The sequence below is a fragment of the Furipterus horrens genome, unplaced genomic scaffold, assembly GCF_987537825.1.
Source record: "Furipterus horrens unplaced genomic scaffold, mFurHor1.1.pri manual_scaffold_8, whole genome shotgun sequence".
NCBI lineage: Eukaryota > Metazoa > Chordata > Mammalia > Chiroptera > Furipteridae > Furipterus > Furipterus horrens.
The window spans coordinates 53,776,434-53,848,522 of record NW_028327178.1 but is presented as its reverse complement, the minus strand read 5'-3'; the positions used below and the strand labels follow the sequence as shown (position 1 = coordinate 53,848,522).

Below are 72,089 nucleotides of genomic sequence, written 5' to 3'. Positions count from 1 at the left end.
ACATGTATTTTTTTTAATATGCTTTATTATTTATGCTATTACAGGTGTTCCAATTTCTTTTCCCTTTGTTCCCCTCCATGCAGTTACCCCCCTCCCTCCAGTTGTCCCCCTCTTTAGTGCATGCCCATTGCTTGTGCATATAGTTCTTCTCAACATCTTCCTATCTACTCCACTCCTTCCTACTGTGCTTCTTAATTCCTGTACCATCTCCTTCCCTTTCCCCCCTCCCCCCTCTCCATGGACCTCCCCCCAAAATGTTTTCCATACTTATAATTCTTTTCCCATTCTCGTTGCCTACCTAGCGTGTCCGTCTAAGCCTCCATCTTGGCCGGAAGTCCCGATTCAATGTTTTAAAGATTCTCAAAAAGTGAAAAGGAAAATGTATTTCCCAACTGTTTCCAAAATGTATCATTATACCTAGGCAATGACTGGATGCATCTTAGTTCTGTAGATTTCTCTGGAAATTAGCAAAGCAACTGCTTTCTGAGATGGTGCAGCTGCTTATAGAGTCAAAAAGAGTTTATATTCTGAAAACCATTTCTGTACACAAGTTGTATTCATATTTAAGACCTGAGGTAAAGATCTTTATGCGTTTTCTGTGTTTTGGCCTTTTTATGCTAGGTGGTTGTAGAATTAACAACTTTAAACAGAAACGAACAAAAAAACCCCACCAGACTTTCCTGTTATTTTCTATTTATCTCCTCTTTTAATTCTTCTGATTTCTGTTGTGCTTGCTGACTTGTACCTAGTTCAGTTTGTTCAGTGGGAAGCTATTAGTTTAAGATATGATATTCATTTTGGGGAAGCAGTTGTCTTTTTCTCATTGACTTCCTCAATATCATCACAATTAAAAAGCACTCATGGTCTACATTTAAAATATACTTTGTGTTGAATAGTTTTAGATAAACCACTTTGCCTTAAAAGGACTACTTAAAATTAAAATACAGAATCAAAGACTCTTAGAAATTACCACACCTTTCTAAGTTTTTGCAATACATAAATCCCTTCTTCAAAGTTGGGACATGTGGATATCACACCCCTGTAGGAACACTTCAAAGAAATTAAAATGTTTCTCCATGAGGCAGCTCATTTCCCTTTGGGTCAACTCTACTTAATAAAAGAGCTCTTCTGAATATCAACAAAGTTTTTCTATTTGTAACATCTATGTAGGGGTTTTAACTATGCCATCCTGGGTTACAGAGGATAATGACAATTGCTCTTCCCCTGGACAGGTCTTCAAGTATTTGAAGGCAGCAACTGTGTACATTCAAGTGTTTTTCCCCCCAGGTAAGATATCTGTAGTTATTTAATCTTACCTCATATGGTATGATTCTATTATAACTCTCTCACTACTCTTGCTGCTTCCTCCAGAAACACATACACTTCATATCCTTATGTGTAGAATTCAGGGAACAAACACTGTATTGATGCAGGTATTAGTCATGGAAATAGCTTCAAGGTAATGCCAAATAACCACTATAGCCCATATACCACATCAGATGCAGGGTATCCTATTTCTCATTGATGTGGGATGATCTCAGAAAACCTTATTTTCACAGTTTGATCAGAAAAGAGAGTTGTCAGATAAATGTAGATTGATAAGTAACCCCCACATAAAACTCCTTTTGGTAAAAGAATTATTTCCCCTTATTTGGCTGAATTTCACCCAAAGGGTAGGGAGGACGTCTTCCTGGCTACACATTGAGGAGGTTGTGTGTGTCATTTTCCCTTTCTCCTAATTCAGTCCCTTGTCTTTCTGATAGAGTTTGAGACTGCAGCTGGGGAGAGGGTGCTATGGTATTCAGTAAAGCAGCCACACAGAGAGACCCTGGCCCAAGTGGGTTCTGGAGTATGTGTTTTCCAGGAATGCTCCTCTTGTTCCCTTTCAAGTCATTCAGGGAGCACAAGATTGTTATTGGTTATCTGTGGCACATGAGTCAGGGAGAGAGATGTCTTTGATGGCCCTCCTCTTCCATTCCTCAGAGCTCCCCCAGCTGCGCTACTCTTCATGAGTCAGAGCCCATCACAGCCCTGCACTGACCAGGAGTATCCTGAGGGCCTGTTTTCCCCCACAACCCTTTGTAGTAATTCTTTGGATTTGTCTCTTCCAGGATCTGATCTCTGATAGGAGTCAGAAGGTGAAATAGACTAACCCGATAAATTGGTCGTTGACAATATGTTAGCTGGTTAATTTGGTATTTCTCCTATAATGTGAAGACTTGATTAGAGGCCAGAAGACACTAGCTTGGATCTGAAGTATGAATTCCATCCTCTAGAGATTTATGTGGACCCTGAGAAATAAGATTCATTTTATATGAACCTTGAGAAGGAATTTATTCACTTAGATACACTCCCCATGGTAACCAAAGGCCCAAGTTTATGAAAATAGTTAAATATGTGGATATGTTAGCAGCCACTTGCTGACAAAGCTGCTCACTGTATACTGGGAAGAACCTTAGACTTAGCTCTTTGCTCCCCACACTATGCCTTGCTCCTTTATGCCATCTGACTCAACTATCATAAAGGAGTTCCTGGTTTTATCTTTCCATGGATGGAAAAAGACTCGCCCTGTCCACTCAGAACTGCTCCATAATGACCAACCAGGATGCATAATGCTAATCAGTTGGTACTGCAAGATTGGGGACAATCAGAACTGTACTAATTTGGATACTTCATTTACATAAAATGAACCTAATTGGGAACCTGGGCAGGAACTTTCTCTGTAAAATATGGCTTCCACTTTGTCTTGGGAGAGCACAGTTTAGTTTGCTACCTGAAGCTGTATCTCCTGGGCTGAAGCTCCTTTTGCTCAAATAATTGCTTTTTTATTTTTTATTACAGTCTAAAATTAAATCTTGGTTAACAGCTAGATGATGTGGGCATGTGGGCCTTCTGGAACTCCTTAAATTATACCATGTGGGTGGTTGCCTAGTTTATATTTGTGCACATTAATCAAGCCCTGTCCATTTAAAAACTGCCTTTTTTTCCTTTGAACTAGGAATTGTGAATTAAGGCTTTTGTTACTGTTCTGTACCTTGGTTTTGGAACTTTCTTTCTGGTACTTCTCCTCACAAATATTAGCCCTCATCAAGGGCAAAGGGTAGGAGTGAGTCACTGGGTTTCTCTGAGCACTTTGGCAATTGAGTGATTCTCTAAGTGTTTTTTTTTTTTTTCAGTATACTATTTTAAAAGTCTAGGTATTCATTTATTAACTTCCTAACACTAAATTCCTTAGCAAAGCATTAAAGCCATGGTTCTTGGAGTCCATGAAATGAATCGGGTCCTATATACAGGTATGCCTCAGCCCCTCACCTGCCTCATCATAGGCTCTCTGGTGATTCTGAGTTGATAATTCACACTTTTGGGTGGTCTTAGCAAATTGAAATTTTGGTTAGAATACTTAGCTTTACCACATGAATTTTATTTGTTTCTTTTTACTAATTAGTCTCTTTAATGTATCCACATAATTTAACTTTTTCTGTCTATAACCTCTGCCTAAGGTTTTTTTGCTGTGCTTTATTATTATTATTTTTATTTTTATCCTTACCTGAGGACATTTTTTTCATTGCTTTTTAGCGAGAGAGAGGAAGGGAGAGGGAGAGAAAAACATCAATCTGTTGCCTCTACTACACACCCTGACCAGGATCAAACCCTCAACCTATGTATGTGCCCTGAACTGGAATAAAACCTGCAATATTTTGGTGTATGGGATGACTCTCCAACCAATTGAGCCACACCAGCCAGGGATTTCTGCTATACTTTAAACTGATGTCAAGTTCCCTGAGTGACAAGAACAGTCCATCTATATGTTTTACCATACTTGAGTCTGGAGGCCAACATAGTCACATATATACCTGTATCAATAGCATATGTGACTGCACCTCAGGGCATAGTTGATGGGAGAGCCACTGTTGGATAAGGAAAGTTGGGGAGATGTTAGAAGTTGGGTGGCCTCCTGTTGGGGTCATAGAGAAGAGTGAGAACTGACTGCATCTGGTCATGACCAGGAAAGGGCCACTAACAGGTATCAGCATATGGCTCTATATTACACTCCATGGACCAAGAACACAGCCTTTGAGGCCATATAGACCTAAATCCAGCCCTGCTGTTGAGTATCCACCTATCTGATTTCATAACCTCTTTAAGCTGGGCTCAGAAATTCAAATGCTTAAAGGCCAGGCAGGTAAGTTAAATGGGGCAGAGTTAAAATGAAGTCATTAAGGCAGGTGGGCAGAGCAAACAAGGGTGCACACAAAACATATTCTGGACTACAGCAACTCTTGCTATATGATGATGCAGAATCTGTGTTGCCATACCATAAACATTTTAAAGAAAAATCAGAAATCTGGACTTTGGGAGAATTCTCTTGTTTTTGAAAACTTAAGCCTCATAGAGTTTTGTGTGGATTATATGCAATAATGCTTGGCAGTAACAGCAGGATTTCCTGGCATGTGGTAAACAGTCACTAGATGGAGTTGTTAATATTATTGTCATTGCTATTATTTGAGTTAATTTAGGTCAGAAGAAACCAACAAAGGTTAATGATTCATTCAGAACAAATCACATTCTTCCCTGGTTTTGAATTCACTTACAATTCAGGAGGATGAGAGAGCCTGGATTTGACTCTAAACACGCTCATGCATTTAACCCACTATATTCAGAACCCACTATGTGCTAGTACTAAGAATGCAGTAGTAGACAAGGTGAGGTGGTTTTCAAGGGTCTGAATCTAATGCATACTAGTCACTATGTTAATCATGGAGGGTACCAGTTCTGTGGGGGCCATATTTTTAACATGGTCTCTCAGTATTACTCCTTTTGACCAACTTAATAATACAACTTGGTGTCTACCTGTATTGTTCAGGCAACCAACATACGAATGACCTATTTATAATTACAAAAATGCCTCCCACCCCAAGATTATAAAACAGAAACTTAATAGTTCCTAAGAGCTGTATCAAATCTCTGAATGTCCTTTCACCATCCTGCTGGGCAATTACTCTGTTTCTCCCAGCACAGTTGTGTGATTATCGCTAATATAGGGCAGTAACATTGTAGCCTGACTATAATAGAATCAGCTAAGCTTTTCCTTGAGAACTCTGGGAGAGCTCTGTGTATTTATTAACAAGGCAGCTGGCTACCTGCTACTAACTACTTTCTAAATTGAGTGTTTTCCTGAAAAAACATTAATATGAATATTTGAGTAAAAACTACGATAATTGTTAGTTCTAGTAAGTTCTGAAATGAGACAAAAATGTAATTGCTGATTTACTCTAGACTCGTTAGAAGGGCAGAACACATCCAATGGCTAACATGTTAAATGTTACCATGTTCTGATCCAAAGGCAAGTTTAGGTACAATTAACATTAGCAATGCAAATTTTAACATTTATCCTTAGAATGTGCCTGGATAAAAAGGGGAAGCTGAATGCTCCTTTTGACAGAGAGTAAGATCTATATGGTGTTATTAGACTCCACATTCTAGGCTAAGTGTATATGCCAGGTACTATGATAAGCATTTAAGATGCACTATTGGATGCCAAACCATCAAGAAATTGATGTAAGAAGATCCAAGATGGCGGAGGAGTAAGTGGAAGCTACACTAACCTCCTCCCAGGATGAATATGGAATGACAACTTAATTGTGGAGAAATCATCTGAAATAACCAACTGAACATTAGCTGGAGAGAAGCCTTATAATCACAGACAGTCAGAAAAGGCTGCTTCATCACAACATCAATGGTAGGAAGTGCAGAGATGCAAAAGGGCTCGCTGGGCTCCCAAGGGTGGCAGCTGAAAGGACTGAGAAACAGCTAAGCAGTCAGGGGTTCTCCCTGAGAAGGGTAGGGTCTAACGCCCCAGCGGGGCTTTTTAGCCTACAGCAACAGAGCAGAAAATAAGATAGCATCCAGCTTTAAAAAGTGAAAAGCCACAGGGTCTTTTTTTTTTTTTTTTTGCTGACCGGAAAGAAACAGCTGGAGACAAAGAGTTCTTAAAGGGATCACCTATGAAAATATTTTGGCACCAACTTACCATGGGCTCAAGCAGAGGGAGGGGAGAGAGGACTAGAGATGCTTGAGGAGAGTCTGGGGCAGTGGCTTAGAGGAGAGAACTGAAGGAGCAGCTGACCAGGTCCCAGGGCTGACTAATTCCCCATACTGCAGGCAGACCATTCCCCTTCAAGTGTTATCAGCCTGAGGGGAAGAAATAGCCCCACCTGCAGGAATTAATATGCCCCACTCTTGGTGCTTAAACCTGATGGCTAATCACAAATTGAATAGACTAATAACTAAAGAGGAAAGACAAAGGCAGTAGATATCTGGTAGTTTCCAACAGGCTGCCTAGGGCCAGAGTGGGACATGATCTGACTCCACCAGGGGGAGATCCAGGAACTGCAGATAAATCTAAGAAGCAGAAAAAAAGAAGAGTCACAAAAATGGGGATACAGAGAAACTACCCTGCATCAAAAGGAAAGGAGAAATCCCCAGAAGGAGTGCTAAATGAAATAGAGGAAAGCAAACTATCAAGCCTGAAATTAAAAATATGTATTATAGGAAAGCTCAGTGAGCTCAGTGAGCTCAAATACAACTACAAAGGACTCCAGGGAAACTACAAGAAACTTACTGAGAATTATACTAGCATGAATATGAACACAGAAGCTATCAATAAGAGCCAGGAGGAAACAAAGAATACAACTTCTGAATTGAGGAACACAATAGAAGGAATTAAAAGCAGTCTAGAGGAAGCAGAAGATCAAATCAAAGAGCCAGAGGAAAATGTAGAAAAAAATTCCCAGATAGTGCAACAAAATGAAAAAAGATTGAAAAAGAATGAAGAGGCTTTAAGACAGCTACAGGACAACATTAAACATAATAATATACATATCATAGGAATACCAGAAGAAGAAGAGGAACAAGGGATAGAAAACCTGTTTGAGAAAGTAATGACAGAAAAGTTTCCTAACTTGATGAGAGAAAAAGTCACGTAAGTCCAGGAAGAACAGAGGGTCCCAATGAAGATGATCCCAAACAGGCCCACTCCAAGATACACGTAATTAAAACAGCAATATTGAAAGACAAAAAATGAATCCTAAAAGCAGCAAGAGAAAAATAGCAAAGAACATACAAGGGAGCACTGATAAGGCTACCATCAGATTTCTCAACAGAAAGAGTACAAGCTAGAAGGGAATGGCAAAAAATATTCCAAGCAATGAAAAGCAAAGGCCTACAACTAAGACTACTCTACCCAGCAAACTCTCATTTAAAATGGAAGGTGAAATAAGGAGTTTCCAAGACAAATAAAGGCTAAAAGAATAAATCTGCACCAAACCAGCATTGCAAGAGATGCTAGAGGGTCTGCTTTAAGAAGAGAGAGAAACACAGGTACAAAGGGGGAAAATGACAATGAATAAGTACCTACCAATAATAATCTTAAATAAAAATGGATTAAATGAACCAATCAAAAGACATAGGGTAGCTGAATGGATTAGAAAGCATGACCCACATATATGCTGTTTATGAGATCCATCTCAGAACAAAAGATCTACACAGACTGAAAGTGAATGGATGGAAAAAAGTATTTGAAACAGATGGACATGAAAAAAAAAGCTGCGGTAGCAATACTTGTATCAGACAAAACAGATTTCACAGCAAAGACCATAAAAAGAGACAAAGAAGAACATTTCATAATACTTACAGGAAATCCATCAAGAGGATAAAACCCTTGTAAACATTTATGCACCTAACCCAATAGCACCCAAATATATAAGAAAAATCTTGAAAGACTTCAAGAACAATACCAACAGCAACACAGTCATAGTAGGAGACTTTAACACCCCATTGTCAACAATGGAAAGATCTTCAAAACAAAAAACACCGACGGTATTGAGGCATTGAAAAACAGTCTAGATCAACTGGACTTAGATGATATATATAGAACATTTAACCCCAAAGAAGCAAAATATACATTCTTTTCAAGTGCATATGGAACATTTTCAAAGATAGACCACATGATAGGACACAAAACAAGCCTCAAAAAATTCAAGAAAATTGAAATTATATCAAGCATCTTCTCAGATCACAATGCCTTCAAACTGGAAATCAACCTCAAGGAAAAAACCCAAAGACATTTAAACTCATGGAGAATGAATCACATGCTATTAAATAATGAATGGGTTAACAATGACATCAAGGAAGGAATCAAGAAGTTTCTGGAAACAAATGATAATGAACACACAACAGCCCAAAACCTATGGGACACAGTTAAAGCAGTCCTGAGTGGAAAGTTCATAACAATATAGGCCTACCTAAAAAGGACAGAAGAATCCCAAATAAAAAATCTAACCCTGCAGCTACCAGAACTATAGGAACAACAACAAACAAAGCCCAGAGCGAGTAGATGCAAGAAAATTATCAAGTTCAGAGCAGAAATAAATGACATAGAGATTAAACAAACATTTCAAAAGATCAACAAAAGTAGAAGATGGTTCTTTGTAAAGATAAACATAATCGACAAGCCTTTAGCCAGGCTCATCAAGAAAAAAAGAGAGAGGACCCAATAAATAAAACCAGAAATGAAAGAGGAGAAATCACAACCGATACCACAGAAATACAAAGGATTGTAAGAAATTATTACAAACAACTGTATCATAAGAAATTTGACTACCTAGATGAAATGGAAAATTTCTGGAAACATATAATCTTCCAAAACTAAATCAAGAAGAAGCAGAAAGCATGAACAGAACAATAACAACTAGTGAAATTGAAGCAGTAATAAAAAAACTCCTGGCACACAAAAGCCCTGGACTGGATGACTTCACAGCTGAATTTAACAAAACATTTAGGAAAGAACTAACTCCTATCTTTCTCAAACTATTCCAAAAAAGTCTAAGAAGAGGGAAGACTCCCAAACTCTTTCTATGAGGCCAACATTACTCTAATTCCAAAACCAGGTCAAGACACGACAAAGAAAGGAAACTACAAGGCAATACCGCTGATGAACATAGATGCTAAAATCCTCAACAAAATATTGACAAACCGGATCCAGCAGCACATTGAAAAGATTATTCACCACAATCAAATGGGATTCATCCCAGGGATGCAAGGATACTTTTATATTCACAAGTCAATAAACATAATACATCACATAAAGAAAATAAAAGACAAAAACCACATGGTCATATCAATAGCTGCTGAAAAAGGCTTTGATAAAGTACAACACACACGATGAAAACACTCAGCAAAATGGGACGACAAGGAGCATACCTCAACATAATAACGGCCATATACAAGAAAACTGAAACCAACATCATACTCAACGGGCAAAAATGGAAAGCATTCCCCCTGAGGTCTGGAACAAGAAAGAATGTCTTCTCTCTCCATTCCTATTCAACATAGTCTTGGAAGTTCTAGCCACAGCAATCAGACAAGAAAAAGAAATAAAAGGCATCCAACTTGGAAAAGAGGAAGTAAAACTGTCATTATTTGCAGATGACACGGTTGTGTACATAGAAAACCCTACAGACTCCACTAAGAAACTACTTGAACTAATAAGTGAATTTGGCAAAATAGCAGGATACAAAGTCAATATTCAAAAATCAAAGGCATTGCTGTACACCAACAATAAAATCTCAGAGATAGAAATTAGAAAAAAAATTCCATTTACTATAGCAAGCAGAAAAATAAAATACCTAGGAATAAAGTTAACCAAGGAAGTAAAAGACCTATACTCAGAAAACTACATAACAGTGAAGAAAGAAATTAAGGAAGATACAAATAAATATAAGCATATACCATGTTCATGGATGAGAAGAAGCAACATCATTAAAATGTTCATACTACTCAAAACAATTTATAGATTCAACTGAATCCCTATTAAAATACCAGTGTCATATTTCACCAACCCAGAACAAATACTTCAAAAATTATATGGAACCAAAAAAAGAGCCCAAATAGCCACAGCAATCTTGTGACAGAAGAACAGATTAGGAGGAATCACAATACCTGATATCGAACTACAAAGCCACTGTAATCAAAACAGCCTGGTACTGGCATAAGAACAGATGTATAGATGAATGGAACAGAAAGCCCAGAAATAAACCCAGGTCTCTATGGACAACTAATATTTGACAAAGGGTGAAGGAATATAAAATGGAATGAAAAGAGCCTCTTAAACAAGTGGTGCTGGGAGAACTGGACAGGGACATGCAAAAAAATGAAACTAGACCACTAACTTATACCATTCACCAGAGTAAACTCAAGATGGATAAAAAACTTACATGTAAGCTGTGACACCATAAAAGTCCTAGAGGAAAAAATAGGCAGGAAAATTTCTGATATCCCATGTAGCAATAGTTTCACCAATATATCTCCTAAGCAAGGGAAATAAATAAAAAAATAAACAAATAGGACTACATAAAACTAAAAAGTTTCTGCTAAGCAAAAGAAAACATCAGTAAGATGAAATGTGAACCAACCATATGGAAAAACATATTTGCCAATGATACCTCAGACAAGGGATTGATCTTCAAAATATATAAAGAACTTATGTGTCTCAACACCAAGAAAACAAAACCCAATTAAAAAATGGGCAAAGAACGTGAACACACACTTCCCCAAGGAGGACATATGGAAGGTACATAGGCATATGAAAGAATGCTGAACATCCTAGTCTTCAGAGAGATGCAAATAAAAACCACAGTGAGATGCCACTTCACACCAGACAGAATAGCCATCATCAACAAATTAACAAACAAGTGCTGGAGAGGATGTGGAGAAAAGGCATCCTTTGATTACTGCTGGTGAGAATGCAGACTGTACAGTCACTATGGAAAACAGTAAGGAATTTCCTTAAAAAACTAAAAATGGTACTGCCTTTTGATCCAGCAATTTCGTCGCTAGATTTATACCTGAAGAATCCTGAAACACCAATTCAAAAGAACCTGTGCATCCCTATGTTCAGAGCAGCACTATTTACAATAGCCAAGTGCTGGAAACAATCTAAGTGCCCATCTGTAGATGGGTGGATTAAAAAACTGTGGTACATTTACATGATGTAATACTATGCAGCAGAAAGAAAGAAGGAACTCCTACCATTTGCAACAACATCTATGCAACTAGAGAGAATTATGCTTAGTGAAGGAAGCCAGGCAACGAAAGAGAAATACCACATGATATCACCTAATACAGGAAACTAATGAACAACACAAAGAAATGAGCTAAGTTGAACCAGAAATATGTAAACAAGGAGCAGACTAACAGTGACAGCAGCAAGAGAGGGAGAAAAGGGGGGTAAGAAGGAGAAAGATATAGTCAAAGAACTAGTATAAATGACCCATGGACATAGACAACAGGGTGGGGATTGACTGTGGGAGTAGGGGTGGGCAGAGTGTGGGGAAGCAATGGGGGAAAAAGTGGGACAACTAATAGAAAAATAATTTTAAAAATTTTTTAAGAAAAAAGAAATTGACTTAAAACCTTTGTTGAGCTAATGCTACAATGGTAATTATATTGTATTTTGTAAGTATCAAATCAACATGTACACCTTGAACCTACACAATGTTATTCATAAATTATATTAAAAAAATAACACAAACCAAAACCTTTCATTGAATGGAAAGAGAGAGGTATGGACTCTGCCCTCTGCTTCCCTTTCCAGGGGCTTTCCTCGGTTGAGAATCAAAAGCATAATTTAGGGGAGTTTAAAAAAATCCCAATGCTCAGACAACATGCCAGACCAATTAAGTTAGAATTCCATGTTCTCAAGGTGTACACTGGGCTTAAGGAACACTGTCTCATGGAGCCTACCATCTTATGCTCCTAGAGAGGTATATTTGTTGTCTTGCTTTTCCAGGGATTTGGAATCTGGGTTGATTTTATTGGTCTTCATGGGAAGTGGTGTGAGAAGCTGTGGGGAAACTGCTATTTGGTGGAGGGGAGGAAAGGGAAAGATCTTAGATCTTCCTACTCATAATTCAAATGTTGTACAATCAGATTTCTTCCCGTATGCCCTGAATTGTATGCAGATCTGAGAAACTACTATCCCACCACCACTTTTCTGCATAACTGGTTATTTTCACCAGGACATTAGCATATTATTTCTGTAAGCTGAACTCTAAGACTAGGAAATTACTTCATTATGCAAAACTGATCTTGATATTAAGCCTGCAACCTTGGTCGGGTCCTCCCTGTGAGCTCCCCATCTTTGTGAAAGGTGCCACTATTGCATTGATTTCACAGTCCATGCTCCTGACCCTCAACCTTGACACATAGGTCTTCCTTATCTCCACATCCAGTCACCAAGTTCTCTCCATCCTGAAAGCCATCACCCTAGTCCAATCATCCAAAATAACATCCTCCTAACTGGTCATGGCTGGAGAGGTTCTTTAAAAGTGTAAACTTATGTCATGTACCCAGCACCCATTGGGCTTTAGGGCTTTCTATGGATCTGCTCCACTTGGACTCCACCTATGTCTGTTGTTCTCTCAAGGACTTGCTCCTTTTCCTCATCATTCAAACCTTCCTCATACTGTTCCTTTTCCTCCAGCCTGCATGCCCTTTCCCACCTCAGGGATCTTTCTCTTAGTCCTTTCCCTTATTCATGGAGCAGGAGTAGTAATGGTCTCCAAATATTCCGTGGGATGACTCCATTTCCAAGCCCCTTGCAGTTAGTTGGGGCTGTGCTCCTAGTTCTGGCCAATGTGCTGGGAGGGATGTGACCAATGTGACTCTGGGACTGAAGAGGCTGTGCCAAGATGGCGGCCCCAGAACAAGAGCATCCTAGGTTGAATTAAGAGCAAGTGCTACACAGAATCATCTGGAGTTTCAAAGAGTGAAAACTAAATTCTATTCAAGTTTACTTTTTCATACTCCTAATGCAATGTGCTATGTTTCTGGCTCATGGGCAACCTTCCATATATTAGTCAAGAAGGCAGGTAGGTCCCTTTTCTTGGATATTCACCCTCCCGTGGCCCCTCAGAGTCCTCTTTGTTAGCAAATGAGGAAAGAGGAGGGGGACTGTAGAAGGGTGTGCTATGTGGGCTGGGCACACACAACTTCTGTCTTCAAGCAGCTGATCCAAACTTTTCCCCTCAGATGCAGTGACCAGCTGTGTGCCCCAGAGCCTTACATGCATTCTACTGCCATGTAACAGCCTCACCCCTCCTGCCCTGCCACAAAATCTTCCGCCTTCATGAGCACATGCCCGCACATTTGCCTTCCTCTAGGTAACAGCTATAAAAATGTGCCTGTGAGGCCTGCCTGTAAACTCTGTCTGTTGTCTGAGAATGTACACTGGGAAATTGACACTCAGAGCTGTCTCCAATTTTAGGTGAGTCTCTGCATAGCTCCTAGGGGTTGGCCTCTCACACCACATCTCAATAGGAGGCAAACATGTGCAGAGTCAGGAGAAAGGGAGGGACACTTAATAGTGCACATCTTTGTTACTAAGTGTGCCTTCTAGATCAGAATTATTGACAACTTCTACCATACTTTACATGTAGGCCAATGTTTCTTTTTTCAAGGACTTACTGCTAATTATAGTTAGGATCTGGCAATAATTTTTGAAGACTGAATTTCTCCAAAGGAGATCTCAAATGCAAGACTTTAGATATTTTTTCTGCTTAACCAATTGTATCCTAGGGCAGACTAGTATAACTCTAGGTGTTTCTGCTTTGAAGATTTCCAATGCCAACGACTTGTCTTTGTACTTAGTATCCCATATTTATACCTTTTTGGAAGAAGAACTGCTGTTAATGGTTTCATATAATTGTTTATAAGTGCTATAATCTTAAATTCTAAATTCTCTTTGTATTACATATTTAATAATTAATTTTAATAAGGTGATATATTCTGTTCACCTTTGTACTTCTGAGAGATTTCAGCCAGCATTTCCATACTTTATGAGAAACTAAATATTGGTAGAATTACAGAATAGAGTGTGACTGCTATTGGGGCCCATAGTCAGTTAAAACCTGTAGTTAGTTATAGGAGATAGACTAAATTTTCAAATAGTATCAGAAGTATAGCCTTTAGGTATGCAAAAGAGTCCCATGAAGATGTTTAAGGATCAATGGATGTGCACATACATAAAGTATTTCTCAACCCACATTCCAAAAGTTTATGCATGCTGGTTTCAAAAAGATGAATCAGTTAGGAGTTGCATTTGGCTGCCAGGAACAGAAACCCAAGAGCATAGAAGCTTAAACCAAATTGGGGATTTATTTTTCTTATGTAATTCCAATCTGTAGGCAACTTTTCTAGACTGATATGAGATTCACAGTAACCTTAAAAAATCATTAGGGACCTAGGTTTTTTATTGCTTTCTTTTCTGCTGACTTTTGTCTTCATATTCTCTAGATGGCTATTGAAGAATCATCATATTTCCATTTCAGCAAAGAAAGGGAAGGTCAAAGGGGGAAAATGATATTAGTCATCTAACTTAGTTTCATGAGTGCCTTCCATTTATATCTCCTTGGCCAGAGCTCCAACAATTTTCTACCTTCTAGCTGCAAAGGAGGTGGGCAATGTACCTTTTAGCTGGTTGTATGGTACCCCCTCCAAATATTGAATCCCTGTTGGCAGAGAAGGAGGAGAGAAAGAGGTTTTGAGCAGGCAAATGGTGGTATCTGCCACCAAGAATTATCAGACTCTTGGCTGTGCTAATGTGTGTTGTTACAACATGTCTCCAGCTGATTTAACTCTGTTGTCTTTTTCCAGGGAACATTGCACAGGATGAGTCTTCTCTGGAACACAAGAAAGGAACTTATGTTTCAGTCATAGCTTTTTATTATAGAAATGGGTGTAAATTTCTGTGTTCCACACTAGGCATGCATAGACTATTCCCAATTCAACCAATATTTAAACTTTACAGCAGAGGAACTGAAGAAACAAAAGTTGAAAGGTAACCTGGCCAAGCTAGTTTCTGAGATGAGACCCACAGTTTTGGGTGTGGGTGATTACCCTGATACTGAGCTCATATTAACTTCAATTGTCCCAAATCTTCAACCCTCTTCTCTGGCTGTGCCAAGTAAGTGTTGATCCAAGGCTGACCTTTTCCCCAGCATTCAACTTGACTCTTCCCAGTCACTGATTCAGACTATTGGGGTGGTAGGTTAGGGATGGTGCAAATGGAATCTGCCAAATGAGGGCTCCTTGCTTATTTAATGCCCCATGTGAGCTCAGTATCCTCCACAAGAACTCATTCCTGAAGGGCTTAACGCAGCAGTCACTCTTTGCTCACACATTATAAACAAAATGGGCTCATTTATATTGCATTTGTTGACATTGAGGAAGAATGCTTTTGTTATTGTGAAATGTCACTTGGCAAATCCCAGCCACTGTAAACAGCAGTACAAAACCTGTACACTCAGATTTTATCAGTTCCTTATCTCAGTGAGTTGGAAACCCTCCCTCATACTACAGTCATGCACTGGATGGTCTCACCGTGAGATGAGAGTTTGATTAGGGAGACCATCCAGCTACTGGGACACTGGACGATTCTAGGTTGACAGATGCCATAGTTGTGTAGCCATGAGGTGGCAGCATTAGTCAGAAGTAATGGGAATGGCTGAGTGTTTAAAATGGAAATTTTATGTGAATGAAATATATTACACAGCAGTCTTAGCACAGTAGCAATTATTATAATTTTTCATAAAGTGTTTAGTTGACACTACAGTTGTTGGAAATTACATATACTTAAAGGTTATAGAGGAATCATTTGTTTTTATTAAAATATCCTCTCAAATTAATCACATTTTAGATAACATGTTTATCTGAAAATTCTTCTGTAAGACCTGTAATTGGGATTTGTCTGAAGAAGAGACAAATAATAAATAGTATCATTATAACTGTTTAGTAGATTAAAAACAGGATTTAATTAATTTATTAGTTTTGGCTTGTTAAGGTGAAAATGCTAATTTTGTGTGCATGTAAAAGAGCACAAATTGCTAAAACTGGAATTTAAAATTGCACTTTTTATATTTAACAAACTGAATTACTTCTTAATTCAACAAAAACAGATGTTTCTCCCAGCAGAACTCTTTTGAGAGTGGTCCTAGGCACAGTAAGTACAGTTACTGTCTGTAGAAGATCTCTCAGGGGTGTTTAATACTAAAGATTGTTTCTGAGGTCATGGTCAGTGTAAAGCAATGGAAAATCTAAATGGAAATTATATTAGGTTCTTATGGCTGCTGCAATAAATTAGCACAAACTTAATGGCGTAAGAAAAAACAATTTTAACAGTTCTGGAGGCCAGACGCCAAAAATCAATATTACTGGGCAGAGCTACACTTTCTCTGGGAGCTCTAGGAAAAAAGCCATTCCTTGCTTCTTCCAGTTTCTGGTGGCTGCTGGTGTTTCTTGACTTGCAGTCACATCACTCCAACCCCTGCCTCCATCTATCTCTACATGCCTTTTCCTCCTCTGTCTGTGTCAAATCTTCCTATTGGGACACTTGTGATTGCATTGAGAGCCCATTTAGATGATTAAGGATAATCTTCCCATCTCAGGATCCTTAATAATCACATCTGTGAAGGTCTCTTTTGCCATTTAAGGTTCTTGGGATGGGGATGTAGATTTTTTTTATGGGGGGTGGAGGAGCATTTTCTGCCTTTTATCAAATCAAAGCTGATAAAGTTTAACTAATGCAAATAGAAAGTAGTGCCCAGATGAAAGCTAAGGTTTTAGGAGCTCTGAAGCGCTGATGAAAGATTTGACTTTGGGTGGTGGGCACACAATACCACATACTGGAAATCTATATAATCTTATTAATTAATCAATGTCATATCAATAAATTTAATAAGTAAATATATTTTTAATTGATTTTAGAGAGAGGGGAAGGAAGAGAGAGAAAGAAACATTACTTTGTTATTCCACTTATTTATGCATTTATTGATTGATTCTAGTATGTACCCTAACTTTGGTGTATCAGGACAATGTCTAACCAACTGAGCTAATAAATATTTTCATGCTTCAAAAAATATATATGAATTCATAAAGAATCTCAAGATCAAATTAGAACAGACCCTCGATAGCCCACTCACACCTGGAATGGGGGTCTTGCTTGTGTTGGAGTGTATTCATCTTTGGGAAGACTGAATCTGCTGCAAGGTATTTAATGAGTGTCATAGAGGTGTCTCAGGGAATTCTGATACACAGGCCAGACACTCAAACCCTGAGTGAAACTTCCCTGGGTGGTTTCATCTTGGATCAGGTATTATTATTAATATTTTGTTATGCAGGAATGACTTGCAACTTTGGAGAACCTTTAAGAGTTCCTGAAGCCATTAATTCCATGATTCATAGGTATGGCCTTGGGTGCCACCTATGTTATGGTGACCTGAAGGCTATTGAAACCAAGTCATTTGTTCAACGGTGAATATTAATCTTAAATGAGAAGAAACAAAATTATTTTGAATGGATTCAGAAAAAATAGCAAATTGAAAACTTTTCATTCAGAATAAGTTACCTCACTGATTGTTAAGAAAATGCTAGTTTTCCCTGGACAGTTAGCTCACTTGGTTGGAGCATCATCCCATGCACCAAAAGACTGCAGGTTTGGTTCCAGGTTGAGATGCATATGGGAGACAACCAATCAATGTTTCTTTCTCTCTCTCTCTCTTTTCCTCTCTCTTTAAAAAAAATTAATAAGCATGTCCTCATGTGAGGGTTTAAACAATGCTAATTCACTTTCAGTACAGTCAACACATTTGGTCATGGAAAATAATCTGAATTCTTTAAAGTATTATTATTTTTTTGATTTTATGTAATTATTAAATATGGTTAAAAGTATTATGTTTTTCTCCATTTAGTTTATTTGTTCTATTTTTATCTGCTGCACCAGATGGTTTAGTTTTAAAAATATTTATGGTGTTATGGGTATGTATTTAAGCATATCTCTATGAGGGAAAGGACGATTACATACACACAAGTCATTATTATATGATGATGCATTTATAACAAAAGATGTGTTATTTGATCTTTTACTAATCTTTCTGAATGTCAAGAAATTGGTGTTATTGCTGGTTCACAAGCTTCAATCTTACAGGCAGTTGGCATAGCCTTTTCTATGTTAGAGGCTTAAACATATTTTGAGATAGAATTGGCTGTTCAGTACACATCAGAATTCTTTAAAGTATTACAAGGCTATACAGTATATTTATGAAATTGTTCTTCTTTCTGCAAATATCTATCTACTGGGTGTGAGAATAACACCATTCAGAGACCACTATGGGACTTAAGAACCATGGAACATTAGAAGACTCCTAAGAGAGTATGCTTTTCAAATACCTCATTGATAGTGAGGACTGATTTTCCAAAGTCACAGTTAATTAGTAGAACACTTTCATTCTAGGATTCTGATTTCTTAACTCTGTTCTCATCATATCTTTTATTAGGGTGGAATTTTTTGTCAACCACTATACCATGCAACTCTGGTATCCTGGATCTTTCTCAGGGTTATTGCTCACTTTATTTTAATTATTTATTAAAATTGTATTTATTGATTATGCTATTACAGTTGTCCCAATTTTTCCTGTTTTGCCCCCTTCTACCCAGAAGCCCACCCCCCACCTCAGCAATCCCCACACCATTGTTTATGTCCATGGGTCATGCATATAAGTTCATTGGCTACTCCATTTCCTACAATGTACTTTACATCCCCATGGCTATTCTACTTTTTAATTTTCCTCACCTCTTCACCCATTCCTCCACAAACCCCTCCCATATGGCAACCATCAAAACACTCTCTGAATCTATGATTCTACCTCTGTTCTTCTTGTTTGCTTAGTTTGTTTTTAGATTCAATTGATAAATATGTATTTATTGCCATTTTATTGTTCATAGTTTTGATCTTTTTCTTAAAAAAGTCGCTTTAACATTTCATATAATAATGGCTTGGTGATGATGAACTCCTTTAGTTTTTCCTCACCTGGGAAGCCCTTTATTTGCCTTTGATTCTAAATGATAGCTTTGGTGGGTAGAACAATCTTGGATGTAGGTCCTCGCTTTTCATGACTTTGAGCATTTCTTGCCAATCCCTTCTAGCCTGCAGTTTCTTTTGAGAAATCAGCTGACAGTATTATGGGACCTCCTCTGTAGGTAACTAAATGCTTTTTCTCTTGCTGCTTCTAAGATTCTCTCTTTATCTTTAATCTTTTGCATTTTAATTATAGTGTGTCTTGGAGTGGGCCTCTTTGTATCCATCTTGTTTGGGCTCTCTGTGCTTCTTGGACTTGTATGACTATTTCCTTCATAAAATTAGGGAAGTTTTCTTTCATTATCTTTTCAAATAGATTTTCAATTTCTTGCTCTTTCTCTTCTCTTTCTGGAACCCCTATGATGTGAATGTTGGACTTCTTGAAGTTGTCTCAGAGGCTGCTTACTCTATCCTCTTTTTGTTTTTGGATTCTTTTTTCTTCTTGTTGTTCTGATTGGTTGTTTTTTTGCTTCCTTATGTTCTAAATCATTGATTTGACACCCAGTTTCATCTACTTAATTCTTGTTTACCTATAAATTGTTCTTTAATTAAAATTAGCATATTCTTTGTTTCTGACTGGATCTTTTTTATGCTGTTGAGTTCCTCACTAAACTCCTAGAGGATCCTTATAACCAGCATTTTGAACTCTGCATCTGATAGATTGCTTATCTCCATTTTGTTTAGTTCTTTTTCTGGAGTTTTGATTTGTTCTTTCATTTGGGTTATATTTCTTTGTCTCTTCATTTTGGCAGCTTCCCTGTGTTTGTGTCTATGTATGAGGTAGAGCTGCTATGACTCCCTGTTTTGGTAGCATGGCCTAATATAACAGATTTCCTGTATGGTCCGGTGGCATAGCCTCCCCATATCACCCAAGCTGGGTACTCAAGGTGTGCCCTTCAAATGGGCTGAGTACACCCTCCTCTTGCAATTGAGTCTTGATTGCTGTTGGCAGGTAAATAGGAGGAAATTTACACAGGCCGATCAGCTGCAAGGTCTGGCTGTGACCACTGACCGCCAACCTCTGCCTTACGATCAGCTGTGCAGGGGCAGGCAGTGGTGCTTTAATGTGGTTTGTAGCTGCCCACTTTGTGTGAAGGTTCTGGGGTTTCCAGGGTGGTGCTGGCCAAGGTCTTCCCCCTCCTGTGTCCTTCCCTGGGCCACCCTGTGTGAGTTATTAGGCAATCTGAAATGGCTAGTACTAGTGCTGTATTGGAGATTCCCAGGCAAAGCTAAGCTGGGCCTAGGGCCACTTAGTAAGAGGTATAGGGGCTGGGTGTTCACTTAGGCTGGCTATTACTTGTTTGAGAGGATTTAGGAATTTGTGAAGCATGAGCCAAGACTAGGCATTCATATGGAAAAGTCACTAGGGTGAGTTGGGTTGGTTGGAGTCTTAGGGGTTCTTCAGGGTCGGGCAAACAGTGTTAGCCAGGTTGATGGAGTCTCAGATATGGCACCCACCTGCAGGGTCTCTAGCTCTATTAGGGGAGTGTTCATAAAAGGGACAATGACCTCTGACTGTCTTTCTGCCTGGGAGAAAGCTCCCCCCAGCTCTCACCTTGATACCAGAAACTTCAGTTCCTCCCTGTACGCCACTGTTGCCTTTTATCCTTGCTATCTCAGTGCTAGAGCTCAGAAAGATCGAGTATGAGTCAGTCCATGTATAGGTCCCTGCTTGGGACTCTAGAACTTTCTTCCACCAACACAATCCCCACTGGTTTTTGCAGCCAGAAGTTATGGGAACTTAGTTTCCTGGTACTAGAACTCTGGGCTGGGACTCCTCCCTCTTGAGATATTCCTCCCAAATTTTTATCCACCACATGTGAATATGGGACCAGCCTTAATCTATGTAGTCTGTAATCTATGATTCTTAGGGTGATGGTATGGACTATGGGGGCAATGTAAATGAAAAATTCAATTGCAATGTTTGATATAACTGGCTCTCTAATTTTCTCAATGTATTAAACAACAAAGTTTTATATATTGTTTATATAATTTCAGAGGACACTATCAGTGATGGTTAATATCTCTTTACACTACGTTAATAAGTTGGGTTAAGATTATTATTTCTTTTTTTAATGAATAAGTTGAGGCCCAGAAAGTTTAGTGACTTGAAAAATGGTAGAATTACATAGTAGATTCTAGTTCCAGACTGGTCTTTTTAGCCCTTATCAACTGTCATGTTGTACTTGATAAAGTTGCAGGATAGAATATTTGAAACTCTTCTATTCTCTTTGAGTGTGGCAACTGCTTGATGTCAGATATCCTCCATATAATTTACACATCAAAATCTGTGTTGAATTGGAAAGAATGCTTTGAGTGTGTTTTTAACTTATTCCCAAACAAAACTGCCTTCTGTGTGGAAACTATGGTTTTTCCCTTTCCTAAATGAAAGACTGTCTTGATAGTAACAGTGATGAAATTAAATGCAAGAAAATGTTGATAAAGGGCTCAGCTACCCTGGTGGGGCTCCTCTTAAAGGAGGCTTAAAAGCAAAACTCAGGTGAAATAGATAATTTCAGGACCCAAATGCTGCTCTCAGAATACTCATAGCTGCCTGTAAGATCAGCTCAAGGAAACTGAGGAAGAGATCTCTGGAAATCTGATGAAAAAGGTGTTGTGGAGTGGAAATCTGATGGAGAGAAATCTTAAATTTATTCAGGTGCTAGAGCAACTCTGGGATTGGGAACCAGATGAAATAGATATTTCTGTAACATAATTCAAAATTTTCCATAGGCCTTCCCAATCTTCAAATCCCTCTTTGCTTTCTTGAAATACCTACCCAAACAGCCTAAAGGAGCTGTTCCTTTTGTGGTCAGGCTCTGTGTCTTTAGAAGGTCACCAGACTGGAGAGATAGGGTGAAGGGATACTGACTCATTCCAAAGGTCTGTCAAGAACAGTGCAAAGGCACGTTTCCTTGCAGTAGGCATCATCTAGGACATACAATTGCCTAGGGGGTAGGATGGGGATGGGGAGGTAGGCCATGAGTCCTGCACACACATTATTTAGGGATGAGGAAGGAGAGGAATCCTGAGTGAGAGATTGACTATTTCATAAGTGGGTCTGGGCCTCGGTGAAGCAACAGAGACAGCGTGGATAACAGAAATGTGGCACTTACATTTATGTGGAAGCAAATGAGGGAGTTCATATAATAAATATCACATTTGGGAAGAGGATAAAATGAAGAGTTACAAGGGAGGAAACTGGAAAAAAAACTTTAAAAAGCATATCTGCCTATGTAGTCATTTGCCCTTTATCATTCTGAATATTACATCTTTATATTTTCTCTCATTTCTCCTGAGCCCATCTTTGACCATCTTAGATCCTCCAATTTGACTTGATTTGATTTCTTTGGGTAAAATATTTTTAAGTTTGAGGTTCCCCCCCCCCCTTTTTGTTTACAGAAGTCCCCACTAGTGAAAGTAATACCAAAGTCTGACTTGAATATTTATGACCTTGTATATTCTGTATGTACTGAAAACCAGCTCAGGGTCTTGTTCTCTAGGACAGTAAACCCAGAGTCGGGTAACGTGGTTACACAAGCAGCCTGTGTAAGGTTCAGATATTTAATCAGATTCCAGATTCACAGGTGATGCATCCCGCTAAGGTAGGGTGTGTGAAATGCTGTGTTGGGATGGTCTGACCTCCTGGGAGTTAACCAGCAGCTCTCTCTAGGACGAATGTCACTCCTTAACAATGATCATGTTAATGACTTACATATAAAACAATGGGCTCATTGTAATGGAAGTCTTAGGAAAGCACTCATGAGAAAGGCTTATTTGCCAACATATTGAATTTATTCTGTCTGAGAGGCTCTGCACTAATTAGCTAAGTGAAATTGGAAAAGTGCATCCAATTTTCCTCATTTGGAAAATGAGGCTTTTTTGGCAGAGCTGGATCCTAAGGTGACTTGTGGCTCTAACATTAAGTTGTTCTAAGAGATCATGATGGTTTCATGAGAAATGTTTTCCTCAGTCCTAGCAGACAATTTCTGAAAAGAACAAAATCAAATGGATGTTTTTCAGTCTTAGCTCTCAAACATCCAATTCTGTCAACTGTACAACCTTAAGAAGTCAAACGATACCTGCGACAGAATATTTATATTTTAGCTAAAGAAGTATTTATTAATTTCAGACTAGAACACCAAAAAAGTTATTAGTATAAAGTTGTATGTACTTTTAAAAAGCATCTTTTGCCTATGTAGTCTTTTTTAAAAGTATATTTTATTGATTATATTGTTACAATAGTTCCAATTTTTTCCCCTTTGCTCCCCTCTGCCCAGCACCGCCCTCCCCCAGCAACCCTCACTGCAAGATCCATGCCCATGGGTCGTACATACAAGCTCTCCCGCTTCACCCTTTCATATAGTCTTCTTTTTTAAAAAATAAATAAATAAATAATTATTTTAACAATAAAAAATAACAATCCCTCCCTCTCAGACTTAAGACCCTTTATAATCTTATAAAGGACAATGGGCAAAGGTCTCGAGCTCCTCTAGCTGCTTCAAGCTGGACATGGTCATCGTCCTACCTACCCTTGGGTCCAGAAATCCCTAATAAGAGTGGGGGTGTGGAGGGGAGGGTGGCCTTCCCACATGGGGAAGGATCATGCAGACTCCAGGTCAGTTGGCTGTCCCCGGACAATGCCGTGCTTGGTTTAACAGACTGGCATCCTTGCTGTGTTCTAGAGGAACAGATTTGGCAACAGGGTTAAAGGATATCATTCAATCCATAACCACTAGATGACAAGAGGCAGGTATTAATTTTTCAATGTTCCACATTAGGAAAAAAAGGGGCTTCTTTGGAGGAAGGTGTGCCAGGTACATCTCACCTGTCCAAAACCCTTTTGCCCATTATATTTAGTTTGGGCCTAGGTAGTCATTTATACTTGTCATTCTGAATGTTGCTCATTTCTATTTTCTCTCACTTTTCATGGTCCCACTTTAGGACCTCTGATGTGATTTACTGGATGTAATTTCTTTGGCTGAGCTTGATGCTAATGCTTATTACTCTGGTGATGTCTCATGCCATTTCTCTCTGCCATCGGGCTTACTGGTTAGAAGCCAGTTATTTGAGTATTAATTAAGAATTACTTCCCTAGTCTTACCTGCACACTCTAACCCCCAGTCCCATTTGAGGATGATGTCAATATCTTATTATAAGAAAAGAGGAGAAATGATGGAGACATCTGTGTAAGGTCCAAGAATATGAACTCTTTCTAACAAAGACCTGGTGGGAATCCTGACCAACACTTTTATGTGGAGGAACACTCACTCAGTGTTCACAGTGTTGTTGTAAAAATGCTGCCTGTTACTGCAGTGGAACTGTTAGCAGAAAAACAACACCAGAGGTTAGACCTTGGTTCAGCAACCTTGTTACTTGAGTTCTGGCTAAAAAATAATTTGAAGCCAAGACTCCAATTATAAGAGGAAGTTACTTAGAAAGTCACAGAGGTAGAAAAGGCAAGCCAGCTGGTCTGCATGGGCTCAGAAAATAAATTACAGAGGCAAAAGAATGTCCCTGGGAGCTTTGGTAAAAGAAAGCAAAGGTAGGCACCTTGAAAGAAGAAAAAAAGAAGAGAAAACATGGGTGTGCTCCAGTGAGAGACTGTGCTGGGTCCTCTGTCCTAAGGGCTTTTAAGCATGGGGATTTTAGGAGAGGACCCAGGGAAGGATCTCAATAGAATATTTATCAGCTCTTCAGGTGTGTCCTTTTAGGGTTATTGTCTCCACTGATTAGCTGGTTTCAGGGCAGGGGGTCGTTAGTTAATGCAGATGGTCCTAATGTAGTTGTGGCATTACCCCTCCTGGCCTTGCTGCATTTCTGGGCCTGGAGATGAAACACAACTGAAGCCTAGATGTAGTATTTAATTTGGGTCAGAACCTCATTGTCCTGAGGTCTTGATGCTTAAGGGAGTGGTCATGTAAGTGCTTGTTTGGGAATCTTATAAAGTTATTGCCTGGATCCCTTGTTCTTCCCCTAAGCAGGGGGTCTACTGCAAGGCTGGTGACATACCAGAGGAGGAAAGGTAAGGGGCGGGTCTGAACCACAAGATCAGTAATATGAAAGGTCAGGGGGTCTGAACCCCATGATTAGTGACAAGTTAGGGGATGAAAGATCACCTTGGGGGTGAGGTTCTTATCCCCGTTTTTCCTGTTGATAAACACCTGGGGCTTTCTGTCCTGTGACATTCTATACCTGGCCTATTGTTCCTTCTCTGCTTGTGCCTGTCTAACTACCTACTACAGAACCAAGCAAAGAAAATGCAAAAGAGTAGTGAAGTCGTGGGCCCAGATGCTGCTGTAGGAGGGTTTGGTGCTGAGAAGAAGGAAATTTCAATCCTGGGTTTGCCACCTCCTGGCTGTGTGACCTTGGCAAATCATTTAATTTTTGTGAGCTTCAGTTTCTTCCCCTGTAAAATGGGTTTAATGATTTTTATACCAATTCTTCCATGTTTTTCATATCACCAAGCAAGAATTCTCTGACACCAGCTGCATGTCCTACAATCAATTCTGACCCTATCTACCTGGAGATAGCATCAAATCCCACAGGTTAAGGGCCCAGTCTCACAAGACTGCCTTCCCTGCATCCCCTTTAGATGACAATTGCAAATTAAGGTTGTCACCTGTGCTTCTGATCCATTGGCTATCGATCAGAGGTTCCAGCCATCCCTCCTTGGGTTCCATTAATTTGCTAGTGTTGCAGATGAAGATGAAGTCCAGGTTTTTGGTGGTCATGAACAAAGAATTGAACAGACTACCCAAACAAAGATAAACAAAGAAGGGAAGCAAGTGAGATTTATTAAGCCCAAAATATGGGAACAGGTAATTTCTGACCAGAGAATGGCCCCCTCCCACCAAAAGGGTGCAGGTTTTATTCTCCTTGAGTAAAAGAGGTGCAGGGGGAGGAAACCACAGGGAGTAATGGAGTATTGTAGGGGATTGACAGGGTACTAATAACCCAGGTGTTACAAATTTCTCTACGATGGGCTGCAGACACTCTCCAGCCTCCCATATGATAGGATTCTGTTTCTTTTGGGAATAGGTTGTACCAGGCTTTAAGCGAATTTGAACAGTCAGTCTTGGCTTTTCCAGGAATTCCAATGTCCCAAACTAGAGGACATACTTTTTGTAAAATTTGTTCTGAGATGCCATTTTCTAGTTTACTTTTCACTGACTAACATAATTTTAAAGATCTTAACTGGGACCTCCTGAAATTTTAAAATGGCCCCTAATTTGGCCAATAAGTCTTGTCCTAGCAATGGTATTGGTTATTGTGGAATAATTAGGAAAGAATGTTTAAAAATGTGGCTTTCAAGTTGACAAGTGACAGGGTGTATAACAACAAGTTTGAAATTTTCCTTCAACCCCCATAATTTTAATTGACTTAGAAGAGAGAGATCCAGCATAAGAATTGAGGACAGAGTCAGTGGCCCCTTATCTGCCACATTAATTGTTACCTCGGGGTTCCTTGGTAGAGATCGAGATGCTGATGTAGGCTGGGACCAATCTGTTTCCCAGGCACCATCAGTCTTCAAGTGCTACTATGACTTTAGGTGATGTCCTCTTTCCAGTCTGGAATGGGGAAGTCTACCTTCCAGTGTCAGGGATCAGGGTTTGTACCTTTGCATGTGGGACATGGCCCTAGGGGTGGCCTAGTACAATCCCTTGCCCAGTGTCCAGGGCAGTTGCACTTAAAGCTATTTGATCTTTTTGCCCTTGGTGTTTTTGTGGCTTTCCCGGGTTACCTTGAAGTGGCTGGACATTGCTAGTGGTACTGCTAACAGCGCTGTTAGTTTGGGTTGATTTTCCTCCCTCTTTCTCATGCTGGGTCTGCTTGTTCTTTTCCTCCAAATCATGACTGTTAAAGACTGAGAAAGCAATATCTATCAGCTGGGAAAATGAGTTTGTGGGCCCATTTGTAATTTCTGAAGCTTTCTACAAATATCAGGGGCTGACTGGCTGATAAAGTGTTGTCCCATTAATACTTGGCCCTCTGGAGAGGATGGGTGTAGATTAGTATATTTCGAATGCCTCCACCAGTCCGTTGCAAAAGAGAGCATGGTTCTCCTCCTTTCCCTGTGCAACTTGTCTAATTTTATCATAATTCACTGCCCTTTTGATACAATTTTTTCACTCCAGTCAGTAAGAACTGTATCATGTTTTTTTCATTTCTGTTCCCTCCCACTGTATTATAGTCCCATTTGGGGTCTTGATCTGGGACTGCATGACCTGAAGGTCCCACATCATTGGGGTTTTGAGCATGTTTGGCCTGCATATTTGTGGACCTCTTCCCACATTCATTGCTTTGCTTCTGGAGAGCAACAGGTGATTGGGATTATACTAAGGTCTCTGCAGGACATATCAAAGGCAATGGACAATGTTTGGAAGTTATTAGTGAAGCATTAGGGATCCTTGGAGAATCTTCTTAGTCTATCTTTGCACTGCTGCAGGTCAGTTATTGAAAAGGGTACAGATAGCCAAATAGGGCCTTCTATACCAGATACATTCCTCAGGGACAGGAGTGCAGGAGTAGTAGGGAGATATGAGGCTCTGCTCTGGGTATGCCCTGCTGGACTAGGTTTCTTGAGCTGGTAATTTGGGATATATTGGAGGGTAGGATGGAGGAGAGGTTGATTCTTCTAATGTGGGAGTAGAGTCTTCAGGACTTCAGAGACTACTTGGTTCCCCCTGAGAGACAGGTGGGGAATTTAGAAGAGGGTCATCTAGAATGTCATTACTGACTCCTAGAGGGGCTTCTTCCCTTGGCCCAGAACAAAGGGCTGGATTGTGATACAGTGCCATGAAGGCTTGAATGTAGGGAACCTCTGGCCACTTGCCTAACCTTCTACAAAACAGGTCTAACTGGAGTATGGTGTTGTGATTGTTGCTCCCCTTTTCAGGCCCACTTCCCTATTTCCTAGTTTATACTGAGGCCAAGCCATATTGCAAAAGGAAATTGGCCTCTTTTTCTTGTGATTTTCTGGGTCAAATTTATCCTAGTTTCTAAGAATGCATCCCAATGAGGATCCTGAGGGGATAAAGGGTGTATTACTCATTTGTCTGTAGTGTACCTGGAGAAAATGAAAAGAGAGTGGAACTCCCTGGCTTCCTAGAGGCAGCTCCCCTTTTGTTTGCCTAAGGAGTTCCCTAGTGGGTTATAGGGCATACCCTTTTACCCCACTGTTCTACACTACCAGATGTCTTTGGTGATACAAAGGCTTGGGTGTGCCAACTGGCAGAAAACAAACTAGATTTCCATGGACTAATTGTATCCTCTTTCCTGGTATCTAATTCAGAGGCTTCGGTTACATTGGATATGGCCTGCCTCACAAGGAGTCCACGTAAGTTGGACTTCTGCAATAAGTTTTAGGGAGGGGACTGAACCAGTCATTTAAAACGTTTGCCCAAAAGATTGGAGACCCAAAGAACAACTGCTCAATCCAGGCAGACTGTTCTTGAGTACAAGAAAGAATCCTCCAGTTATGTGGGCCAGGGTCTCTTCTGTCCCAAAGAGCTACTAAAACATCTAAAGAGGAGAGGTATGCCCTTCTCTGTAAAGTACCAGAAGGAAAATTGATGAACTTGAACTACTTTCCTTCTCTCTTCATGAGTGCAGAGGGGGCAGGAACATTTTAGTTTTTTCCAAATCTACCTCACCTGCTCTGGGGTAGTACTGATTGAAGGGGCCCACAGACCTTAACCTGCATTCAGTGCTAGAGCAAATGCAGTAAATGTTTAGGTTGCAGAAGAGACAGACTAGGACGAGATGCAAATAGAGAGGCCAAAATTTAGCAAGTGAGGGAGGAATATTGTTGACTTGGAATGAGGCTGACGGTACAAGAGGACATAGCAAAGAAGGGAGGTGCAACCCTTTCTTTCCAAGAATTACAATAGTTCTAAGTGAAGAGCCATGGAGAAGGAACGATGTTATGTTTTATAGTCGGCCTCATTGTGTGGATATTGTTTATGCCTGGTGGGGGACACAGTGGCTTCTTTCCCTGATCCATAACCAGGTAATTCTTGCTAGGAGTCTTTAAGTAGCAGGTGGCCTTTTGGCTCTTAACTGCCTTACCCGTGCCCACACAAAAGGGAAAAACTCTTCTCAAGAAGTTGGGGCATCCCAAGGCATGGGAAAATGGAACAGAAAGGAGGTAGAACAAAAGTCTCCTCCAACCACTGGGGCAAGTGAGAATTTGTCTTACTGCTCTGGCATTTCCACAAAAGACCTCCTGGCTGGCTTGCCAAATTGTTGCAGATGGAGGCAGGGTCCAGGCTCTTGGTGGTCATGAACAAAGAATTAAACAAAGATACAAAAAGGTGCAAAGCAAACAATATTTATTAAGCCGAAGATAACAGGAGCAAGCCATTTCTAATCAGAGAATGACCCCCTTCCTTAAAAAGGCTCCCATAATTCTCCATGATTGCCTATATGGGGAGGAAACTGCAATGCTAATTTAAGATAATGAGGCAAGAGTGACACTGAAACTCTGATGTGCAAGTGTGGTTCCTTGCCAAGTGTCACAAGGTGATTCTTGGAAATCAGGATGCTGACAGATGACAGCTGCAGTGTCTCAAGACTTCCTCATTCCTATTCTATCTCCTGCCTCATGAGGATAGCTCACAGAACTGAGAGAAATGTTTCACTCACAGTTAACTGGTTTATTAAAAAGGATGTATCTCAGGAACAGCCAGATGGAAGAGACACAGAGGGTGAGGTATGGGAAAAGAGCACCAAGTTTCCATGCTCCTTTTGAGTATGCTGCTCTCCCCAAACCTCCACATGCCCACCAAACTGGAAGCTCTCTGAACCCTATCCTTCAGGGTTGTTATGGGATTTCATTACAAAGGCATAATTGATTAAATCGTTGGCCATTAGAAAAACTGAACTCAATCTCCAGGCCCTCTTCCCTGTCCAGAAGCTGGGGATTGGCTTAGCGGATTGAGCATTGGCCTGTGAACCAAGTGTCACTGGTTAGATTCCCAGTCAGGGCACATGACTAGGTTGCATGTCAGGTCCCCAGTTGAGGGCATGAGTGAGAGGCAACCACACAGTGATGTTTCTCTCCCTCTCTTTCTCCTTTCCCCTCTCTCTAAAAACAAACAAACAAACAAACAAATTAATTAAAAAAGAAGAAGAAGTTGGGGATGGGATGGGTAGTGGGTTGAGTGGTGGGACTGAAAGTTCTGGACCACCTGACACAAGGTTGGTTCCTCTGACAACCAGTTCCAATCCTCAGGAACTTTCCAAATGTAACTTCATTAACACAAACCATGGTGTGTTTGAAAAGGGCTTCTTACAAATAACACTGGGGAACAATTTTTAACATAATTCCTGTTGAGTTTGATTTCTCAGCTGTTTTAGATTTAAATAGGCATGCTGATTTCAAGACTGCTGTTTGTTTTCTTCTATCATGTCAAGTTTTTTTCAGTACAGCTTATCTTTTAAAAAAATATTCTTTATTGATTATGCTGTCACAGTTGTCCCAATTTCTTTTCCCTTTGTTCCCCTCCACCCAGTGACCCCCCTCCCTCCATTCATCCTACCCCCTTAGTCCATACTCATTGGTTGGGCATATAGTTCTTCTCAACATCTTCCTATCCATTGTGCTTCCTCCTACTATGCTTCTTAATACCTGTACCATCTGTACCATCTCCCTCTCTTTCCCCTTTTCCCCCTCCCAGCTGACCTCCCCACAATATGTACCCCATACCTATAATTCTTTTCCACTCTCGTTGCCTACTTAGTTTGCCTCTGTTTCGGTTCCCTAGCTTCTGTTGTTGGTTGTTGTGATACAGTTTTCATTTTATTTTATTTTATTTTTTCTTTTATTTTTTGGTTTTCAATTACAGTTGTCCCATTTTTCCCCCATGGCTACCCCCATCCAGCCCACCCCTTCAACCACAATCATATCACTCCCTGTTGTCCATGTCCATGAGTCATTCATATACGTTCCTTGACTAGACCCTTCCCTTACTTATCCCCCTTCTTTCCCTCTCCCCTCCCCCCTATTGACTACTATTCTACTCTTTGTCCTATTTAGTTCATTTGTTTGTGTTGTACTTTAGTTTCCTGTATTAGGTGATATCATATGGTATTTTGCTTTCTTTGCCTGGCTTATTTCACTAAGCATAATTCTCTCTAGTTCCATCCATGTTGTCGCAAATGGCAGGAGTTCCTTCTTTCTTTCTGCTACATAGTATTCCATTGTGTGAATGTACCACAGTTTTTTGATCCACTCATCTACAGGTGGGCACTTAGGCTGTTTCCAGCACTTAGCTATTGTAAACAGTGCTGCTATGAATACGGGGTGCATAAGTTTTTTCAAATTAAGGTTTTAGGATTTTTCGGGTATAATCCTAGCAGTGGAATCGCTGGTTCAAAAGGCAGTTCCATTTTTAGTTTTTTGAGGTAATTCCATACTGTTCTCCATAGTGGCTGCACCAGTCTGCATTTCCACCAACAGTGGAGTAGGGTTCCCATTTCTCCACATCCTTGCCAGCATTTGTTGTTTGTTGATTTGTTGATGATGGCCATTCTGACTGGTGTAAAGTGGTATCTCATTGTGGTTTTTATTTTCATCTCTCTGATGGCCAATGATGTTGAGCATTTTTTCATGTGTCTATGGACCTTCCATATGTCCTCTTTGGAGAAGTGTTTGTTCAGGTCCTTTGCCCATTTTTTAATTGGGTTGTTTGTTTTCTTGATGTTGAGTCGTATAAGCTCTTTATATATTTTGGAGATCAGTCCCCTGTCTGTGATATCATTGGCAAATATGTTTTCCCATATGGTTGGTTTCCTTTTCATCTTGCTGATGTTTTCTTTTGCTGAGCAGAAACTCTTTAGTTTGATGTAGTCCCATTTGTTTATTTTTTCCTTTATTTCTCTTACCTTAGGAGATGTATCCATGAAAATATTGTTACGTGAAATATTTGAAACTTTCCTGCCTATATTTTCCTCTAGGACTTCTATGGTGTCACGGCCTACATTTAAGTCTTTGATCCATCTTGAGTTTATTCTCATGTGTGGTGTAAGTTGGTGGTCTAGTTTCATTTTTTTGCAAATCCCTGTCCAGTTCTCCCAGCACCATTTGTTAAAGAGGCTCTTTTCACTCCATTTTATGTTCCTTCTTTTTTTTAATCAAATATTAGTTGACCGTAGAGTCCTGGATTTATTTCTGGACTCTCTATTCTGTTCCATTGATTTATGTGTCTGTTCTTAGCCTTTCATTCAGATCATGTCTGTCTCTGCTATTTCTCATCGTAAGTGCCTAAACAACCCTGATTCATTTTGTTATATCTGTGGCAGTTTCACCATTCCCAGTCAAAGGACAAACATCAGTGCATTTGTTAGGCAAGGCTATTTTCCATATTTTCAAGTAAAACTTAGTGATCAAGATAAGTCTTGGTCTCCTCACAAGGTGTTCAAGCAGTGTGTCAAGATGTTATGATTGTGGACAAAGGGAACAAGTGATAACTTGCCATTTGGTATACCTATATTTTGGTGAGAACCCAGAGATCATTCAAGTGACTGTTACTTTTGTATAGTGAAAACGTCAGGATATAACAAGAAAAATAAATGTAAAATAATGTATCCTAGTCTATCATCAGCTATATGCCCAGTGCCTCATTCAGCTGAAATCCCAGTACCAGTTTTCATTGAACTATCCTCTTTCAAAAAACAGGAGTATGGTGAAGAACTAAGTGACAGCAACGATGAAGATTTTGAAATTGAAGATGACTCAGTTTGTAAGGGATTTGATCAGCATGAGTTGAATGATTTGGCACGAGATTGGGACTATCCAAAAAGGCTTCAGAACTCCTAGCATCAAAACTGCATGAGAAAAACTTGTTTCAAAAAGGAGCAAAGACATCCTACTTTTGATCAAGAGAAAGTGCATTTCTGCAGTACTTTTGAAGTGATGGTGGCTTTGTGTATTGCCATAACATACATGGTTTAATGGAGGAATTGGGAATTCCAATCTAGAATGTAACTGAATGGCAACTGTTCATCGATAGCTCAAAGCAGAGCTTGAAGTGTGTCCTCCTCCACAATGGCTATTTATCTAGTACAGTTCCAATTGGTCATTCAGTTTATTTTCATGAAGAATATAAAGACATAAAGAGAGTCCTTGATCTATTGCAGTATCACAAGCGTAATTGAATCATCTGTGTTGACCTTAAAATGGTCTTCTTCCTTTTTGGTTAGCAACATGGATACACCAAGTATCCCTGTTTTCTGTTTATGTGGGACAGCAGAACTCATGAGAAGCATTTGGTGGAGTCAAACTGGCCTCCAAGACCTTACCTCAAATCTAGTGATCCAAACATTCTACATGAGCCACTTGTTGACAGAAAGAACATTATATTTCCACCTTTGCACATAAAACTGGAGCATTAGGTGAGACTGTCCATAGATTGAACACTCCAGGAAAAACTATAAGCATACATTTTTATCTTAATATGTATGCTTGGTAGCAGAACTTTACTACTTGTACACAATTTGACTTACGGTAGCAATATATAACCTTGAATAAAATAACTCTAAATAAACAGTATATTTAGGTAATTTTTTTCTTTATTTTCCTTTGTATGTACATTTTGTATGATTTTGGGGACAAAGGGAGGGTATTCTGTACCTTAAAAAGTTGACATGATAGAGAAAAACTGGGGTCATTTTTGGATTCAAATGCCAAAAATCAGTCAAAAACAAGTGTCAGATCTAACTCAACAAAACTTGTGTTTCCCAGTGTAATAAAAGACACCTTTATGACTCAGATAACTTAGGAAATTTCAAGGGTCTTAGGAGCTCCATGACCAAATATACACTTAGTCAGAATATTACAGGGTAATATTTTATATCTAAGAGAGGTATTATAAGAATGAAATAATGGAATGATGTAATATATGTCAGATACATAACCTAGGGCCTAGGACATGGTAAGCACTAGACAAGTGCTAACTATTGTTATTAAAAAAATTCTTTCACTTGGGATTTTAAAGCCCTCAAGGTAAAATGAACTGACCCCCCTGACACACACGCCAACCATGCAGTCCCTGGGACCTTGCAGGGCAATGGGTAACCAAAAGGGAAAACCCCAGCTGTAAGTCTGTCACATTTTCTGTTGATGTGATCATTTTTAGATGTTTAAATATTCATGCATTTGAAAAATGCATTAGGGCCAGAGTGATAAATCTGAAACATATAGATGGTTATCCAAGACATTAAAGGGAGACAGATGGTCATTAAGGCAACAGATATTGACCAAGTTTGCATTAGGAGTTTAGACTGTTACATGTACTTAAGTCTTAAGCCACTTTTCTTTCCCTCCTCTATACACTCCAACACTAGGTAAGCTGTATTGGTGAGACCAGAGTATAATGCAGATCAATATAATCAGCTTTAAAAGGAACTAAAAGTACAGAGAATGTATAACTTGAAACATCTGATTTTCCTTTTAATAGGAAATAGCTTTATATTTTAGGTGTAGGTCAGCAAAAATAGTTCCTAATTTCTTAAATCACATTTAAAAATTATGCAAGCAGTTTATTTTTTTGGAAAAACAACCTTTGGAATATAATGAAGAAAAAAATTTTCAGTGAACACACCATTTTAAATATTTTGTTGCATTTTTCCAATATAAAATTTCTTTCATGCATAAGTTGTTTTCTGTTCTTTGTTATGATGATATTGTGTACACTAATTTTTCTCTTCACCTGTCATTTTGCCATGAACATCTGAAATCCATTTTAATGATAGTAAATAATAATCATTATAGCTAATGTTTATTGATTGCTTACTACATATCAATCACTATTTAACAATTATATGACTTAATACATTTACTCCTCACAATAATTTATCAGGCATATACTATGATTATTTCCATCCTACAGAGTTCAGAGAGGTTTCAGAAACTTGCCTGAATCATTGATATCAGTGAACTACAGAGCCAGGATTTGTATCCAGACAGCTTGGATGCAGAGTCTGACTCATAACAACTGCTCTAAATCACTCTCTGTCCAATTATTATTAAGTCAGGAGACAATATTTATTTTAAACAGAGGCATTGACGGTTTTCACATGTCTAGTTATGTTGTATTGGTGTTTATGTATCCATCACCCTGTAAAGGAACTCAGTACACGTTTTTCTGAATGGACGAAAGAATGAATTTCTATTTTGGTTACAAGGCATTGGCAAAATTTCATAAGATAAATATGTTTGCATGGTCTCCATGAAATTCAGGTGTGGTAGATAGTATTTTCCACAAATAGTTGTAAAAAATTTTTCCATCCTACTTGCTTTACCAAAACCTTGCCACTCTTCCACAAACAAGTGAAGGCTATAGCTGTTATTAGACTTTGAATGCCAGGTTCTTAGTACCAATGTCATCAAAGTGAGCACTGAACTTAGTAAAAGATCAAGCAGATAGGGTTTATTGAAAAGAGCTTGTGCATAAGGAAGTTGACTAGAAAAGAGAAGTTGAGTTCCCTGAGGGGCTCTTGTGAATGGCTAATATAGGGACCTTGGGGTGGTGTAGGGCTTAGATGATCCTCATCTAGTGGTGGTTGATTCTGGAGTAGTCACAAGATGTTTTCCGTGGTGAGTGACCACTCAAAGGGCCTATAAAATGCTTGCACAAGTATTCTAGTTACCACTTAATTGACAAAATGAACATGATGATAAGAAAGGATGTTTTTGTCATACATTGTTTCCTTTAAGAATACAGTTAGGTTAAGTTCAATGATAGAATTTTATTGAAAACAAAGAGCCATAGTCAGGCCTATAATACGGAGTTCTTTCAGTCAAGATGGAGTCCAGTGTTACCACTACACATCTGCCCTCTTTGAATCTTAGTGGTCATTAGTGACAGTCTCAGCTAGTCAAGCATGTGAGAATTGATGCCATGTGATCTCTGGGGCTAGGTCATACAAGCTGAAACAGTTTCTGCCTAACTGTTTTGGAATGCTCACTTTTGGGACTCAGTCAGCATTCTAGGCAGAAGGTAAGTAATAGTCCAGGGCCCTAGACTAGGGATCCAGGCACAAATAGTAGCTGGCATTTTTCAGAGGTCAGGGCAAATTGTGGATCAGGAAATCAGAGAGGTGAGTAGGTAAATACACTGAGTCATGATATTGACAAAAGCTCCTGCCCAAGCTGAGCTTCTCACATGGTTCCTACCAGAGAACAAGTTTAAACAACCCATTGAGTATCTTTGGGAACCTGCCATATGCAGTGCACTCATTTAGAGTGTGGGTGCCAGGAAGAAATAGGACCCTGCTGGCCAAGCACATGGGTAGCCCATGTGTAGTCCTTAGCAGGGTACAGCATGGACCAGGCCCCTGAGAATTTTTCTTGAGGTGATAACTCCTTCCTCTACACTTTAGCAACACCAGGCTGCTTTCTGTTGCCAGGACACATTCTGTACCTCCCCTCCATTCCTTCCACTGAGAATGTCTTTTCCCACCTGTGTGAAAAATAATAAAAATGGAGCTATTTCAAATGGAGCTGGAGCTGCCATACCAAAGAAACTGACTGACATTATTACTCCTCAAATCTTTAGAGTGTTAAAACAGGGCAAAATAAGCTTTAGACTGGGCCTAAAGAAACATTGCGTCCCAAACAAATTTTGCAAATATAACAAGAAAGCGAACATGAGGATGGACCTATAGAAATTTCTATCTTCTATTTATATAACTAACCTTTGCCTTTTTCATAAATGCCCCTTGCCTTCACATTCTAATTAGAACCCTATTTGGGTTCTTGCCTGAATCAGTGCTTTCCAAATAAGCTCTTTTTTTGGATCTCAAAGAAATGTCATTGACTCTCACTTTGGCCTTTTATTTTAGGTTAATGTCTGCTGCAAAACTGACACACTCTGCACAAGCTGTCTCCCTATCTCTCAGCATTTTAGTTATTTTCACCATTCCTTTCGTTGCCTTGAATCATGAGGTTGCTTATTTGTTTGTCTTTCCCATTAGATTGTAGGATCCTCAAAGCAGGGTACATCTTTGTTTTTTCCATAGCCTGGCATATATTAAGTGCCTTTGTGGACCAGACACAGGGTTATGTGCCTTATGTATACCATCTATTTCATGATTTCCTGTGATTTATAGGAAATATATTTTGATCACATGTATTTGGTCTTCCTCCAAGTTTCATGGCTCATATCTCCCAAAACCCTTGTGTAATAATTTTGTGAGCCATAAAGAACAATAGGAGAATATCTTGTTATTGATGCAGGCATTCTTGGGGATCTGGGGACCAGAGGGTCTACAAGCCACTCTGTGTTCTTGGCTTCACCCAGGAAGAAATTAACTCAAGCCAGCATAGAGTTTTAAGTGAGAGTGAGTTTACTAGTGAAGCAGTGTGACAGAGAATGGGGTACTGCAAACAGAGAGCATCCCCCTCTTTAGTGGGCTTTAGTTACTTTATTTAGGTTTATTTAATCAGGGGGTAGGGCATTCAATGAGGGAAATGAATGTTCAGGATCTTCACAAGAAAGGGGTGAACGCTTCTTGTAAGAACCCCCATTTTGTGTCTTTATATGGTGGCGTTTAATATGCTAATGTATTAAAATGAGTGTATAATGAGGCTGGGGGTTACCACAAGGTGAAGTTAGATGCCATATTGAATCAAGCTTGTCTCTGCAGGTTCTAAACCCATATTTGTTGGGGGTTGGTCTTACTATCTATCTCCTTGACAGTCCATTTAGCCCTAAGCAGTTACAGCCATTTTGTCACATACCCTATCTCATTGTAATATTTGGTCTCTTGTCCTCAGTTCCTGAAAAAGCTTCAGAGCCATCAAGATGAAATGGGTGTCTTGTTATACACAACAGACCTTTTCCACCACAACTGAACTTGTGCTACCGAGGTGACTTTTGCAAAACACCCGAGGAAGGGGGCTCATTGACAAGTGAACCAATCGTGAGTAGACAGTTGGAACTTTCAGTCCCACCCCCTAATTTCCAGGGAAGGGAAAGGAGGTGTACATAGATTGAATTAATCATCAATGGGCAATGAGCTAATCAATAATGCCTATGTAATGAAGCCTTTATTCAAACCCACAAAGAAGGGTTTGAAAACTTCCAGTGTGGTGAGCAAGAACACTTATACATGCTACTGTGCTGGACCCTTAGGTCCATGAGAACAGAAGGTTCTTTGCCAGGCATTTTGCCTTATGCATCTCTTAATTTGACTATTGATTTATATCCTTTGTAATAAATCAGTAATCTAGTGAGAAAATGCATTCCCCAAGTTCTGTGAGCCACTATAACAAACTAATCAAACCCAAGGAAGAGGTTGTAGTAACCTCTGATGTGTAACCAGTCAGAAGTAGGGTAACAACTTGAGCTTGTGATTGGCATCTGAAGTGAAGGGCAGCCTTTTGGCACTGAGCCCTTAAATGATGGAATCTGATGCTGTCTCCAGGTAGAAAGTATCAGAATTGAGTTGAATTGTAGGACACTCAGATGTTGTCAGAAATTATTTGGTGGTGTGGGGGAAAATCTTCCTTCTGGTGTTGGAATTGGGTCCAGAACCTCTTTTAATTCCCTGCTTCACAATTGAGGAAACCAAGCCTCAGAGAGGTTAAGTAACTTGACTGAACTCTCATAGCTACTGATTCTTCTGTTTTTTTCTACTAAATGGTCCCAGCTCATGTACAATGGGCAATGAGTGTCTGTTGAAAGACTGAATAAGTGATAACAAGTGGCTGGACTGACTGGAAAGGGGAATGAAAAGGTGGCTGTTTAATGTAGTCCTAGAAAGTACTCACAGTCAGTAGAAATTTATGTTCCATCTCAGACAGCAACATCTGCCTTTTGTTTATTTATTTATTTATTTATTATTATTTAAAAATTTTACTTATTTTCAGGGAGAGGGGAAGAGAGGGAGAGAAACATTGATGTGTGCCCAACCAGAGACCTGGCCTGCAACCCAGGCATGTGCCCTGACTGTTCTAAATGCTGTGAGTGAGTTTAGCAATAAATAAAGTTAATCTCTGGTCATCTCATTTACATCTTATGTATGTAAAATATATATAATGTTGTGTAAAGGCTTATCGGAGACACAGAGATAATTCCAGCAGGCAGAATGATCAGATGAACAAGGGGCTGCAGCATGCCCTGGCTGTCAGCAAAGAGCGAAGAGCCTTACCGTCCTTTTATTAGGTTCACAATTGTTACTAATAATAGAATAGAGAGGGTGAGCTTTACAGCCAACAGTGAAAGAATTTTTACAATGTATAATTCGCGTGTAAGGTGCAGCCAGGGTAACTTATGGTTTAGATAGTAACTATCAGGAATACAAAGCAGACCTATTAATCCTCAAGGCTGGCTCCAGTCTAAGATGTTATCTACAGGGAGGCAGATGGAGTACTTATCAGACCTCTTTGTTCTCAGGATTCCATGACCCAGTGGCCTGGACAGCCTAAAGCCACAGGCGGAGACAAGACCAGCTTGTCTCCTGAATCACAGGACACCTGGATGGAGGAGCATAGGAGAATGACCCTTCCCAGAGATCTGAGTTCCTGCTACAGACATATAGATAGATAGATAGATAGATAGATAGATAGATAGATATAGATATATATAATGATAAGTGCTAAAAAATAAAGTGGGATAAGAGCAGAGTTGGTAGCCACTCTTTTATATGTTCCTCATTTTTGGCATCTTCTGTTCCAGCCTCAAAAACCAGGAATGAAGGGCAAGGAGTACATAAGTGCAAAGGTTTCCAGCATTCTACATTGAAACATGAAATACATTTTCCCACAGACTTATTGAAAATTTTCCACTTAGACAGAGAGGAGCAGTACCGAGCATGTAGTTGACATAGACTCTTCCAGGTTTGTGACCAGTCCATAAGTGAAGCTCTAACTAAAGTCAAGGAAAGTGGCTGAAGAAGATAATATCTTTTAAAATAAATAGACTGGAGGAAGATATTTTGTGTTAAAGCAATGTTTCATTGAGGGGCTTTATTAGGCAATTTGTATTTAATAATTCCACAGCTTCGAAAGATCCACCGAAGAGTATCTTTTCCAAGTTGGTGCCTCATCTGCACCTTTGAAAGACCATTCCTTAAATAGGACCATTGGCTTTCATGATTGATCATATTTCCTCTTTCTCCTCCTTTGCTATAAACTGAATAATTGGTCTGATGCAATGATATATAGGGTACTATGTCAGATGCTCAAACTCTCGATGAGTCATTAGATAGTTGTTCTGACTGAGGCCCCATGGGCAAGGAGAGAAAGCAAAGTAGAAACCACTACTTACATAAACACACACACACACACACAAATACCACAAACACTGCCATATAATGGATCAAAACTATCACATCCCAGGGGACTTCCGGCAAGATGGGGGTGTGGATGGTCACGCTGCATCTCCCTCCACAGCTGGGAAGGAGTACAAGTACCTCAGAGATGGGGGCAACCAGAGGTTCCAGAGGATCAGGCTGCGTGGAAGTCCAGCAAGCAGAGATATAGAGAAGAGATGCTCATCCAGACAGGTAGTAGGGGTGGACCTGGGGCAGAGAGGATGCGGTGTGGTGGTGGCAGGAGCAGTGACAGTGGCAGGCTGGCGGGAAGCACAGTCACATATTTTAAGGTCAGGAGGGACGCCTGGGTAGCATTCCCAGCTCCTCACCAGACCTGGCGGCTCGAGGTCCCAGCACCGGGAAAGATGGGGCTTTATTGCCGCTGACTGTGCAGACCAGTGGGATTGGGGTGGAAGTGGAGACTTCTGGTCTCTTGTAGGGGTCTGCCTGTTTGAAGGGCCCCCACGGTACTAGAACATCCGCAGACCCACCCACTCTGGGGACGACGGCTGGGGCAGCAGCTGGAGGGGCACCAATTCGGTGTGGAGGTGAGAGAGGTGCCTAGAAAGGGGGGAGTGCTGGGAAGGTGGCATTGTTCCCTCTTGGGCCCCTCCCCCATATGCAGCACCACAGCATGGTGAAACAGGTTGCCCTGTACTGACAATTCCCTAAGGCTCTGCTCTGTACAACCTAACAGAAGCAACAGCTCTACCTGGGACATGGAGGCAAGCAAACACAGGAGCCTGTCAGAATGAGGAGACAGAGAAGTATGGCCCCAAAAGGGAAATGGATCAAGGTTCCAGTGGGAGAACTAAGTGACGAGGAGATAGACAACCTAACAGATGCAGAATTTAAAACACTGGTGATAAAGATGATCACAGGCTTGACATATATGCTTGAGTATGGCAAATGCATAAGGGAAGAAGTGAAAGCTATGCTAAGTGAAACGAAGGAAAATCCACCCAAAACCAATGGTGAAGAGAAGGAAACTGGGGTTCAAATCAATGATTTGGAACATAAAGAAGAAGAAAACAGTCAACCAGTGCAGAATGAGGAAGCAAGAATTTTTAAAAATGAGGAAAATTTTCCAAATTTTGTGAAGGAGATGGACTTAGAGGTCTGGGAAGCATGGAGGATCCTGGGTGAGCTGGACCCAGAGGGGACCACACCAGTATGCATCATGATTGAGATGGCAAAGGTGAAAGATAAAGAGAGAGTCCTGGGGGCAGCAAGAGAGAAGTGGAGAGTTGCCTACAGGGAGTTGCCTATAGGACTATCAGCTGATTTCTCAGGGGACACTTTGCAGGCAGGAAGGGACTGGCAAGCAGTATTCAATGTGATGAAAGGCAACCTGCAACCAGGACTACTCTATCCAGCAAGGCTATCATTTGGAATGGAAGGACAGATGAAGTGCTTCCCAGACAAGGTAAAGCTAAAGGAGTTCATCATCACCAAGCCATTATTATATGAAATGTCAAAAAGACTTACTTAAGAAAAAGAAGTTCAAAATTATGAACACTAAAATGACAACAAACACAACTATCAACAACTGAATCAAAAAAATAAAAACAAAACTCAACTAAGCAAACCAGAATGGGAACAGAATCATAGGTATGGGAATCATTTGGAGAGTGATCAGCTGGGAGTGGGGGAGGGGTGAAATGGGGAAATGGTGCAGGGTTTAAAAAGCATAATTGGTTGGTACAAAATAGACAGGGGGTAGTTAAGAATAATATAGGAAAGGGTGCAGCTGAAGAACTTATATGCACGACCCATGGACATGAACTAAGAGGAGTGGGATTGCTGGAGGGAAGGGGGCTACTGGGCAGAGGGGAGCAAAGGGGAAAAAATTGGAACTACTGTAACAACATAATAAGTAAAATATACTTAAAAAAACAACAACGAAAAATAAAGACTATCACATCCCAGAAAGGATGGCAGTAATTAGTGCCACCCTGAACACCATAAAATTGCAGTGCTGTTGGCTCCATTATGTCTCAATTATCTTTATCAGTCTGTCTTGACAAAAACCAGGTAAATCCTGATGGATGACAGCAGATTATCACATCTCAACCAAACAGCATCCCCAGTTGCAGTCTTTATGCCAATGTTATCTTAGAGCACATTAATATGGTTTCAGGTGTGTGCCTAACTTATGTTGTGACTTGACCCTTGTTAACTAGGATGACATTTGGAGATAAATTCTGTGGGTGGTACATACTATCTTGCAAGGCAGGGCCCTCTGCATCATCTTTAAGCAATTGGGAGCACAGTTATTAACAGGGAGAAGTGACCATTTCTGTAGACCCCCAAGGACTCAGGGAAATAGGAGGATTTAAAAATTTCCCAGATGATCTTGTCTCAGTCCTTTCCATTTAGGGCCTTGAATTTTGATGTATCAAACTTACCAGGTCTGAGCACTCAACCTTTGCTATTTTAAATTAAATCCCGTATCTGATACTTTGCCTTTCCTGCCTTCTGGCTGGAGGAGATGAAGACTCTGTGTTTCCATGGAGGCCCAGTGGCTTCCACATTTTACTTTAAACAAGAGGTTCATTTAAAGCAGCCTTTATTTATTTATTTTTTCAATGCATTGAATGGCATCCAGAGGAATAATCTCATTCCATAGACCTTATAATTCTATTTCACCAGAACCTCTTGAAGGCCTGTAAACCAGCACCCATCACTGCCCTCCCTGTTACAGTGATCCTCTTCAGCAGTTGCCTGGCTGCAACCTGCCAATGGACCTCAATGCTCCACCTGCTACCAGGTGGGAGCCTAATTACCAGCCAGATAGCAGAGGAATGAGCTCCCAATGACCTTTCCTAGGATTATTTCCAGCTCAAAATACTTTAATTTGAGTTCTCTCAGGAAGGACTTTGAGGCAAATATTTGTATGCAGGTTTTTCTGTTTTGTTTTGGTGGGTGGGTATTGTTCTCTGGAACAATAGCTGTGACAGGTGAGGAAAGCAGGTTTAGGTAAAGGGAGAAGTTCAGCTGTCCTAAGGAGCTCTGGAGCTGCCATGTTTCACACTGAGTGATGGGCTCTGGGCCTTTTTGCTCCTGTGTTGACAAGCCCTACATGCGGGCTATCCCCACAAGGAGGCATGACCCAGCAAGGAAAGCAGTTGCTGGGGAGCACTCAGCTGTGATCTACCAATAGCCAACATCATGGCACCAGGAGAAAGAGTGCCTCAGCTATGAAGGGAAAGCTGGTTAGTGTCTAATAGGATGTACTATACATCCCTTGACTGAGTTAGTGGGATACACCCTGGTGACAGGAATGAGCAGTCCATTGGGGCAATGCAGGTACCATGGACTGGGAAGTTGGAGAGGACAGCTCTGAAGCAGACTTGTTACCAGCAACAGCAACCAGAGGACAGATATATAGTGCTAAAGATTTGTTGAATGGAAATATTTGAATGACTCCAAGGTTGGAATGACAGAGAATCAGGACTCAGGGAGCAGCCTGGCTTGGTTGGCTCTGGAGACATTTCTCTTTCCTGTTGGAGCTAGATTAACCCCTTTTAAAGCCTCTCAAGTACAGGGTGAGAATTACAAGTCCTTCCTATGAGGAGGATTGGGACAAAGTGCTTCCATGTTGCAGCATGTGTCTTCAGGTATATTTTTACTAAATGGTCATTTATAGACTAGCTTGAAAAAGCAGCAATTCTAATTGTGTTTCTATGGGATAATGTAATAGATGTTCTAAATAATCCATTAAAATGAATTTTTGAAATAAGCTATTTATATCATTAGAAACTGTGCTCTATGTATTGAGGTAGGAAAGTAGAATAATTCTAGAAAGATTTCTAGCTTCAGGGACTGAAGCAATGAGAGGCTTCTGGCCAACTGGGTGGCCCAGCCAAATATCCATAACAAATATAACTAGAGAAAGAAAATTAAAAGTCATTTTTTGGAAAAACATATTTGCTCCCTTGTTAGACATGATATTTGGGGAAAATCCCAGCAGAGCAAGAAATTTGAGCATGTTCCCCAAGCCAGGAGGGTTAGAAAAGCTGTAAACTGAGGGATATTGTTACCAGGGATTGAACCCACAACCTAGGTATGTGCCCTGATTGAGAATTGAACCCACAACTTTTTGGTGCAGGGTACACTGCCCCAACCAACTGAGACACCTGGCCAGGGTATATATCATTTCTGAACTTGGGTTCGGAAAAAGATAGTTCTCTTAACTTAGAGTTCAGAAGAACATGACAGATGTCTTTGTTTCCAGTTCCACATCTTTCATAGACAGCTGTGGCTTTTTTCCTGAAGTTTTCAGTAAGACAATCTTAGTTTTCAGAAGAAGTCTCTTGACAATACTATTTTCCCTTGAATCATGTTATTTATTTCAATTTATTAGTTCAAAAATCAGTAAAAAAATTACTGAAGTACACAGGGCATTTTTGTGTTATTCTGGATTTTAAAGCAATGGATTGTTTTTAATAGAGACAGTTAAATATAAAAATGTTTTAGCCCTACTTATAAAACCAAAGAATGAACATTCCAAGTATATTTCAGCTTCAGATATGAAGTATATACTTTTAATTGGTCTTTTTTTAAATCCTCACTTGAGGATATTTTTTTTTATTGCTTTTAGACAGAGAGAGGAAGGAAGAGAGATTGGACCTGCAACCTGGGTATGTGCTCTTACTGGGAATTGACCCCACAACATTTCAGTCTATGGGACAACACTCCAACTAACTGAACCACACAGGCCAGGATTGACTTGGTCTTTTTGTATCTGGTCCCACAATGAGAACAAATTGCCAAGTTAGTGATCTAGGAAAGCATATTTTCTGTAGATTTTTAGATAAGTTAAAAAAGTTTTAAAAACTAGTGATTCTAGGAAGCAAAATTTCCAAGAAACATTTATAACCCTAGGTTTAATTTATAACTCTTATTTATGGCAGAGGGCAAATGGAATTTAAAAAAGCAATAGTGGCTCTAGGTGAGACTATCTGGGCTTTGTGGGGGAGGAAAAGGGTCTACTTATGTTGCTATGCTGAGACTCATGGAGGAATCTTGTCCTCTTCTCATGGTAGATACTTGTAGAAAACAATTTAGGGGATACAACATTTCAGATCATCAAAATCAGTCTTCTGTGGAGTTTGGTTAGCAGTATGAGATACAAATTTCTAGAAAATTTGCCACAGTTTGGGCCAACTGTTGTACTGGATTGAGTACTGGAAGTAGAGTCAAGATCTGATCAAGGGCCACATATGGGCTTTCCCATTTAACTGGCCAGATGAGTTCAGCAGCTCAAAAACTTTTTGAGCTTCTTTGTCATCACTTGCTGAACCAAGAGAGTTTCTATCCCAAAAAGTTGTGACAATTCTGTGGTGATGCAATAAAAGTTAACAGTGTCCCTGCTGGTCATCCTGATTGATGCCCAAAATGTGAGTACATATTCTGAATTTATTCAGTTGGATAATGCATGTTGCACACAGCATACATAATACCTATAATCCTTGGAATTTAGTGAAGAATAAATATTTATTTAAAAAAATTAGAATAATTGTTCTTTGTACTGTATGTTGGGTGGTATAGCACATATATAAAAGGAGAAGTTAATGACACCATCTCCTTACTTTGCATTTATTAGCAAAGTGATTTTTTTCATGAGCTCTACACTTTGATAATACAAAAATATTTTTTCAACAAATATTAATCATGTAACAGTTATGTTATAAAACCTGTGCTAGATGCGAAGCATACAATGATGAGCAAAATAGACTTGTTCCCTCCTCATAAGACCTTCAGTTGAATAGAGGAAAAAAGCATCAATTACATAGATCACTTTCTCAGTTCATATTTACTAAATGTGACAAGTTCCATGGCAGGGAAGTAGTAAAGTGATGTGAGTCTATAAGGATCAAGGGAAGGATGTTTATAGGGAATGAGTCTTGAGCTGAGATCTGACAGATGACTAACAGCCAACAAGAGAAACCAAGTGGGAAGAAAGAAGGATCTGGAAAGGAAAGAAAAGGAGGGTGTGAGACACTGATGGGGCCATGGGGATTGAAAGCAGGAAGAGAGAGTCACAGAGGTGATGCAAGGTATCCAGATTCTGGGAGGGATTTTATCCTAAAAGCATTTGCCTTCAGGTGGATACAGTAGGACAACATGCTAGTTCAGCACCAACAATAGGTTTTGAAAGGCAAGTGTGGATTTGGACAGACGTAAAGGGTTGTTTCAGCAGGCCCAAATGTATAGTAATTGAAGCTTAGACTAGGGAGGTAGCAGTGGAGATGAAGAAAATGAAGGGATTTGGTAGACATTTAGGGATTTAAATTTACAGGTCAGGTGGTGAATTGATTATGTCACATGGGGAAGGGGAATTTCTAATGATTACCCCCAAGTTCCTGGATTGTACATCTGGAAGGATGATTGTGGAATTCAGAGGTTCAGGAGCCATAAGCAAGCCTGTGAAGACTTGAGTTTCCTTTGGACAAGTGGAGGTGGAGGTGCTTTTGAGACACTAAAATGATGGACAAGGAGTCTAGAACTCTGTGTAAATGTCTGGCCTAAAGATGAGAATTGGGGAGTGTAGGTTCCATATGGGTTATAGATGAGAAGTGAGGAGAAAAGAGGGCCTAGTGTTGGGCCTAGAGGGGCTCCACTGTTTGTGATCTCTTTGGGCACAGGACAAAGAGTGTGGTCAGAAATATCCTGGACAATTGATATTTTTTTTCCCATTTAAAAAATCTTATTCAATTACAGTTGTCCCAATTTTTCCCCATTGCTCTCCCCTCACCCACCCACCAACCGACTCCCTTAGTCAATCCCTACTCTGTTGTTCATGTCCATGGGTCCTTTACTATTGATACTTGAGTGACTGGATATCACTTAATGACTGGTTATTGTCTAGAGTCAAGAAGAAACTCAGAGTTAAAAATTCTCTCCCTCACAGTTCTTGGGGGTATGGTGTATGGGGGTGGGGAGGTGGGTATGATCCATGCTTTTTGGAATAGAAAGCCAGAATCAGAATAAAATAAAATTTAAATGTATTTTTTTGAGTTTTTAAAATATATTTTATTGATTATGGTATAACAGTTGTCCCAATTTTTTCCTTTGTCCCCCTCTGCCAGGAACCCCCCATTTCCTCCAGCAATTACCTCTCTTAGTTCATGTCCATGGATCATAAATATAAGTTCTTTGGCTACTCCATTTTCTATGCTGTTCTTAACATCCCCCTGTCTATTCTTTACCTACCAATTTGTACTTCTTAATCCTTACACCTTTTTTCCTAATCTCCCCCTTCTCCCACCCAACTGATAACCTCCAAATGTTCTCCATATCTGTGATTCTGTTTCAGTTCTTTTTGTTTGCTTAGTTTGTTTTTTAGATTCAATTATTGATAGTTGTGAATTTATTATCATTTTAATGTTCATAGATTTGATTGTCTTCTTTTTTCTTAAATAAGTACCTTTAACATTTCATATAATAATGGCTTGATGATGATGAACTCCTTTAGCTTTACTTTGTGTGGGAAGCACTTTATCTTTCATTCTATTATGAATGAGAGCTTTGTTGGATAGAATAATCTAGGTTGTAGGTCCTTGCTTTTCATCACTTTGAATACTTCTTACCAGTGCCTTCTTGCCTGCAAAGTTTCTTTTGATATATGAGCTGAAAGTCTTATGGAAACTCCTACGTAGTAACTCTGCTTTTTTTTTTTAAGTATATTTTATTGATTATATTGTTACAATAGTTCCAATTTTTTCCCCTTTGTTCCCCTATGCCCAGCACCACTCCTCCCCCAGCAATCCTTCCCCACCAAGTCCATGCCTATGGATCGTACATACAAGTTCTCTGGCTTCACCCTTTCATATATTCTTCTTCTTAAAAAAATTTTAATAATTGTTTTAAAAATAAAAAATAACAATCTCTCCCTCTCAGACTTAGGACCCCTTATAATCTTATAAAGGACAATGGGCGAAGGTCTCGAGCTCCTCTAGCTTCTTCAAGCTGGACATGGTTGTTGTCCTACCTACCCTTGGGTCCAGAAATCCCTAATAAGAGTGGGGGTGTGAAGGGGAGGGTGGCCTTCCCACATGGGGAAGGATTGTGTAGACTCCAGGTCAGTTGGCTGTCCCCGGACAATAGCGTGCTTGATTTAACAGGCTGACATCCTTGTTGTATTCGGGGGGCAACAGATTTGGCAACAGGGTTGAAACATCATTTGATACATAACCACTAGATGACAAAAGACAGGTATTAATTTTTCAATGTCCCACATTAGGGAATAAAAGGGCTTCTCTGGAGGAAGGTGTGCCAGGCACATCTCACTTGTCCCAAACCCTTTTGCCCATTATACCTAGTTTGGGCTGAGGGAAATATTTTATGTTTCCTCCCTCTCAGGCCTCAGGGCCCTTTCTGTCATTAAGATAGAAAAGAGAAACCAGTTTTAAAGTGAAGCCCACAGATCACCCCATACTTTACCAACCCAGCCACTTAGTTCAGCCAAACCGCTGAGTCTCAGGAGGCAGCAATGCACACAGGATTAGTGAGGCCTATACGTACAGACAATCACTCAGGTAATGAGATCATAGGCTTATGCCCTTTGAAACAGAAAACATATGTTAATTTATGTAACATAACCCACAAACAAGTCTCTAAATCTGTAAGACTGTCTTATTGGAAAGACATCAATTGCAAGGCATTTGACATTCTTCTTGCTTGTAAATTAAACATCTTTGATGATACCACAGACATAGTTTAACTTTAAAATGAAAGCAAATTTTGAATGAAAAGAAACTTTAAAGATGGTTAACTGCACTACTTTATAGTCTACCACTGAGCATTGTGATTTTCCTTGAATCATGATTTTTCTCCCTAAGATTACCCTCCTTGTCATTAAAGAGACTGCATTAAGTCCATTTTTAACTTATCCTGTTCATTTGCATAAACACAACAAGAGCAGCAAATGATCACTTATGATCTTTAGTTCTGCTTTGCTGGAACTTACACAAGAAACATTTAGGGTGACCTTCAGTCTGCCCTTTAGGGCACAGAGGCTGAGCCACATACATATCACTCAGCCTTGCCTGTAAACACCTGTCTTTTCCAAGTCCTTCTGATTTTCCATTGTGCCTTAAGGTCCCATCTAGCCATCTTTCAGGAAAACAACCTTCATTTCTTCCCTGGAAAGATTGTCGTGGACCGCACAACCAACCAAGGTACCAGGCCTTTTATCTCGTGGGCTTTTATTACTTTTGAAAGTCAATCCTAGTTCCTCAGGGCTTTTGGTAACAACCAGAGCCCAAGCATGTCTTGTTTAGGCATAACATACCAGTCAAAGTCTTGGTAAAAAAACCTCTATTAACAACTGAACCTTATGTCATTACTTACTTCCTTAGAATGCCAAATTCTGGAGGGATCAGATAGAGAGAAAATTATACAGTGTGAAGGAAAATCCTTGTCCTTCTAATATTCACTGAACTTGCATTTCCATTCTTTATATTTTCATTTTTCCCCCACTAAAATTTTTTTTTCATTACAGTTGTCCCACTTCTTTCCCCCTCTTGCTTCCCCGCACCCTGCCCACCCATTCTCCCACAGCCAGTCTCCACCCAGTTGTCCATGTCCGTGGGTCATTCATACATCATACATTCATACATGTTCTTTGACTAGACCCTTCCCCTTCTTAACCCCCTTTTTTTCCTCCCCCCTGTACCATTGTTACTGTTAGTTTATTCCTTGTTTATATACCTCTGGTTCAATTTTGCTCATTTGTTTGTGTTGTTCATTAGTCTCCTGTAATAGGTGATAGCAGAAGGTATTTTTCTTTCATTGTCTGGCTTATTTTACTAAGCATAAGTCTCTCTAGTTCCATCCATGTTGTTGCAAATGGTAGAAGTTCCTTCTTTCTTAAAAATATAGAACGCTTCACAAATTTGTGTGTCATCCTTGTGCAGGGGCCATGCTAATCTTCTCTGTATCGTTCCAATTTTAGTATATGCGCTGCCTAAGTGAGCAGGGTTACTCTGCTTTTCTCTTGCTGCTTTCAAGAGTCTTTCTTTATCTTTAACCTTTGGCACTTTAATTATGATGTGTCTTGGTGTGGTCATCTTTGGGTCCATTTTGTTTGGAACTCTCTGTGTTTCTTGAACCTACATGTCTATTTCCTTCATCACATTAGGGAATATTTCTTTCATTATTTTTTCAAATAAGTTTTCAATTTCTTGCTCTATCTCTTGTTTTTCTGGCACCCCTATGATTTGAATGTTGGTATGTTTGAAGTTGTCCCTGAGGCTCCTTTGAGTATCCTTTATTTATTTAGTTTTTGGATTCTTTTTCTTGTTCTGATTATTTTTTTCTTCCTTATGTTCTAAAACATTAATTTGATACTTGACTTCATCCACTCCACTATTGATTCCCTATAAAGTTTTCTTTATTTCACTTAGTGTAACCTTTATTTCTATCTGGGTCTTTTTTTTTTTTATGGCATTTAAGTCCCCAGTGAGTTTCTTGAGCATTCTAATAACCAGTGTTTTGAACTCTGCATCCAATAAATTACTTGTCTCCATTCTTTTTAGTTCTTTTTTTGGAATTTTGTTGTGTACTTTCATTTGGGCATATTTCTTTCTTTCCTCATTTTGGCAGTTTTCCTGTGTTTGTTTCTATGTATTAGATAGAGCTGTTAAGACTCCTTTTCTTAGTAGCATGTCCTATTGGTAAAAGCACATTAGCAAGTCGGATGGGGCAGGGCCTTGAGTAATTACCAGGGTGGGGAAACCTGTGTGAACCAGGTTGATGGAGTCTCTGAGATGGTGTCACTACTCTGTGGCTCTCTGTGGGGGAGAACTCAGAAAGGCAACAATGCCTGGCCTCTGGAGTTTTGTCTGGGAGGAAGTTATCCTGTGGCACTCTCTCTGATGCTAGATACTCCAATTTCTTCCCATATGCCACTGGTGCCCTTCCAGGTGCCGCCTCAGTGCTGAAGCCCAGAAGGAATGAGTCTTTGTAAGTCCCAGATCTGTTGCAGCCCCTTTAAGAGGGGACTCTTTAGAATCCTGCGGTTTCTTCTGCTACTCCAAACCCCACTTGTTTTCACAGCCAGAAATTATGGGGACTTATCTTCCTGGCACTGGGAACCTGCGCTGGGTGGTCTGGTTTGGAGCTGGGATCCCTCACTCCTGAAGTATCCCCCCTGATTTTTATTCATCACACAAGACTGCCTATTCTGCATCTCCAAGTCTCCTAACCTCTCCACGTGTTTCTGTATCTCTGCCCCTCCTACTTGTCTGGATGAATGTGACTTCTTTAATTCCGTGGTTGTCAGATTTCCATGCAGCTTGACTTTCTGAAAATTCTGGGTGATATTTGTTTTGTAGTTAGTTGTAATTTTTGCTGTGGTTGTGCAAGGAGTTGAGCTGTGTTTACCTACACCTCCGTCTTGACAGAAAGTCCCAAAATGACTTAAATGCATTTCTGATAGTCTTTGTTGTCATGGCTGGTACTAAAATTTAAAGCACAGGGGAAAAAATTATGCACAGTCTTTGATGTATACAGAATTGAAGTAAAGAAAAAGCCTTAATTTAAGTATATTATCAGTTTATTTTTCAGAAGTTCTCTTGATTAAAACTGCAAGTACCCTCATGCAATTACACACATAAAACATACATGTAGAACTAAAGGACACCCACATTAATTTATATATTTTGAAAGATAAGTAGGGAATGAAGAAAAATTGCTCTACTTATTTTCCTGTTGGAGAACAAAATATAAGGATGTCAATCACTTGCTTATGAGTCTCCTCATTTACTTAGTAAAGGAAAAACAGAGAAAATGTTCTCGGTCCAGAATTGTCATGTGTACAATGATTGCTAGAAATGCTGGCAATCTCAAAATGTTTGTTAAAAATGAAACAGGGTAAAATGCTAGTACTGGAAAAACACCATCTAGTGGTAGGCATTCAGATAGGGCCATCCTGACCTTACCTCAAAAGAATGTCTTCTGAGTTTTTCTTTTAAAAGAAAATTGCTTAAGGAGACCCATAACCAACAAAAATCTATGATAATAAGTATGACAGGAACACTTATTGGAATATATATTTATATATATGTAGTACTGCATCACAGTATTTGTAGCTAAAAATGTATTGTACAAGAACCAATGTTAAATGGTGTAAGAACTGCGAAAACTCATTTATGATATCCAGACAACAACAACAACAACAAAGGAAATGATTGCTTAGAACAGTACAGAGAAGTAGTAAAATACTAAAATCAGGATTTTTCCAATTATCTATCTGCTGAGGACTTCAAATGGCATCATATAATTATTGTGCTATCAATATATTCCTCTAGAAGCAACAAATAAGTAAGATATGGTTTTTGACCTCAAGTTACGATGGGAAAGGTATATATATATACACACACACACACATATATATATATATATATATATATATTAATATATATTAATAAAAGTTAGAAGATAAAAATAGCTTTCTGTCTCTCTAATATATGATGATTCTATTTCATGAAAATTGTAGTTTGCTTTAAATCTCTTCTATTTTATCTTCCCCCTTTCTTTCTTATTCTGGAGAATTTAAAGTAGACATTGGTAATAGTTTTAAATAGGCATTTTAGAATGGTTGAAAATATTTTAAAGAACAAAAAAATGCATTGCTGCCAGGTGTTTCTATTTTTCTTATTTAATTTTTAAATTTTATTTTTCAATCACATTTATATTTAATATAATTTTGCATTAGTTTCAGGTGCACAGTATAGTGGGTAGATAATAATACATACTTTACAAAGTGTTTCCCCAGTATTTCCAGTACCAACATGGCACCATACATAGTTATTATAATGTTATTGACTATATTCCCTATGCTGTACTTTACATCCCCATGACTATTTTGTAGCTACCATATTGTGCTTCTTAAACCCTTCTTTTTCACCCAGTTCCCCAAACCCCCTCCCCATCTGGCAACTATCAGTTTGTTCTCTGTATCTATGAGTCTGTTTCAATATTGTTTGTTCATTTATTTTGTTCTTTAGATTTCACATATAAGTAAAATCATGTGGTATTTGTCTTTCTCTGAATTATTTCACTTAGTATAAGAGAAAGGTCCATCCATGCTGTTGCAAATGGTAAGATTTTACTTTATTTTTTTATGGCCAGATAATATTCCTTGTGTATATGTACCACCACATTTTTTATTCACTTATCTATTGATGGGCACTTGGGTTGCCTCTGTATCTTGGCTACTGTAAATAACACTGCAATGAACATAGGGATGCATATATTCTTTCAAATTAGTGTTTTGGATTTCTTTGGTTATATTCCCAGAGTGGGACCACTGGGTAATAAGGCAGTTTCATTTTTTAAATCTTTTGAAGAAACTCCTTGATCTTTTCTTCAGTGGCTGCACCAATGTGCATTCCCATCAACAGTGCACAAGGGCTCCCATATCTCCACATCCTGGCCAATACCTGTTATTTGTTGATTTATTGATAATAGTTATTCTGACAGTGTGAGGTGATATTTAATTGTAGTTTTAATTTTCATTTCTCTGATGATCAGTGATATTGAGCATGTTTTCATATGTCCACAGGCCATATGTATGTCCTCTTTGGAGAAGTGTCTATTCAGGTCCTTTGTCCATTTTTGAATTGGATTGTTTGTTGTTGAGTTGTATGAGTTCTTTATACATTTTGTATATAGGATAAGACGAGAAAAGAATCCCCCCCTAAAAAAAATTAAGGATAGGTTAAGGTGCCTCAAGGACAACTTCAAACATACCAACATTCAAATCATAAGGGTGCCAGAAAAAGAAGAGAAAGATCAAGAAATTGAAAACTTATTTGAAAAAATAATGAAAGAAATATTCCCTAATGTGATGAAGGAACTAGACATGCAGGTCCAGGAAGCATGGACCCAAATAAGATGGACTCAAAGACAACCACACCAGGACACATCATAATTAAATTGCTAAAGGTTAAAGATGAAGAAACACTCTTGAAAGCAGCAAGATAAAAGCAGAATTACCTACATAGGAGTTTCCATAAGACTTTAAATTGATTTATCAAAAGAAACTTTGCAGGCAAGAAGGGACTGCCCTAGAAACTTCCCTCCACCTAGCTGGCCAAGAAGGTAGTGAACAGAGCAGATCACTTGGAAATGGTTGGGGGAACTCCTTGTGTCACACATATCTGGTTGGGCTATTACTGTGTGACAAGGTTCCCAATAGGTCCACAGAGGCCCCACAGCAGAAACCAAGGCTAAGAGGATAGAGGCTATGGTGGCTTGGAGGAAAGTACTGTTAGCTGGGAGACCTGAGTTTGGGGGCTCCCTCTACTAGGTTCCTGTCTTGGCTGCAAGAGATGTATTCAGGTGAGAAACAACACATATAGTGCAAAGGAGATAGCAAGTTTATTTATGAAATACACCTGACCATGATGCTGCAAGTGGGTAACCAGCTAGTCTGGGTGCCCAGTCTATTGGTATTTATGCTTGTAGCCAGCTCCTAGGTTTCCCCTCCTCCTCCCCTCTAAAAGGCTTTCTTTCCCAGAGAGTGAAAATGATACATACACAATTTTAAGGGCTCCACTCTTCTTGCACTATCATGATTTTTCTTGTGATTTTCAGAACACCTGGCAATCTTATCTGAGCAGGTTCAGGACTGATGGATTAATGAATGAGACATGTCTCCCTCGCCTTCTCTGCCTTGGTTTGCTATATATCCTGCCTAACAGTGCCAGATTTTGTTCCTAAGATTCTAGGGGCCTCGGGAGGGAGAGAGGCTCAGGCATTCTCTCTGGGGCCTGGGCCACTAGTATGGGAATGTGCAGGGGCTGCAGCCTGTAGGGTGCCAGTGCTGGGCTCCAGGGACACAAACAGTATTTGTGTGGAGGTCCAACTTCAGTAAGCTTTGTATAGAGGCAAATCATTAGCTGTGCAAAGAATAGAGCTTTCCCACCACCAGAAAAAAGCCAGGGAGAGATAGGAGCAGGCATAGATGGAAACCAGGAGGGGAAGAAGTGCGGCAGAAGCAGAGTTAAGAAAACAGCACATTCCAGATTTCCTTCTCCCTCTCCCTCTCCCTCTCCCTCTCCCTCTCCCTCTCCCCTCCTCTCCTCACGTTTCCTCTCCTCTCTTCTCCTCTCCTCTCCAGGAGTCTCCCTGCTACAGAGTCCTTTAGCATCCTAAAGGCGGAGCCTTTGAGAACCAACCAATGCAGGTCTGTGACCTCACTACCAGGTGTTTTTAAAAGCTCTATTTATTTAATAAAAAATATGCAGATATTTAAACACAAGTTCAAATTTTAAATAGATAAATTACAACAATTGTGAATATGGGAATCTGAAAGTGAGGTATAAAATCATTTTCTTGTAAAAAAACTGAATTTATCTTTACAAAACATTTTAGGGCTATTTTTACAGTAAAATAGTTGCAGAACAGGTAACAAAGAAGTTATTTATTAAAAGGCATTTTTTTTTTCCTATAAATGTGATGTTGCTATTTAGATTTGAAGTGATTTTAGCCACTTGGAAATTTGTATTTATTATTTCCACAAACAGTAACACTTTCATTATTTTCAGATTCAGTGTCATTTAAACTATTCTCTTGGCCAATTACCAGATTACTTGCTGTGTTTCACCAGGAATAGGGAAGGCTCTGTAATCCTGTGCGTGTGTGTTTTTTCCCCGCGGACTTGCTTGTGGATCAGTCCTTTCATTAATCTGCTTATTTGCAAGTTTTCAGTAATATTGTCAGGGCTTTTTTCAGTACTGCAGTTTTTGGGGAGAGTTATCCATAGCTTTCATGTTCTTGATGGGGTGTGAATAGCGTCAAAATATTAAGGACTAAATCAATTTTCATAGAATGCCATTAGAAGGCCCACATCAGTCAACACTGGCAGCAAGAATTCTTCAGTCTCTTGCAACACCGATGATGGCCTGAACTCTTCTCTTTAGAAGGAGAGAATAACAGACCCTTGAAACAGTTTAAATAGATACAACTTAAAATCTTTTTCTATATTCTTTTACATAGTGTGCTCTTAGGTATTAACAGCAGTAGTTTGCAAGGGTGGCTGAATTCATTTTTTATTTGATGCTTTGTATAGATGCTTACAATCTTTACAATTATGAATTGGGAAATATTAATTGGGAGAATAAAAATAAATTGTATCTAAATATTATACTGGCCTTTGGACATTAAATTTATGAATTTTTTTCATGTTCAGCTATTATAGACTCTATTTTGAGTCATTGTAATTTAATGGGAAGTCTACTTGGTAGTATATGACCTAGGGCAAATTTAATGAGATTTTGTTTTCTCATCTGTAAAATGGGCTCATAATGTCTATTTCACAAGGATTCTGTAATGGTTAAGTGAGGATGTTTGTGAAGAAAACTGGTTAAAAGAATTGTTAAATAATTTATTAAATCAGAATTTAAAACTTTAATATTTTAATGCTTTCCCTATCTTTAGATATTTTATATTAATGCATGTCTTGATGAAATCACTTAAGTAAAAATTTTGTAAAGAGAAAGAATTCTTTTTCTGAAAAGTTTTATAGTTTTATGCTAATCAATAATCAAGAAGTTCTTATTCAACCTTCCATCTTCAGTGAAATTAAATGCAAAGCAGGAAGCAGAATATATTTTCTGACATAAGCTGTTTATACCTTTGATTTTAAGGCCAATAATTGGTAGAAAAGGGTTTTTAATGTCTAACAGATAAATTATGCATTCTTATCTAGTGAATCATCCTCAGCAGTTCCAGAAAAATTTTCATTGTGGTAATTTTAAATATTAAACTCACATGTTTATTAACAAGAAAAAAAAATCTTTGTAAATCTTATGTTACTCTCTGTACCATGAAAGTTTTCATTTTGGTAGGAAAGCAAGTGTTCACCTTTAACTATTAGGCACAAGAGAAAGATGTGGTCAGGCATCTAGTACTGATCTGAAAATTCACTTTGGAATAGTTGAATTCTTTTTATGAGAGTAAAATTTAAATCTACCTCTTTGTTAGGATTTGATAATTTGATTGATGACTAATTAGGGGGTTTATATCTTGCTCTAGAAAAAGAAAACAACTTAAGTTGACTGTATCCAAAGTTGTAATATCTGCATGTAATTCTTTTAACACTAAAAAATTGGGAGAAGTAGTCTTAATGACAGACACAGTGAGACACCATGCAAAGGAACCTCTATGTCCCTTCCCATGTGGTGGTCATGCTTTTTTAGTACAGGGGAAAATTCTTTGGGTCAGACAAAAGCAGTGGACCTGGCATAGCCCAAACCAAGAGCAACAGTCAGCTTACGGCCCATGAAAATTCTTCAGTGCTGGCCACTGATATGCTTTTTCCTGGGACAGCCATTAACCTCCAAACTTCTCATTTAAAATGACTGACTCCCCCCAAACCCCTACCAAGGTCCGACTACCATGAACCATTGATGAATCTGACCCCACCAATGCTGGACTGATATGATCAGAAAGAGCTTGTTTCTTTCTGTCTTTCTCATTGCAGCAAGAACACCCATGGCCCTACCAATGTATTCATGTGAGGGTGGCCATGTGAATCAGTCTGTCTAGAGATGACCACATCTAAAGCATCTTTGTTACATTCTGATTTTATCCAAAACCAAGGGGTTCAGACTCGTCTTTAACTGCAAAATGTAGTCCTGTCCATGTGGTAGACAGATCAGAGGGAACTGAATTGATCCTAAGTGACAGGATCACAATTTGGATTTCTTCCTAAGAGGCTATACCTGAACTCCTTTGCTTCCTGAGGGATAGACACCTCTGTTCTATGAAACTTGAGATAGAGGTTGTGACAGGTGGAAGTGGGATTCGATGAACTAGAAACGTAATCTTGCTACTGGCCTCTAAACTAGATGTTGGCAAATGTTCTCTGTAGAGGAACAGAAAGTCAGTAGCTGAAGCTTGACAGGCTATATGATCCTCTCACATTTCAACTTGGTTGTTGCATTGTGAAAGCCGCCCTAGACAATATGTAAATGAAGGAGATATCTGTGCTCCCAATAAAACTTTATTTATGTAAATAGATGGTGGATACTGTGGGCTGTAGTTTGCTGCTCCTGCTTTAAACCATCCCACCCCCATTTACTCCACAGAAACATGGCCAATAAAGCACCCTTCTGAGCAAGACTGAAGAGTAAAAGAGAACAGACATCTGTTTAACTCTCTCAAATCCTTATCTGGGCTCTTGTTGCCTTTAAAATTCTCTGGAGTGCTAATAGATAGCAGGGTTGGTTGCTTTATGCAGATGGTCCTCTCACAGGAACAGGGGAACAAAGCCACCATCTGGAATAAATTAGGAGCCCATTGCTCATGTACATTTGTAGACTAATGTTTGGTCCATTGTAGTAAGCCTGTGGCCAGTGGGCTTCTTCATAAAACAGGCATTTTCCCCATAGAATATTTGCAAAAGAGACATTATTTTTTTTCCTCCCTCATCAACTGCGCTACAAAATGTATGCTGAGTGGAAAATTCTCCAACTAATACTTAAGCAAGTGGGCCAGCAGGCCACTTTTCCTCTCAGCTAGTCTGCATTGAAGATAATCACTGGCACAGAACCGGGAGTCCCGGTTGCAGGTGTGGGTTGGGGCTTCTCCTGTAATGCTCCAGTAACAGCCCCCAAAGTCCTGGAGTCTGCAGTCTGACTACCAATGTGACCCCATAATATACTCAACAATTTTATTTGGATGTTGCAGTGATTAAAACAGTGGGCAAAATATTGTAAACATGTGGTCACATGATGGGATCTTTGTTGTGATGCCCCCTATGGGCACAGAGCACTGGTGTAGTCCAGTGAGCTGACACCTGAGCCCTGGGGGATGTTAGCATTTGCCACAGAATTGACAGACCCCTGACAATTGGTGATCTGTTGAATCATTATACATCTTGTTCTTCTGTGAATTTTTGTGGATTGTTCAGATGGATGGAGGATTGTGCTTTAAGAATAGTAATTGCTGCTTAAAATCCTGAAATCCTGAATGATAACTTATATGTGCATATACTTTCTTCCAAGAAGTAAAGTCTGCTTTATAGATGCCATTTTGATAATCCTCATTTTTTTCTTTTTTTGAATTTTAACTAATATAGTCTATAAAACAGAAAAAGCAAAAAAGAAATTCTTTTCATAACAACGTTGATCTTGTTTCCATTTTTCTGAGGAGTTTTAAAAAAATTACATCAAGCCATAATATAAGATCGTGGTCATTTCTTCTATATTAAAATAATAGAACTTGTTCTTTTTCAACATTCCCAAGCAACCCACTTTGCTTTTTTTGCCCCTTTCATCACATTTTTAGTTTATTCTAGAGCTTTCTGATCCAACCTACTAGTTGGTTTACCAATCAGCCACATTTCTGATGAAATACAAGAGGAAAACAAATGGTAATATTATTGCGTGAGTACTAGGCACCTGTGCCCAGTTTTGCCCTCTCACTTTATTTTCTCCCCATTCCTTTCCTCTCTCCCTCCCTTCCTCTGTTCATTCAAAGAGTTAGAAAATGCAGACAGTAAATCATAAATTTCCTGCTTCCATTGCAGCTTCTCAGCCCCACCCCATTGAAGCAATCACAATTAATAGTTTGCTTTGCCTCATTCATAAATTCCCCTGCGCATAAAATCACAAAGGCTCACACTGCTTGTTAAAGAAGCAATACACGGTGAATAATCAATATTTTGCATTTTTGTGCTTTTCATTCAACTCTATGTCTTGAGGATTCTCCTATGTCATCACATGTGGGTCAGCCCCAAACTTGCTCATGGCTCAGGGATTGTTTCCAGTGTCCTCACCATCAACTCTACCCTTTCCTGCTATGGCTTCTCTCATTTTTTCTTCTTCAGGAGGCAGAAACATTTACAATTCATCTATAACCCACGACCTACATTTGATTAGCCATAAGATTGCATTGGTGAGACGTTGGAGGCTTCCTCCAAAATGGGGGACTACTATGTTGTTTGGTATATATGAGGCAGACCAAAGCCCAAAACATTGCTTAGAAATTCTTAGTTGTTATTTGAAAGTTCTGTCTGTTGAAACAATTTTCTTGATGTCATTTTTCTTTAATAAGTCTTTTATTCCTTGGGAAACAATTGTTGGAAGGTGATAGTTTAGCCAAGTGGTTAATAGCTGGCCCATTTTAAGTAAATTAATTTGCATTCTCCACTTAAGAGAAGTCCTTTCCAGTCTCCTTTACCTTCTCAGTGGGTGCTGAAGGCTTTGTAATCATTCTCATATTAAGAAAGAACAGTCTTTCCATTCCACTTTATTTTTCAACTTTCAAAGACTGAAAAACTATTTGAAAAAATGATACCATAATATTTTTGGCAGAGAAGTCTCCATTGAGGTGGACATTTGAGTGTAAGGAGTAAGGAAAGATTACAGCTACATATTAGGTAGTCACAACAGGTAAAAAGTACATGGCAGATGTGATATAGTAAAAAAGAAAGAAAGAAAGTAAAAAATATATCTGAAAAGGCATAGGTAATAAACATACCTTTTTATTTACTCACCAATGTTTGAGAAAGAAAAGAAAAACAAGTATGATGCAACAAATGTTATGAATTAGTTTCAGAGCTGTTCTTGTGAGGCCCCACAGTGGGCACCAGATGAGGCTGAGCTGCCTCTCATGCCCCGGCTTGGTTGGAAACTATTTTGTCCAGCAGAGGTTTCATGACCATGGAAGAACAAATCTATCAAGGACACTGTATTTTGTCTGGGGGTTAGGGAGGTGGCTGTTCCCTCTAGTGGAGAAAGCGCAAGACCTCTGTCCCTCATGCTTTTCATTAAGAAGGGAATGCATGGGAGATACAAGGTCAAAATTCATAAATCATCAATAGCTTTTAGGCACCTAGATTACAATTGACAGTTACAGATTATAGATATCAATATAGAGGGCACAGTGGCCAGTCTGTGTTAGGGTCTATTAAGTATCTTGACGCCACGCTGGCATTAGGTGCAAGGTTTTATATATTCCTTGCTAGAGACTGTTTATAGTTAACTAAGAGATAAGAAAAGCAGAGCAAACTCCAAAGCTTAATAACCATTCTTTAAATCCAATTCCCATGGGAACCCTCTGAATGGCCTTCAGTCCTATCTCCCACACAGCCTTCAAGTGTTCTGTTGAGACTTAAAGACTTCCTGAGGCAAGGAGGAAAGTCTGACTCAAGGCTGGGGCTACAATTCCCAAAACCACAAGGAGCAGTTCTCCACATTCTTGAAGGACAGTCACAACTAATTTGTACCTTCTAAATACATAGTAGGAGTTTAATAAATGTGTGCTGGTCCCATTATAGATGTGGTGCAACAAACTTTCCCTAGATGTAAAATATCAGATGTCTCATTATTAAAATCCCTATAGTTTTTTAAACTCACCTTTTATAATACGATCTCTTATGCACTGTAAAATGCACATGTAAGCATAAACTCACAGACACAAGTAATAAATATTGATATCATTGTGTGTTTCACAGCTTAAAAGATTATTCTAATTTTCCATTAAAATAATGAATTGGGAAAAAGAGCCATCTTGAGATACCAAGGGACAGATAATCTATAGAAGGTTGGAGAAAGAGTACTTATTTATTTTTTTGTTTAGAAATGCAGATTGCAAGCAATTTGTGTTTGACTTGTCTACTGATATTTAAGGTGCTTCAAATCAACATTAATGGTATCAAGTTTTGGGGAGCCTGTATAACTAAGAAGGATGCAGTTTCCATTGATGAAGTAATTTGCTTTTGTCCTTGGATGAAATTTGACTTCTTAACAAGCCATATACATATAATAAAGGTCTAACATTCTAAATGTCTCTGCTCATATTGCTTTCGGAGGCTTGATTTACCTGGAATTAATGCTGTATTTTGGGGCTGCTGTTGCCCCTAATTGGATTATCTTGCTATAACAACATGGTTAGATCTCAGATGAACACTGATAACCACTAAAGAATCATAAAAAATGGGAAATCCTTGCCTTCCAGATTGCAGAACTTCACCTTTCTTCTTCTCTTTTCCAGTCTCTCCCCCTCTTTTGCTTTTCCCTATCTTGTCCACTGAAGTGGAGAAACTGTATCTTTTCCACAGGATGAAGAAACTTATCTTTCCCACACACTTTTGGGATTATGCCAAATGCAATTCAGGAGTGAGCCTAGCACAGACTTGGAACATGATGCAAAGTTTTTGAATTGCTTGCTGTCTTTCATATCTGCACACCTTGTTTCCACCTGGTAGCAGCTGAAATGATGGGAGCAGGTAAGAGCCGAATATGCATCAAAAGGAAAGGAGGTAGGTGACCTCAGAATATAGAAGCTGGTATGATAGTCACATACCTTGTTCTAGTACAATTTTGTTGTGGTTAAAAGGGATTTTGTTATGCTATATTTTTCATGTGGGAACTGTCTAGAATTGTAGGGCTGTGATATAATGTCTTCTCATTCCCTTTAGACAAAATGGGAAGCTAGAAAGGGGGGATGCACTATGCCAAGAATCATCTAAGTGAAACCAAATGCAACTGTGAAGAACACTTGGACTTGGTTGTTTCCAAAACCTGTTCTTCATTTGTGGAATGAAACCAGCCCAAACTGCTGTCTGGAACATAATAAGGATTGGGAGGGTGTTTTGATTTTAACAGTGTTTTAGGAGAAAGTTGCAAGTATATAACATTATAATTTAACATCTCAGACTTGGCCTACCCTTTCACTTCAGCTACTTCCAAATTATCACCCCCAAAAGTCTAGTTTTTATCCATCACCCTGCATTGACCCCTTTCACCCCTTTCACTCACTTCCAGAACTCCTTCCTCTCTGGTAATCATCAATCTGTTCTCTGTATATAAGAATTTGTTTTGTTTGTTTGTTTAGGGTCTACATAGTGAAATTAAACAGTATAGTCTTTCTTTTTCTGACATTTTACTTAATGCTATATCTTCAAGGTCCATCCATGTTGTTGCAAATGGAAAAGTTTTATTTTTTAACGGCTGAGTAATGGCTGAGCAGTGGAATACTACTCAGCCATTAAGAAATAAAACAAGCAGTTTCACGATATATATACACAAATATATATCATATTCTTTATTCATCCCTTGATCAACACTTAGGTTTTTTCCATGTCTTGGTTATTGTAAATAATGCTGCAGTAATTGTGGGAGTAATTGTGCATATATCCTTCCAAATTAGTGTTTTTGTATTCTTTGGATAAATACTCAGAAATGGAATTGCTGGATCATATGGTAGTTCTGGTACCAATGTTTCTGAGGAATCTTCATACTGTTTTTCATAGAGGCTGCATCAATTTACGACTCCACCGAGAGGGTATGACAGTTCCCTTTTTTCCACATGCTCTCCAGCACTTGCTAGTGATGAAATCTTTCAGCCTTTGTATGTTGGAACAGTCTTTATTTTGCTTTTTTGGGGAAGATATTTTCACTGCTTTTAGAATTTTACATTGAATTTTTTTCTTTCACCATTTTAAATATCTTCCCCCACTATTTTCGGCTTTAATTTTTTCCAAGAAGAAGTTTGTTTTAATTTTCATCTTTGTTCCTTTGTCTGTAATGTATCTTTTTACTCTCTGAATACTTTTAAGATTTGTCACTAGTTTTAGTTAATTTCATTATGATATCCCTTAGAGTACTTATCTTTTTATTTTTGATCTATGTCTTTTAAAAAATATCTTCCATGTCTCTGCTTAACATGTTTAATCTTACTCTAACTCCAGTGAAAAGCTGTGGAGCAGCGATGTGTCTGGCGTGCTTGAAGAACATTCAGGAAGCCAGGGTGGCTGCAGTGAAGGGAACAAAGGGAGAAAAGTAGAGGATGATTTCGGAGTAGTAATTGGGGGGAGTGGTTAGAGTGTGTATACCATGCTGTGCCTTTGAAAGGAAACTGGGTGTTTTGAGTGAGAGTTTAGAGAGTTTGAGCAGAGCAGTGACATGATAAGACATTATCTGACATAATGATTTCAAACAGTTGTTTTGACTTTAGTGTTCAGAATTGGATTTGGGGTAGGGACAAGTGTGGAAACAAGTTGATAAGTGAGGAGGTCATTTTAATCATAGATCCATTCACCCATTTATAAATACTAATATAACTTTTACAGTTTTTAATATATTTTAAAATGTATTAATTACCCATTTACTAAATAACTGTTGAGCACTACTGGCCACTGGAAATTTAGCAGTGAAAATACAAATATATTTCTGTCCTCCTAGAAGTTTTATTCTACTGCAGTAGGTAGACAATAAACAACCAGTTTCACAATTAGTTATTTGACAACAGTTGTAAAAAGTGCTCCAGAAGAGGTAACAGCTGCTCTGAGAACATATAATGGGGGATCTGATCTAGTTGGTGAAGGGCTGGGGTGCAAGGTCAGAGAAGCCTTCCTGGAGAGAAAGGAACCTCACTCTAGCTTAAGGGGTGAACTATAGTCATTTACTGTAAGGAAACAGAGGGGCATTTCAGACAGCTTAGGTAATTTTGAAATAGCTGAAGTGAAAGGGTAGGCCAAGTCTGAGATGATGCAGGGTTTTACAATCTATCCTCAAGGTTCCAGACTACATGATAAGGGCAATGAGAAGCCACTTGAGTATTTTTAAGCACAGTAGCTGTCATCAGATTTTCATTTTAAAAAGATCACCCTGGCGGCAGTATAGACAATAGGTTGGAGGGAGCATGAAAACAAGAAGGGGGTTCCTTTAGGAGATCATTGCATCAATCAGGAAAGACAGTATCCTGGTGGGTATGTTGGGAATATAGAGGTTGAAGAAGGTGAAATTGTTGCCCTTATGAAGTGTACAGTCTAGTGGAGGAAATAGACACATGCACCAGCAGTTTCTCTACAGTGTGGTCAACTTCATGTAAGCACAGAAGAAAAGCATACAACTTAGACTGGGTTCAGAGAAGGCTTTCCAGAGAAAGAGACCCAGGAGCTATCTTGAAGGGTAAGTACATCAGTTGAAGACAAGTGCAGAAGCATGTCAAGCAGAGAGAATCTTCATTCTTTTGGTAATGTACATACCACCACTGGTACTTGGGACTTTCTCCAATGGTGAATTAAATAAGTGAAGTTTTAGAGTTTTCATAACAACTCTGAAAGTGAGGTGGGACATTTCTTATTATCACAAAAGTCACAGAGGACTGCATTGAAATTCAGAAAGGTTGATTGATTTCCCCAACCCCACACAGACAGTAAGGGTGTTATGACCATCCACACCTTCTGCCTCTTCTCTTAGCAGCCCATGGCTCACTGAGTTGTCTCATGCCTTATGGGCCAGATACAACACTGCTCTTCTTAGATTCACAGATCCCTAAAAGTTATTCCTTTGCTCACTTAAGGTACACTTCTACAGCTCATATTTCTAAGGTAACACTTCTGAAATTTTGTCTGAATAAGTTTGTCAAAGTACCAACTTTCAGATTGAAGATGAGTGTAGTTAACAATACTGTATTGTATACTTGAAAGTTGCTATGAGAATAAATCTTAAGTGTTCTCACCACTAAAGAGAAGTGGTAATTATGTGAGAAGATGGAGGTGTTAGTTTATATTATACTTTGGTGGTAATCATATTGCAATATACAAGTTTATCAATCAACATGTTGTACACATTAAACTTATATAATGCTATATGTAAATTATATTTCAATAAAGTGGGAAAAAGAGGAAAAATCCAAAAGTCACTTTTGTCTTGCTGCAGATGAACTGAAGTGAAAGCATTATGTTTTTCGTGAATTAAGAATGGACCGCACCCGGGTCACAGCTTTAGCTTTCCTTGAGTATGAGTGTTGCAAAATCAACAAATTCTATCATGATATTTAATTTTTTAACTCTTTATTATTTGTGTGTAGTATTTTCTTTCTGAATATTTTCCATGGAGAACATTTAGTCCCGGCTGTCTCCCTTGCCTTCAGCCAGCATGCACAGGACCATTTCAGCCTGCTCAGAGTGTCCAGAACTAGCTCCAGGAAAAACTGTAAAGTGATTTCCCATCCCACTTTTTCCCTTTTCTGATGAAGCTAACCCATCTGGCTCCTACTAGTCTCATGTTACCAAGGTTCCTCCAGTCAAAAGGAAAATATCTGAAAAAAAAGTTATGATCTTGGTGGAGTTATTTGATGTATTTAGCCTTACTGGGGTGTTTTAAACAAGAACTACTGAGAGAGGAACCCAGGGAAAGGAAAAGTCACAGAACGCTGCAGTGTGGCACCAGAAGGGGGAGATATTGTCAGTGGTGTTGGCTAGGAGGACCGTCTTATATGTAGGCATTCGTGAAGTTGGCCATGGGTACATATTCAGGAATGAAAACTCATTTTAAAATTAGCAGTAGCAAAGTGACGTAAAACCAGCTGCCTGCAGTTCATTTACTACATTATGAGGTGAAGTAGAAACAAATGGTTTTACTATTAATAATTCTTGTTTCATTTAAGCCACAGTGCCACACCAACAATACTGCTTTTACTACTGTGAATACACATCCAATGACAGTAAAGCCACGTTATTGAGGCCATAGTTAGGTCTGTCACTGGAACATTTGTGTGAAGAAAAAGTCTCACTTTCCTCTTCAGAGCTGGATTTGCCCCTTGTGACTAAGAGGGAGAGGGGCTCTTTGGTGTGGTGGAGGGAGCAGGGAGAGGGAGCCGCCTCTGGTGTGATTTTCCCTTAAACCACTTAACCCCTTGGGTTGAGTTTTAGCCCCTCTGGCTTAAGTTGGGTTCAATTTTGTAACCTTTAAAACAATCAGCTTACTGAAGGGATTGCTAAGAACTCCTTTGTTCTAACCTCCTTCCATTTTATAGATGAGATGCCCCCTAGCACTGACCTGCTGAACACCTCTACACATTGAACCTGGGGATTTGAACCTCTTCTAACCTGGATGAGAGACTGAAACAACAGCTTGGAGCTGGTGCTCCCTGGTGGAGATGTTCAGTGCCTGGCCTCATGCCCACCAAGGTCCCCACGTCTGCGGGTCCTGATGTGAGTCAGCTCACCTTTCTCACTAGTATGTTGTATTTGGTTATTAATGGTACCAAAATTGTAGTATAAAAGATATTTTGAGTTTAAAAATAATATTCCTTAATTCATAACAGATTTAAAGAGTTTTTTGAAAGGAGCATAAAGTGTTGTTAGGTGTTTTTATAACTCTTTTTCGACCTGTGCAACTCAAATGTTTATGAGTGATTTTAATTTTCTACTGAGAATATTGGTGCTTCCTCTGTTTGTTTCCTCAAAGTCACACATGTGAGTGGGTCTCATGTAATTATTCTTCTAAGCGAGTGCTTACCTGTCCTGTGAAACCTAAAATCTCAGTGGATACTTGTGATTATCCAGGAAAACTGGAAGTGGATGGAGCTCTGGTCCTTGCTGTAATATGGCTCATTTAGTCTTGGAAGGTGGATCCTGTTGTCCCTCTTTGTCCCTTTTCTTCCGTGGAGACCCCACCCTTCACCCCCTGCCCCAGCACATCAAAACAGGCTGGTACACAGGAGATGTTGTTACATTCTTAATTCTACCTCAGATTGTGGAGTAAGTCTTTTCCCTTCAAATTGTTTCTGGCATGAGTAAATAGGGTGAAAAAGAGTATGATGGCAAAGTCCTTTGTACTCTCCCCTAAACCCCAGATAATGTAGCCTTCCATTTCCCCTTTTGTAAATGGGGCTGTATGAGTACCTATATCAGGGTTGTTGGGCAGATTGAAAACACAGGTGTCTGTCCAGCACCTGTGCAGAGCCTTTGCAGAGATTTCTATGACTGCTGGTGCTGCTGCTGAGACTCTTGTTCTTATCCCTTTTAGTTGCATAGAGAAGGATTCCTAATAACCCCCAGCCTGTGGAGCTATGAAATCAGAGAGGCCTGGGTGAATTCTCTTTCTAGTTTTCTCAGTTTTTTAAAAATCCTCATCTTAGAACATTTTTTTAATTGCTTTCAGAGAGAGGAAGGGAGAGAGGATGGGAGAGAAAGGAACATAGATATTAAAGAGAAGCATCAGATTTTTGGCGACCACAGGCTGCCCCGGAGAGGAGTCAGGTGGAGAGCAGATCTCTGCCCGCTGGCAGAGACGGGACTCGACCAAGTGGCATTGGCGCTGAAGGACAGGAGACAGCGTGCTGCCGGCATATCCACAAAAGAACTCAAGACAAAGCGGATAGAGTGATTCTCAACCAACTAGCCAGAAGGAAGATCCTATCAAAGAACATCTGAAATATAACCGAACAGCATAAACAAACAACATAAAGGGTAACTCAAGAACATCAGGCTCAGGATATCAAAGAGACTGCACCACTGAAACTCCCAGACCTTCGATAAAGAATATTACACCACAAAGGAGGGAAGTCAAAGCAGACTACCCCCCCAAAAACAAACAAACAAATAAATAAAAACAAAAAGAATCCAACATGGTAAGACGCAAAAATAACCCCTCAATGAAAAGAAAAGAGGAATCCTCAGAAAGAGAGATAGAGGAAATAGACATAGTCCAAATGTCAGACATGGAATTCAAAACAATGGTGGTAAAGAAGCTCAATATACTCGACATCCTTAAAATCAACTATGACAATCTTCAAGGAAGTTACCAACAGCTCCAAGAAAATTACAGGGAACTTGCAGAGAACTACACCAGCATCAAAAAAGACATAGAAATTGTTAACAAGAACCAGGAAGAACTTAAGAATACAATCTCTGAACTGAAAAACACAGTAGAATCAGTCAAAAGCAGACTAAACGAAGCAGAGGATCGGATTAGTGAGTTAGAAGATAATGTAGAGAAAAACTCCCAGACAATACAGCAAAATGAAAAATGATTGAAAAAATATGAACAAGATGTAAGGGAATTACAGGATAGCATTAGGAAAAATAATTTAAGGATCATTGGAATACGAGAGGAAGAAGAAAAGGAACATGGAATTGAAAATCTGATAGGAGAAATAGTGACAGAAAATTTTCCGAACCTGATGAGAGAAAAAGCTATGCAAGTCCAAGAAGCAATGAGAGTTCCAATCAAGAGGAACCCCCAAAAACCCACTCCAAGGCACATCATAGTTAAAATGGCAACATTCCAAGACAAAGAGAGAATCCTAAAAGCAGCAAGAGAAAAGCAGCAAATAACATACAAGGGAGCTCCGATAAGGCTATCAACTGATTTCTCAACAGAAACATTACAAGCCAGAAGGGAATGGTCAAAAATATTTCAAGCAATGAAAAACAAAGGCCTACAACCAAGAATACTCTACCCAGCAAGACTCTCATTCAAAATAGAAGGTGAAATAAGGAGTTTCTCAGACAAAGGAAGACTGAAAGAATACATCTCCACCAAACCAGCATTGCAAGAGATGCTAAAGGGAGTGTTCTAAGGAAAAAGAAGGAAAAAACAAGAGAGGAGAGGAACAGAGATACAAAGGGAAATGAATAAATACACGTCAATAATAACCTTAAATGTAAATGGATTAAATGCTCCAATTAAAAGACATAGGGTAACGGAATGGATAAGAAAACAGGATCCACATATTTGCTGTCTACAAGAAACACACCTCAAAACAAAAGATTTACACAGACTGAAAGTAAAGGGATATAAAAAAATATTCCAAGCAAACGGACCGGAGAAAAAAGCCGGGGTAGCAGTTCTCATATCAGACAAAATGGATTTCAAAGCAAGGACAATAAAAAGAGACAAAGAAGGACATTTCATAATACTTAAAGGAACAATCCATCAAGAAGATATGACTTTGATAAACATATATGCACCCAACATAGGAGCACCCAAATACATAAAGCAAATACTAGAAGACCACAAAAAGGATATCAACAACAACACACTCATAGTAGGGGACTTTAACACTCCATTATCAACAATAGACAGATCATCAAAGCAAAGAATCATCGTCGGCAGCCGTCCGTCTCGAGAGACAATGGTGTAGCTTCTTAAGAGTCTATCTGCACCGCCGAGAATGGCTGTGCAGTACGACTCGGGAGTGACACGGTATCTGTCTCCTCCCGTGTTGAATCGACATCTTGTGATGACGCTGGAGTGTCCTCTCCAGTGAAGCTGAAGCTACAGAGCCTGGGCAGGGTGATATGGAGGGTCTGCTGTTGCCCATGCAGCAGACCCCCCCTCTCTTCGCAGCTGAAGGGTCCAAGGGAAAGACGGAGTCAATTCAGCTTGGCTTCAGGTGCGCCGCAGGAGTTGCCGGTGTTGACTACAACGTCAAACCGCCTTAGGGACTCCGGCTCCGGATTTTCTGTTGGGGTTTACTCCCTTAGCCTTTCCCCTGAAGAGGTATGCCACAAGGCAGCGGAGGTTTTTTGGAGTCAGAGTTTTTCTTCTCTGATGTGCCCTGACTGGAAGATCGAACCAGCGACACTTAGCTCGCAGGCCGACGCTCAATCCACTGAGCCAAACCAGCCAGGGCAAAGAAACACCAAGGATATACAGGCATTGAACAACACACTAAACCACATGGATCTAACTGATATATATAGAACTTTTCACCCCAAAGAAGCAAAATATACATTCTTTTCAAGTGCACATGGGACATTTTCAAAGATAGACCACATGATAGGACACAAAACAAGCCTCAACAAATTCAAGAAAATTGAAATTGTATCAAGCATCTTTTCAGATCACAATGCCTTGAAACTAGAAATCAACCTCAGAAAAAAAAATCAAAGACACCCAAACTCATGGAGATTGAATAACATGCTATTAAATAACGAATGGGTTAACAATGACATCAAAGAAGAAATCAAGAAATTTCTAGAAACTAATGATAATGAGCACACAACAACCCAAAACCTGTGGGACACAGCAAAAGCAGTCCTGAGAGGGAAGTTTATAGCAATACAGGCATATCTGAAAAGGCTAGAAGAATCTCAAATAAAAAACCTAACCACAATGCTACAAGAACTAGAACAACAACAACAAACAAAGCCTAGGGCAAGAAGAAGGAATGAAATCATCAAGATCAGGGCAGAACTAAATGACATAGAGACTAAACAAACAGTCCAAAAGATCAACAAAACTAGGAGCTGGTTCTTCGAAAAAATAAACAAAATCGACAAGCCTCTAGCCAGTCTAATCAAGAAAAAAAGAGAGAAGACACAAATAAACAAAATCAGAAATGAAAGAGGAGAAATCACGACTGATACCTCAGAAATACAAATGATAGTTAGAAATTACTTCAGACAACTGTATGACAAGAAATTTGACAATCTAGAAGAAATGGACAAATTTCTAGAAACATACAACCTTCCAAAACTGAATCAAGAAGAAGTGGAAAGTCTCAACAAACCAATAACAAAAAAGGAAATTGAAACAGTAATCCAAAATCTCCCGGCACACAAAAGCCCTGGACCAGATGGCTTCACAGGCGAATTCTACAAAACATTCAGGGAAGAACTAACTCCTATCCTCCTCAAACTGTTCCAAAAAATCCAAGAAGAGGGGAAAATCCCAAACTCTTTCTATGAAGCCAGTATTATCCTAATCCCAAAACCAGGTCAAGACACAACAAAGAAAGAAAACTACAGGCCAATATCACTGATGAACATCGATGCTAAAATCCTCAATAAAATATTGGCAAACAGGATCCAGCAATACATCAAAAAGATCATACATCATGATCAAGTGGGCTTCATCCCAGGGATGCAAGGATGGTTTAATATTCGCAAATCAATAAATATAATACATCACCTAAACAGAATGAAAGACAAAAATCACATGATCATTTCAATAGATGCAGAAAAAGCATTTGATAAAGTACAACACCCATTTATGATGAAAACACTCAACAAAATGGGAATAAAGGGAGCATATCT

The 72,089-nt window shown here is 39.3% G+C and overlaps 1 non-coding gene across 1 annotated transcript; it reads right to left on the bottom strand.

The window, feature by feature from the left end:
* Positions 1–50,169: 50,169 nt before the first annotated feature.
* On the bottom strand, positions 50,170–50,274 carry LOC150002917 (U6 spliceosomal RNA). The gene has a single exon (XR_016512927.1). It is a non-coding gene; the product is annotated as a U6 spliceosomal RNA (small nuclear RNA).
* Positions 50,275–72,089: the final 21,815 nt, after the last annotated feature.